The following is a 69,094-nucleotide window of genomic DNA, read 5'->3' as shown; positions in this document are numbered from 1 at the left end:
GGTTGCACGTGGTACGTGCGTTGGACGAGTGCGAATTCTACACGTGTGCAGTGAAGTGCTTCAGCGGCATGAAGTGGTGCCACAATTGCTGAAGAAACACCATCTATTTGCATTTGAAGCTGTTTTTAGGGTCTTTCTGTGTGCATATATATGTATGGATGTTATGATTTTAATTGTTCCATAATTCATACTCAGTAGTCTTCTAAATCAAATTTATGCCGCCAAAAATAAAAATATATGTGCTGAAATAGCTTCAATCCTTACTGGACTTTAGTCTAAAAAAGTTTACAAATATGACAATAAGCTGACTTAAAAATGGTGTATTGAGTACTGACTTTTTAATTTCCTAAGACTGGGCATGCATTTGGGTGGCCGGCAGACGATCGTATAATTAAGAGTTAAAGTAGGGGTATACGGTTCCAAAAGTAGGAAAAGGTAAAAGTAGAACATGACTAAACTGAGCTAGTATTTCCTAGCAACTCGGAGTTGTCGTGGGGCCCAAAGCTTGACCATTTTGTTTGTTCTAAATAAAAATTATTTTTGAAATAAAGCCTGATTAGCTAGTTCAGTCACTGCACTACAACTACATATACACATTTCATACTCCTATAACCTACGGTTGGAACAATGCAATCAGGTGGTGACGACGACGATGCAATATCTACAAACTATAGACACGCTACGTACTAGCTGCTCAATTATAGACCATGCAGACAGTTTATTGATTTTGCAGTAGAAACATGTAGGAGAGATTAGATTAGTGCTGTCTCTCGTCCGGTGTTCACAATCACTTTGTGCATGCATGTTTGTGTTGGAGCTGAGAAATTAAAAGCAGCTCTCTTACGTATTAATTCTGAAAAACAAAAGTATTTACCCAAAAACTAACTGAATTTACCCAATGCAATTAAGCCAGCTAACAAAGGCTAGCTACACATGCATTGGCGCATCGATCATCATCCAAGAACAAGAACAGGAACAGGAACAGGAAAATTTAGCCAGCCAATTCATTCGTCGAACAAAACACAGATTTAATTTGGCCGCGCGCGCTACATACAATACACGTGTGTGTGTGTGTATATATACCATTTAGTTATTTGCTTGCAATAATCCTGAAGAAAAAGAATGGAGAGATGAGCTATGAGCTTACGATGATCTCGGCGATGACGCGGGGCTGGCGGAGCGGGCGCAGCGCGAAGGCGAGACCGCGGGTGAGGACGAGGACGAGGCAGACCTGCAGGATGATGAGCGGCAGCGAGAAGTGCAGCGGGTTGCCCCCCTGCCACGCCCCCTCCGACGTCGCCTTCATCGGCGCGCACAGCGCCGACGACGCTGCCTCCTCCCCGCCGCCGCCGCTGGCCATCCTTATAGCTGCCTCCCTGCCAATAATGGTGCGTGCGCGCCCGGCCGGCAGCAAGCTAAGGCCTAAGGCCGGTCGGCCGGCCAAGATTCTCGGTGAGTGAGAGCGAGGAAGAAGAAGGCAAGAAGCGCGCGCGTAGGCCAAGATTCTCGGCAGTGCAAATATAACCAATGCGCAAGCGCATTGCACGTGTGAGTGTAGGAGCTCTGCTAGCGCGATCGGTGGATGGACTGTATCCTTCAATTCTCTCTCACCTGACGGACGGATCGGAGCGAGATATTCGTGGATCGACAAATATAGCAGCGGCGCCCAGCCGGCCGGCGACGACGGGTGGAGGCTGCAGGCCGGGATGGAAGCTGAGAGCTGCCGGAGGTTGAAGGATCCAACAAGTCGTCGTGTGCGTGGAGAGTGTGTGATCAATGGGCTCGATCTTGATGTATCACCTCCTCGATCACTAGCTTGTCATTTATAGAGGATCGTCGGAGAAGACCGTGTGTGATGTGATGGGTGGGTCGTTGGGCGGTTAGAATTGGATACTCTAGCAGCCTAGCAGAAAATACACGTCGGTACAGTATACTAACTAGCGCAGCTGTAAGCCTGTGCCACTGATGCTAGCCTACGAATGGCCATGCATGGTACATACACACTTGGCCAATTTCTTTTCGATTCTATAACGGGCATTCTCCGACCGTGTGTGATGTGATGGGTGGGTCGTTGGGCGGTTGGAATTGGATACTCTAGCAGCCTAGCAGAAAATACACGTCGGTACAGTATACTAACGCAGCTGTAAGCCTGTGCCACTGATGCTAGCCTACGAATGGCCATGCATGGTACATACACACTTGGCCAATTTCTTTTCGATTCTATAATGGGCATTATTGCCTATACTTACTGCGGGGAAAGTCCCATCAGTACCGGTTCGTAACCCGCCTTTAGTAACCGGTACTAAAGGAGGGCTTTAGTACCGGTTGAAATAACCAGTACTAAAAGGATCCTTCACTACCAGTTGGACGTACTAAATTAGCCTCGGCGGCCAATTTACTACCGGTTAGCTTCCCTAACCGGTGCTAATTTATTTTTTCTGCTCCTTTTCTTATTTTTTTGTTTCTTCATTCTATATTAGTATTTCGAATTTGTTTCCTTTACGTATACTAGTTCTAATACGCTAATATCTATAAATATTACATTTGAGATAATATTATATATTGCATCAACTTTCCAAGTTCAATATTTCGAATCAACTATTCTGAACCCGAGTCCCGACGGTGATGAAGGTTTGATCCATCATTATGGAACTCACCCGCTGGATTTACTACCTCGTCCAGAAGAAATCCACTCAGTTATTCTTGAATTGCCTGATTTTTTCTGTCTCGAGGAGTGCTTCCTTCATGTTGTTCATCTGTGTCATTGGCAAATGTTATTATATAGTAGATCAATAGGTGTGCACAATTAGAACTAATTTACTATTAAGAAATTTGTATATGTACTCTAATTTTATGGTTGGTCACACGCTTCAGACCTACAAAGCCATGTATGAACTCACATATGTAGTATCCGCATAAATTATTTCCCGGATTCTATCTCAAACACTATATATATGGCAAAAGAAGTTATGAAATATTTATTGTGTTCAAGGAAGGGTCATGAGATGTGGAAATTCGACACATACCGGGAATTCAGGCTTGAAATCAAAATTCCTCCATGAATTCACCTGCGTGATGTCGACGGAAGCGAGCCCATGCTTTGTTCTGAATGTCTATGAGGTTTTTGTATTGATCTCTTGGTTTGCTCAAAGAGTCCATGATATAGACCGCACTTCGATCAACCACGATAACAAGGAGTAGCCAGTGGAAGGTGTACATATATGCATAGCCAAAGCTAGTTAGTCTTATGTTTAATTGCTAGTTCGAGAAAAAAAGAGATGGGAAACATGCTCACTTGAAGTTGTACGGTAGAAGTATACACTTCTTGTAATGTTGGTTGTCGAGGAACTTATATATGTTCTTCATGGTCTGATTTGGTCTATCTCTTAGAGTTGACTCGTTTACAATATCGGGGTCCATGAAGCCTATGTCATAGTATCCTTTCCTCCCACAAGTTTGAATCTCCATCCTGCATGATACAAAATCGAATAGGAGTTAAGATATCGCACAATGGCTAGAGTGGGGATTTTGAAATTAGAACAAATTAAAAGCTTACATAACCCAGGAACGGATGAGTGACTTGTCAAGTGCGTCTTGATTGTAAAGGTAATAGAGTTTCTCCAGCGGCACATTTATAATGTCTTCCCCATGAGAATAATGTTGATCTCTAATCCGAAATTCGAGTATGAGTAAACCATTGGCTGAAACCTCCATGTACCATTGGTGCAATTTGTACATCTTCATTGGAAGACGGTCCACCAACTGTAGCTACACAAGCGGTTTCCCAAACTCATATTTCCATTTAGCAGTGCTAGGGTGCTTTGGGACGTGATCCTCCCTTCGAAGTTGAGCTGGGGTGAGATTTGTATCTTTGGCGAATTAAAGCAGGTTCTGATCAAACTCCGAAAGTACCTTGAGCGGGGTAATCGATTGGTTGGATTGGGTTCCGAGCTATGGAATACTTGGCCCACTTTTCTTCTTCTTCTGAAAAGTCTTTGTTATTTGTCGGTTGTAGTCAGATAGCGGTGATTTCTCTGGCTTTTTCTCCATGCTTCTAATGAAAGCCTGAAGTTTAACCTTATCAAGTGGTGGATCTTTCTTCACGGGAGGCTTTGGTGCGAAGTGAGCTTTAACCTCGACATCCACTATTACACAGAGTTCCGCATCAGTCATATCACAAGGTTTCTTGGGCTCTGGTTGCTTCTCCTTCAGCTTATTCTGCTTCTTCGTAGCCGCAGTAGGCGGAATTGAAGGTGTATTTCCCCGTATAGCCTTGCTCATAACAGGAGAAGGTGGACTCATGCTAGGATCCCTATCAGCTGGTGGACTCATGCTAGGATCCCTGTCTGGTAGTGGAGAGGGTGCCCTGGGAGATGGCATAGGTGATCTTGCCCTTGAGCCTTGAGGAGATGATCCCAAGGTCGGGGGTTTCGGCTGCGTAATCCTTATGTAGCGCTTAGGCCATAGAATCCGACCATGGATGGCTTCTCCTAGATTCTTTTCCCCATCACCTCCAGGGATCTTTAGTTCCACGTCATCCCAACCATCGACCACTCGGTCCACCCCAATTTTGGCGTAACTGTGAGCTGGAATCTCCACGCCACGAATTGTTTGACCTTCTATCAGTTGTTTAGCCACACCATAAGCCACCACGATAAGCTTGTTTTTCATGGGAGTAACAAGCTCACTAGGAGCTCTCCCAGTGATGTCGTCCATGGAGTGGCGTTGGTTGTCCTCAAATATGTCAGAAGATTCTCTAGCTGGGGCTTCCGTGGAAGCGATGCTGCTTCGACGCTGAGAGGGGGTTACGTCGACATTAGCCCCTGATGCTGTAGCTGCTTGTTCATTGGCTTATTTGCTAAGAGCTAGAGCCACACGTCGGTTGATTGTTTCCTCCATTTTCGCCTCTGTCAAAGCTACGTGTTCTTGCAACTCTCGCAGTTGTTGTGTGTGTTCAACCTTACTTCTTTGGCGACTTCTGTATGAATCAATGTGCTCATGAAAGGCAAACTTCCATGGAATTACTCCTTTGCCTCAGCCACGTTCAGGGTGTTCTGGATTACCTAGTGCCATAGTCAGCTCATCCTTCTCTCGATCAGGCATGAAAGATCCTTCGACCGTTGCCTTTATTAAGTCAACAAGACTCGTAGCTGCTTCTCTTAATTCTTGGCCGAACACAAATGATCCATCTTCGGGATTGAGCGTCCCACCATGAACATAATACCAATTCTTTGCTCACTCCGACCATTCGAGAGTCTGCTGTACTATTGCCCTAGCAATTATATCATCTTCCATCCTCTGCCATTTCATGATCCTCTTCTTGTATCCTCCTAGCCCAAGACGATGAAAGTATTTCTTCTTCTGAGCATTGTCGGTGTTGGTTTGAGTTTCGTTAGCGCTCTTTTGCGACTGCTTGAACTGCACAAACGAATTCCAGTGATCTCTTAACTTCGGGTGCTTCATGAAATCAGGTGTAAGCCCCTTCTTTATGTAGTCTTTGTTCAGGTTCTTCTTGTACATCTGAAAAGCAATTGCGCCCTTCTTGAAGCTCCAATCTTTCACTTTTGCTTCATCTACACCTTTGAACGTGAAATTTTCTTTTATCTGATCCCATATCATTTCCTTCTCTCGCTCAGTGACCATGCTTATGGGGATTGTGCTTGTGGAAGTGGCGCTTACTTTTATACATTTCTAAGAATTAACATGATTTTCTATAATTTTTATCTACTTCAAGAATTTTTCTAAGAATTAACAGGATTTATACAATTTTTCCTACAATTTCTAGCTAATTTCTAATACTGCATAAAAAAATAAAAAAAGATGACGTTAGCGGCCGACCGCGGGATTACGTCAGCAGCCAAGACACGAGCCCGCGGCCGACCGTGTGCGGTCGCATGGAGGGGGCGACGAGGGGACGCGGCAGCTGACGGCGGGCGATGAGGGGGTGCGGCGGCGGTCGACGGGGTTGACGAGGTAGGGCGGCCGGCGGTCAACAGCGGCAACGAGAGGGCGGCGGCGGGTGGATGAGAGGTGGGGAGGAGCCGGCGGAGTGGCTCGCGATGGCATCGGGGGCGGAGCCGGCGTGGTGGAGTGGGGGATGGCGGCGGCGTCGTGGTGAGGGCGCGTGGCAGTTGACGTGCCGGGGGCGCACAACGAAGACAGGGCGGAGTCGGTCGACGGGGGCGGCAACGAGGGCGGCGACGAGGGCACAGCGAACGAGGTGAAGCGGCGGCGCCGGACGAGGCGAGACGGCGGCGACGGACGTCGACGGCGATGGGGTGTGCGGCGTGGAGGAAGCCGGTGGCGTGGATTCGGATGACGAAATGCGCTAAGTGTTGGGGATGATGAAGATAGCGCTAGCTACTTTAACACCCCCAAGTACCGGGCAAGAACCCCACCCCGTACTAATGCCCTTTAGTATTGGGTGGTGGTAACACCCGGTGCTAAAGGCCCCCCTTTAGTACCGGATTTACCTACCATCCGGTACTAAAGGGAGGTGCGCGCATGCGAAGCGAAATCCACCCCTTTAGTAAAGGGTTTGTTAGATTGATGTTGATCAGATATACACTATAAAAATATTAGATGCGGTCAAATATCAAACATAGTAAAGTTATTAATTTTAACTTACCAATAGGTTATAATGGTCATAATACTTATGTTTACTTTAAAATTTGACAAAATAGATATATTGACCACACAAAAATTTAGAAGAATAGTGCCTGTAGTGTTATTAACATGTTTATCCTGACTTAATTATGTACTTGTTTATTTGTACGTAAATATATTATTTAATATTTAATGGTGCTAAAAAATTGAAATATTTAATATTTTAACCATGCAAAAATTAGTTCTTGTTTAATAGGGTGAGATTTTTGCAAATGCATGACATATCATTGCATTGCGTTATTACATTAATTTGTTCCTTTGTTGATAACCACAAAACACAACATAATGGTTCTAATACATTACACAACATTATCTAATGGAATGTTAATAACCTTGCTCTTGATGAATGTCCCTTGGTTGTGATCGCGGTGTAAGTATGGAGCATACTCTTTGGCTAACCGGATGCTTGAGTCAACCTCAACTGAAAATGAAGGAAGATCATCGAACTGATCATAATCTTCTAAAATGTAAGTCTTATCCTCAACTTCAACGATTTTTCTTTACCCTCGAAGAACTATGTGGCGCTTTGGTTGGTCGTCTGACTTATTAGCACCCTTCCTTATTGGTTTGCTTGACATGTCCTTCACATAGAAAACTTGAGTCACATCATTAGCTAGGACGAATGGTTCGTCTCTGTATCCAATCTTGTTGAGGTCCACTATTGTCATCCCGTAGTTATCTGTCGTTACGCCTCCTCCAGCAAGTTTCCCATTAGCACCGAAACAGAGGGATTTCAAAGGTCCATAGTCCAGTTCCCATATCTCCTCAATTACACCGTAATATATATCTTTTTTTCCATTATTGTCAATTGCATCTATACGGACACCACTATTTTGATTTGTGCTCTTTTAGTATTGGACTCTCGTGTAAAATGTGTAACCATTTATCTCATATTCTTGGAATGTCAATACTGAGATAGATGGACCCCTAGCCAACCATGCTAGCTGTTTTTCAAGCGTGTCATCACCCATCAGTCGTCGCCGCAACCAAGAGGTGAAAGTGTCAATGTGATGACGTGTAATCCAGGCCTCACTCTTCCCTTGGTTTGAGGACTGTACAATAGTCTTGTGCTCCTCCATATATGGAGCGACTAGGGATGATTGTTGTAGGACCGTGAAGTGTGCTTTACGAAATGTATCATCATAGATGTCCATCCCAGATTTTCTCGCTAGTGTGCCCTTTCCCTTCAGTCTCCCCTCATGGCGCGATCCAGGAACTCCAATCGAACTCAGGTCGTCCATAAAGTCAACACAAAACTCAATGAACTCCTCTGTTCCATATCCTTTTGTGATGCTTCCTTCTGGACGGGCACGATTACGAACATACTTCTTCAGAACTGCCATAAACCTCTTGAAAGGGAACGTATTGTGTAGAAATATAGGACCGATAACAAAAATCTCTTCAACAAGGTGGACTAGAAGGTGGGTCATGATATTAAAGAAGAAAAGTGGAAAGACCATCTCAAAGCTGACCAGGCATTGCACCACATCATTCTGCAGCTTTAGTAGATTGTTTGGATGGATTACCTTCTGAGAAATCATGTTGAGGAATGCACATAGCTTTACAATTGCCATTCTCACATTCTCTGGTAGAATACCCATCAGTACAACAGGCAGATATTGTGTCATCAGGACGTGGTAGTCTTGGCCCTTTAGATTTATGAATTTTTTCTCGCCTGTATATTCCAGAAGTAGCCCGATGGGACCTTGATACTATTTAAGCACTCAAACATGCTTTCCTTCTCTTACTTGCTAAGAGTGTAACTGGCATGATGCAAGTAATGTCTATCATCTATCTTTTTTGGATGTAGGCCATCTCGTTGTTTCATACGTTTCAGGTCCTGACGTGCCTCAATTGTATCCTTTGCCTTTCCATATGTACCCAGGAAGTCAAGCACATTCACGCAAAGATTTTTCATCAGGTACATCCCATCGATTGCATTACGGACCTCAAAGACCTCCTAATAAGGTAGCTCCCAAAATATAGACTTCTTCTTCCATATGAGTTCATGTTCGTCCTCGTTGTTCGGATAAGGTTAGCTATCAGAGCTCTTGCCAAAGACTACCCTCACATCCTTTATCATAGAAAATACACGTTTACCATTACGGTGAACAGGCTTAGTACGTTTTTCTATCTCCTCTTCAAAATGCTTCCCTTTCTTTCTTAATGGGTGCTTAGCAGGAATAAATCGACGATGGTCTGTATACACGACCTACCTACACTGTTTCAATACATGTTATAAGTATCATCTAAACAATGCGTGCAAGTGCCCTTGTTTGACTGTACGGACAGATTACCAAATTCCGACCAATCATTGATGGTTATGAACAACAATGCTCATAGATTAAAAGTCTCCTTTTTGTTCTCATTCCACACACGTACACCTTCTTCCTTCCATAACAGTAAAAGTTCATCAACCAATGGTCTTAGGTAAATATAAATGTCGTTACCAGGTTATTTTGGGCCTTGGATAATTACCAGCATCATAATGAACTTCTGTTTCATGCACATCCAGGGCAGAAGGTTGAACATACATAAGGTCACAGGCCAAGTGCTATGACCACTACTGAACTCACCGAATGGATTGAATCCATCTGTACTAAACCAAACAGTATGTTCCGTGCCTCCTTTTCAAACTTGGGATATTCTTCATCAACTATTCTCCACTGGGACCCATTAGCGGGGTGTCTGATCATTTCATCTTGCTTACGTTCTTCTTTGTGCCAACCCTCAACTTTGCATGTGCCTTATTTCTGAACAAACGCTTCAACCATTGTACTACAGGAAAATACCACATGACCTTCACAGGAACTTTTCTTGCTGGCTTGCCCCTCAACATCACTAGGGTCATCTTGCCTAATGTTATAATGCAGCGCTTCGCACACAAGACAAGACTCCAATTTCTCTTATTCCTCACCGCGATAGAGGATACAGTCATTAGAACATGCATGTATCTTTTGTACCTCCAAACCCAAAAGGTAAACAACTTTTTTTGCTTCAGACATTGAGGACGGCAACTCATTCCCCTCGGGAAGCATGTTCTTTATGATTTTCATTAACTCATCAAAACCCTTGTCAGAAACTCCATTTTTTTGCCTTCCATTGCAGAATTTTCAATGTGGTGCCGAACTTTTTGTGCCCCTGTTTGCAATTTGGGTACAACAATTTCTTATGATCATCTAACATACGATCAAAATTTTTTGACTCCTTCACATTCTCGCAATCTTTCTTTACATCTCGCAACACCTGGCCTAGATCATTGATAGGACCTTCTGCCTCGCCCATCTCTTCTTCAGCCTCGCCTATTGGAGCATCTACAAAGGCACCTCCTTGAATCTAGTCAGGAATGTTGCCATCTTTTTTTTCATCATCATCTTCCATCATAACTACTATTTCCCCATGCTTGGTCCAAACAAACTAGTTAGCCATGAATCCAACACTGTATATGTGGGCGTGAATAGTCTTTCTGGATGAGTAATCGTTCTTATTTTTACAATTTCTGCATGGACAACAAATAAAACCGGACGGTGGTTTGTTGGATTCTGTCAGATTGAGAAAACCACGCAAGCCATTAATGTACTCCATCGAGTGTTTGTCTGTGTTGTACATCCATTGCCGATTCATCTACAAAGTATTACCGAACCAAAGGTATTCTGATCATCCATATAATTATAAATGAAACATAACAAACATGATACAAATATTATTAAACTCAAATGTTGCTGAGTTTAGATAGAAATATACAAATTTACATTTTAGACCCAAACAACATGATACACTATAACAAACCATCCACAGTACTATCTAGGAGGACTTTAAGTATTTTTGGACGGCGAAGGCGAAAACGAAGGCTGACCCAACCTCATCCTGTGATTTATTTGTGCCTCCTGCAACGGTAGTACTAAGTGGACTTGAAATATCTGGGACTGGCGGTGGAGCATAACAACCACCAAAAGAAGGTTCATGACCCGCCGCAACAGCATCTTCATGACATCTTTGCAAATAACGAAGCATTGCTTTCTCCCATGTGCTCATTTTCTTATCATGAGGGTCAATTATGATTTTTTCCTTACCACGAGAGGAACGACGATCTCCCCCACCATCGCCACTACTTCCAGCAGCAAAAGCTATCTCTATATACCACAATTTATTTAGCTCATATTTGCAATGACTAAACTATGAACAAATTATATATTTTCCCCACAATTTACTTAGCTCAAAAATAACATATAAATGAAAAATTTCTCCATTGTAGCTTATTCTAAAAATGACTAATTATGTACCTTATTTCATCTTATTATCTCTATGTACCACAATTTATCTCGCTCACATTTGCCATAATTTATTTAGCTCATATTTAAAAAGTACTAAACTATAAAATTATTTCTCCAACCTCATATCAATTTCTTTAACTAATACGAAACATAGCATCCAAAAATTTGTAGCTTATTCTAAAAATCACAAATATGAGCTCTAAAAAACACATGCATATAAACAAAATTTTTCTCCATTGTACTTTATTCTAAAAATCACAAATTACTTTAGCTAAAGTATAAAACTTAGTATACTAACCATGTATCAAGGGAGGATGAAGTTTCTAACCTTTACAACACTTGAATGAGTGACATACCCACGAAATGGTCTTCAATCTGGCAGCACCTCCCCTATAGCGCCATGGATAGCATGAAGCTTGAGCTGTGGTGAATAGCTCGGGCAGGAGGAAGAAGAAGGTGAATTTATAGGAGGGAATTTAGTACCGGTTAGGGGCACCAAACGGTACTAAAGGGTGAACATTAGTACCGGATGAAGCTACCACCCGGTACTAAAGGTCCCCAACTGGTACTAAAGGGGGTCACGGGGTGAACCTGGAGGATTAACCGTTAGGCCTGATACAATGCTCATATTAGTACCGGGTCCAATTGCAACCGGCACTAGTGCAGTGGACGAAATGTCCATTATCAAGCAGTGACTATGCGTCAGCAGATACGTCGTAGCCGCCCAACCCAACATGTATGCCTGTGCGTGTTTTCAGAATATGGGCTCTCTCTGGTCGCGATATATAGCTTAGTTTATCAGACAATCGTTTCTGAGCGCAACAATCCAATTCAGAGCATGCCTTGTGGAGATGATCTAAACTCAAGCCATGATCAGCAAAAGATCTGTTCAGATAAAAATTAAATTTCACATGAGCACGCTCTAATGTATAGGCAACCGCTATATTTAATTAACTGGCCACTGGGATATCTATATCTATATACATACTATTTATTTTGGGTTGCTAGATGCATAACTTTTGCTATATATCAAAATCTATGTACCGGAAAAGCCAAAACGAATAGTAATTTAGGATGAGAGAGTATATGTTATATATAGACTATCAGAGATTCCGAATACAAGAGTTCTGCTCAGGAGTACGTACGTCTCAGTCATTTAAAATTTTCAATACGACGACTGAGCGAGTGAATCTGCTGCTCATTATCAAAGTCAGAAGTGCTGGTAGTGAATTAGTAGTTGATGAAGGACAAAACGGCAACCTGAACTTCGCGCTCGTCTCTGCTTGCATAACAATACTCTCGCACAAAGAAAAATCAAAGAAAAGAGTCCTTTACCTACCAGCAGCCACCATTCCCAGTACAATGATATTACAGTGCTCCAACAAGAATCTGGATGGGTGCACTATATATTACTCCAGCAGGAAAGAGTGAAGAGGTTGTCTGCCGATCGTGCGTTGATATGGAACCATCATCACTTGCCATGGACAGTACTATATATAGCTCCATCGAATTCGCATGGTTGTACCAGAAATAGCTAGCTAGTACCCTCACCCTGGCCGGTCTGCTAGTGGGTAATTTGGACGTCACCCTGGCCGGTCTGCTAGTGGGTAATTTGGACGTCCAGGTCATGCAGATTTCATTCTGTAATAAAAGGTTTTGGAGAACTTACAGAGAAATATGATGGCCCACGCATGATTTCATTCCAGAAAGCCTGCATATGATGGAGCAACAACTATACATCACATGTCGTTGAGACTCAGAATGAATGAATCACTCTTTTGGAAAATGCAGGTACAGACAGTATTATTGCATTTCCACTATCTATCTACCTGCAGCCTAGCTCGTCCAGGTCCTGCACAATTTAGAGAGGTAAAAATATATATATATACCATGCCTCTGTAAATTCTCTGATGGTGCACAATATAATGGCTATCGGTACCAGGCTACATATCACATATACGTGCACTGAGAAACACAGATAATTCACTTCCTTTTTAAAAAGGTTCTCTCGATGTTTTTTTGAGTTTGTGCGGGACTCGTGTTTCTTCCGCCACCATACATTCGGGATTCCGCGCAACTAGACTTGCTAATTGGGCTGTAATTATGGTTAGAATCCAATAAGAACCTATTAGCTAGCTAGTATGTAATAAACAAGCTGTAGACGATTCCCCACTATCTCCGACAGGGCGGGGGGCGACGAATTAAAGCTGCGCGTTCGTGGCATCTCGAATGCTACCACTTTCAAGGCCGGTTTCAAGTTAATTAATTTCGACGCCAGATATGATGCGCAAACCTCGTGGTCGTCCCTACTTTTCGTGCACTTTTTACGTTTGTGCGTAGCTGTTAATTTTTTTAACGAACCGCTTAGTGCGTCTTTAATTGATATAGCAGAAAACTAATATAAAACTACGGCTAACAGTGCGTCTTTTATTGATATAGCAGAAAAATAATATAAAACTACGACCTGGAAGGTCGTAGTCAGAAAAAGAAAAGAAAAAATAAAAAAGACTCGTCCGGTTAGACTGGGACATCAACACGAGTAGCCACTCGACTCAACTGCCATACCCGACCTGTAAGAATGGGACGTCAACGTGGTCTCACTACTCCACTTGCCATGGTAGCAGAATCGAAGCCTTTAGTACGGTACCCACCAACATTCACGCTCAGTTATTCGCCGAAACCTCCAGGCGTGGCCATGCGTCGATAGGGAACTGATAGAGTAGACTGCACTGCACCGAGAAGGCCACCGCCATGAGGGACCCTCTGCTGTAGTGCCGCTGTAACACCACACTCCACCTGATAGAGTGATACCACCGAATTCGAACCTCTCGCAGGCTGCCACGCAGTCGCCACCACGATAATACAACGCGCAGGGTCTCGCCACATCCGTCGTTGGATTCCACATCGCTCTCGTCGTGTTAAAGAAAAAAACACCGCGCGCGGGGGTCTCACCACGACCGTCACAGTACTCCTCGTCAAAGATGCGTTTCTTTTATCGCCGTTATAGTGGTGAGTAATGTTGTCCCGCTCCACAAGGTCTCCATCGATTAGTGTGGTCACCGTCGCAGGTCAACTTAGCTTCGCCTCATATGATGCGCAAATCTAGTGGCCGTCCCTACTTTTCATGCACATCTTATCATTGTGCGTAGCTGTTAATTTTGTTCCTAGCTTTTCCTTCACGCACTCGTGTTTGTCGTACAAGTTGGTATTGCGCATAAGCACATCGATCGCGTGCTCATGAGAATCTAACCACAACTCCAACAAGTCTTGGTCTGCCTCTTACTTTACTTGAAGGCCACAATACCTGTGTATACTAGTCCACTGTCAAAGTTCTGCTTTCCTCTTGCACATGCACGCATAGTGGATTATGTAAATTAAACTGTCCATCTTTAATACAACGATGCGTAGCCCGTCCATGCTGACCTGCTCCATATGTTTTGCGTCCCAAACTCCGATTTTTTTTTGGAGATACCTTTTTTTTTATGAGAGGTGGAGATACCTGTTTTTCGGTGTTGCCTTCAAGCTGGATAAGCAACACGGCGTTATAAAGCCCATTAGACCCAACTAATAGGCCCAACTTATAGATAAATAAATTCAACATTTCTAAAAATTATATTCAACATTTCTTGAGAAATAGATCAACATTTATAAATACTAAATTCAACAATTTTTGAAAATAACTACTTTCAACATTTTTCTTGAAATATTTCAACATTTCAATAGAATCGATTCAACATCTACTAAAACCTATATCAGTATTATGAAAAAAGTCGGTGTTCTTCTCCGGCTCCGGCGCACACCGGCGGTGGCGGCATGTGGGGGCGCGGGCGGCGACCGCGCGCGCAGCCTCGAGGGTGAGCGGAGGTGCAGGGAGCCTCGCGGCGATGCAGGGTGGGGGCCGTGGGAGGTGGCGCGGCCGGGAGCGGCCAGGCGCGAGGGCCATGGGCGGCGGCGCGAGGGCCACTAGCGGCAGCGGCGGCAGTGGCAAAGGGGCAGCACAGTGGTGGTGGAGACTAGGGTTGAGGAGGTGCATCCTATGGGCAAGAGTTGTCGTGCTCGTCTCTGCTTGCATAACAATCCTCTCGCACAAAGAAAAATCAAAGAAAAGAGAGAAGTTGCACTGCATGCATCATGTAGGCGCACAGTCCTTTACCTACCAGCAGCCAGCATTCCCAGTGCAATGATATTACAGTGCTCCGACAAGAATCTGGATGGGTGCACTATATTACTCCAGCAGGAAAGAGGGAAGAAAATTCTCTGCGGCGGTGCCGCACTGTGCACCTGGTGCGACACCGCCTAGATGATAGCCACGTGTCCTGCGGGACGATCGCACGCCCGCTTGTCAAGCCATTTCCGTGATGTTGACCTGATTTTGTCGAGTCGAGCGTCGAGCCCTTCCATGTAGCTGAGCTGAGCCAACGAGTCTACCAGTTGTTTCGCAGATTAAGGTTCCTCCGTCAAAAACGGATCGAGCCACCAAACTCCTCGTTGATGCCCTAGGTTTCTATGCGTCTACAGCGATGGAGGATTCTGCCGTCGGACAATCGAGTGCAGCTTTTGGGAGCATAATCCATACAATTTTGCCATCAATGCCCACAACCAACACGGACACTATCGCCATGATTTCTTCAACCCTCACAGTCGAGGCACCAGCTGAGATCACAATTCGTTGTGCTTCACCATCGAGATCATCGTCGAATCCAACCATTGAGCCAGTCACTGGTGCGTCCATGGTCCCAATGGTGACGGTGATGCCACCAAATTGAACCATATCAGCTTCAGGGATGCTAGAAGTAGTGGCACCTCAAGATCAGGTAGTTCAAAAGTAACAAAATGGAGTCTTGACATATCTTTCATTCAATATTACAGTTTTATATTTTAATTACTATTTCATTGGACTGCAAGTGGGTAGTAATCATGAGCAATTTGCAGTTGTACCTCAAGGTTGGACATCTTTCAAATCAGGGGATGATGCATATGAGATGTACAATGCATATGCTAGGACTATTGGTTTTAGTATAAGAAAGAGCACTACAAGGCCTAGACCAGATGGAAGTATATATCAGAAGCACATAATTTGCAACAATCAAGGACAACGAGGTAAGCATTCATCACATGAGACTTCAAAAGAAAATGCTACTACAAGGACAAATTGCAATACTCGGGTTCAATTTAGTATAAATTGAGAGGGCATTTGGACAGTTTAAAAGGTTGTATTTGACCACAATCACTATCTTGCTTGCCCAAATAAGGTAAACAAGCTGAGGTCTCAAAGAAATATTACAGAGATAGATACACAACTAATTGCTCATATACGAGGAGCTAGAATACAACCAGCCAAAGTGTATGAATTTTTTAAGCAGTGGTACGGAGAAGTTGAGAATGTACCTTTCTCGCAAATGGATTGCAATAATTTGATTGGTCGTGAGCGGAAGAAGTACATACCATCCAATGATGCACAAACACTACTAGAACATTTGAAGAATAAGCAATTAGAGGATCCTACATTTTTTTATGCCATACAAGTAGATGAGGAAGATGGTCGGATAGCCAATTTCTTTTGGGCAGATGGTCAAGCTATCATGAATTATGCATGTTTTGGTGATGTAGTGTCATTTGACACAATATTTCAAACCAACCATCACAAGCAAACAATTATATTTGGGGCTGCACTATTATATAATGAAACCATTAAATCATTTGTTTGGCTCTTTAAAACATTCCTAACAGCAATATCCAACAAGCATCCTAGCACAATTTTCACGGATCAGTGTGCTGCCATGTCTGCTGCAATTAGAATTGTATTCCCTAACACGAGGCATTGTCTTTTTTTGTGGCATATTTTCCAAAATGCCGCTAAACATCTTTGTCATGTAATCAAGGACCATCCCCAGTTTCTTGCAGAATTAAGAAATGTGTCTACCAATAGAGTTTTGTGGCATACTTCGATGAGTTATGGCATGAATTGTTGATCAAATATAAACTTGAGAAGAACTCATGGTTGAATAACCTATACGCGTTGCGGGCGCACTGGACTGCTGTCTTCTGTGACTCTTTTACTGCCCATATGACTTTAACCCAAAGGAGTGAAGGTATGAATAATGGTTTCAAGAAAAAGTTTTGAAGAAGACTCTGCCTGTCTGAGCTCATAGAAGAATGCGATAAATGTGCTGCTAGACTCCGTGAGAACGAGTTGGATGCGGACTATAAATCACGATCCACTAACCCAATTCTTTATATGCCGCATTTAGCAATGTTGAAGACTCCAGCTCAATCATATACAAGGAAGCTTTATTCAGATTTTGAGGAACAATTTAAAGAGCAATTTTCTTTTTCATGCAAACTATTACAATCTGAGGGGACAATCAGTACCTACAAGGTTACGCCTACCAAATTTCAAGATGAAGCAATAATTATCTTTAACTCTGAGGATATGATCATATCATGTTCCAGCAAAAAGTATGAATGCATTGGTATATATCACATTTCAAATTAATACTACTTCATAGTATATGTTGCTCAAATCCGTGTACCTATATTACATGTATTTTGTGCAAGCATGCTATCCGAGTCTTTACTATCAATGAGGTTTTTATCTTGCCAACTCAGTATATACTAAATAGATGGACAAAGTATGCAAAAAGAGAGTTTTATTGTGAGAAGAGACAAATAATTGAAAATGAAACTTCAAAAGCACAAGCAGCACGTATCGCTCGAAAGGCAACATCTATTGCATTGAAGTGCTCAGTTTCAAAAGAGCTTCTTCATGACTTGGAGAGAAAAATTGATCAATTGGACTTGGAAGCAGATACTACACTAAGCCAAAAACTTGGAAAATCTTGTGGAGTTTCCCAAAGTTGTAATGAATATGATACAAACATAAAAAGGTGAAGTATCTATTAGAGTTCCTGAGGTGATAAAAGATGCAAAGAAAAAAAGAGAAGATGTACATGAGAAGAAGAAAGGGAACAAAAAGAAAACTACTAAGAAAACAGGTACTGCCACCAATTAAAGTATGTATTTTACCATCTCATATTTATAGCTAGTAATATTTTTATATATAAGTATTCTACATAAAAACGTAAAAAGAATGCCACACATAATAGGGACGGTGCACAACATTCAAAAGAATTGATTGTAAGACAGAGAACGAAGTTCTACTTATCTCTTGAATGATCCATTTACAAACATATCCTAAACAATTTTTTTTTCTGTGCAGGGTTCTTCTGATGCAAGCAGTGGAGCTGATATTACACCACCAGACTTCTCGACCAGTAAGTATAGTGAGTTTTGGACCATGGTTGCTCCTTCAAACCAAGGAGCATATATGTTTGCTCCTTCAGCACAAAGAAGATATATGGTTCCTCCTTCAGTATAAGGAGGATATATGGTTCCTCTAGTCCAAGGAGGATATTTAATTCCTTCTTCAATCCAAAGAGGATATATGGTTCCTCCTTCAGTTCAAGGAGGATTTACAAGTCCTTTAGCTAGCCTTCATCAAGATGCATCTGCTGGCAAAAAATTACATTTCGATGAAGTGTCAAATCCGGCAACATTTGAGTAGTAGTCATGGTTTCATATTTTTATAGCCACCATAAGACTATAATGTTCCAATTGCGCTATTTCGACGATTCTGAACTTTTCACTAAGCCAGTAGCACAAACAATTTTATCTACTCAATTGTCCTTTTCACTAAGCCATTTTATTTCTGCTTATCCAAAACTGACATATGAATACAGAAATACAGTCCGCATACTTTTTTCCTGTTCGCCGTACAAGGTTGCTGGCTTGATGGAGACCATCAAGCTTGGTGGTTTCCTGCATACTTGCAGTTCGAACGAGCGCTCGATGACCCAACGCTGGTGCCGCACAGCTCGACGACCTGCGCACCGCTGCTCGCGCTGCACATCTTGACGATCCCCGCACCTCTCGTCCTTGCTTGCTCCCGGTTGCTTCGTTCGATTCAAACAAAAGCTGCCTCAGCGAGGAGTCTAGCACGATGGGACGCGCCTTGCTTCCCTTCTCACCGGAGATGGGCTGGTGAAGAACAACCTGGCAGCGGGCGGTGTCTGCAAGCCTTGACTCTTGAGGCTAACACTCGAGGATGAGGAGAGGGGTGGCTTGATCTTATTTTGGATCGAGCCGTCTTCAATAGATGCTGCGGAAGTGGCTCGCTCACGGAACGGCAAGCGAGAGTCGCGGCTCGCTCGGGACTCAGCTCGGCGCTCGTGCTGATGGGCTTGCTTCCGATAGGGCCAGCGGGACACGCGTCAATATTCTGGGAGGTGTCCCGAGGCTCCGTGCGGCCATGCCGCAGAGAGTTTTCTTCCAGGAAAGAGCGAAGAGGTTGTCTGCCGATCGTGCGCTGATATGGAACCATCGTCACTTGCCATGGACAATACTATATATAGCTCGATCGAATTCGCGTGGTTGTACGAGAAATAGCTAGCTAGGAAGATGCAGTCAGAGACAGTAGTACTGTATTATATTCAACTACGTTATGCCAGAACGATTTGTGCAGTCATCTTGATTTTTGAGTGTTAGCGGGTATGAATGCCACCCGCCAGCACAAAAGGTGTAGTGACCAGCCCGTTAAAACCTGTCACCACAAATGCATTTATGTTGGTAGGTGACATAACCACCCGCCAGTACAAATGGATACCATTTGTGCTAGCAGGTGCTAATGTCACCCGCACAAATGCATTTCAATTTATACTGATTGGGAGGGCTAAATATTTCTAACTAACCAAAAACTTAATCGTACATATCCCAATATATTTTTAACATGTATTAGACTATATATATGCAATTGTGTAGGAGTTTCAAAAATTTTAGAAGTGATTTGCAATTTTCTAAGATTTAAATGATTATAACCATGTTTATTGAATTAATTAATATTTGAACTAATTTCTTCACAAATAAGATTAAAAAATTCCATAAAAATGATAATAAGGAAATATTTTCCATTTTAGCTCAAATCATGAAAGTACATGTGAAATTTCACAAGTTTGTAAATGTATTTATCACTTCTATTACAACTTTTGGTGGAAAAAAATTCTTATAATATGTAAATATGGTCTGAAAATTATATAAATTGGTAGGGAGTCATTTTGTGAGTGTACGACCTTGATATAAAAGTTTCAATATGTTTTACAAAAATTTGACTCTACATTATTCACAAATGTATACTTTACTAATCATGTTCCATATAACTCAAGTCACACTTTAAACTTGTCAAATAACTTAGCAAAAACAAATATCATATATATCCTACTATAATTTTTACCAGTATAATACTATATATATGTATATATATTTTGTTGTAGAAGATTCAGTAACTTTTAAACTAATTTAATTGTCTAAAAAAATTAAAAAATATGAAGAGGTATATAGATTTGTGCTGGCGGATGATAATGTCACCCGTCAGCATAGACACATCACCCGCCAGCACAAAACATCAAAAAAAATTTGTGAACACTCAGTGCGGAGCCAAAAAATGAGTGCGCTCGAGCAGAGCCACCTCTCCTTATCTTCTGTCTGCCTCTTATCACTTTGCTCATCTTTATCTCTTTCACATGCTCTTCCGTCCTCGCATCTCTCTCTCTCTCTCTAATTTCTAGGAGCTGCAGCAATGAGGGCAGCAGACGGCGGGAGCCATGACTGAGCGGCCAGCCCGCAGGAGCTGGGGCCACAACGACTGGCGCAGCCAGCGGAAGCGACGACCGAGTGGCCGGCCTAGGGAGCTGGGGCCACGGCTATCGGCGCGGCAGGGCGGCGACCTCGCAAGTGCTAGGTGTTGGAGGTATGCCCTAGAGGCAATCATAGAGATGATGATATTCCATTTGTATCCATGATTTGTATACTGTGTTCATTGAATATCCATTAAAGGCTACTTGAATTGATTTGCAATTATGTGAATTGTATGTGAAACTCTTTACTTGTATGGTTATTCTAAAGTTGTCCCTAGTCGGAGTTCATGTGAGGACACACATGAATATTAGACTAGCACATGTATTAGTTGATGACTATGTTTCACAAGTCATGGACATGGAGATGTTGAACTAATAATGTGGACACATGTGGAGACATGTGTTAGGACTGACCCAACACGAGAAGTAGTTCTCTCTTTAAACAACATATACGCTTTGTCCTTAGACCTGAGATTGTCGCATGTATTCTAGATGTGGATTGACCTACTTAGGGGCTATCAAACGCTACGCCGTAACAGGGTAGTTATAAAGGTAGCTTTCGGGTTTGTCAAGAAGCATGCTATGAGACATGGTCAATCAAGATGGGATTTGCCCCTCTCTGATTGAGAGTGATATCTCTGGGCCCCTCGAGTGATCGGATCAGAAAATGCATGGCCATGCTACGTACGGTTAAGAGTTAACCTACAAAGGGATTCCGAATCACAGGATCGAGAAAGAGCGGTCGGCTTGAAGCTGGACCAAATATCGTGAGGCAAAGGGAATAGCATGTATATTATGTTGTGATGGTTCGTCTGATATGATCTTCGTATGCGTATAGGAGTTGGCACGTCTTGCTAGAGGCCGCTACCGACTATTGGGCCGAGTAGGAGTACTCGGGCCATGTCTATACGTATCCGAACCCATAGGGTCACACACTTAAGGGGCTGGAAGCCCAATTCGGATCTGATCCGAGTTGGATTAGGTTTAGGAGTACTAATGGGCCTCGGATCCAGAGGCCCATCAGGAACCCCTATAAATAGAGGGGTGGGGGCGCCCTAGGGTTTGACACCTTTTGGCTGAACACTTCTGCCGCGCCTCCCACGCCCTCGCCTGTTGCAACTCGCGGATCTAGCAATCCGGCTTGCGACGCTTCCTCCCTGCACGTGTGGATACCTTGGAGGTGTTGCGCCTGCAGCACTTGGACGAGCCACCGACGAGCCGCCGACGAGCCACGACGAGCCGACGACGAGCCGCGGCACCGGAGGCGATCTTGCTGTGCACGTGGACGAGCTGTTGAGGAGCTGCTGGACGTGATCGACTACGTACGACTACGTTGATCGACTACGTACGACTACGTGATCGTCTTCACTGCACCGACGCATATCTACATCTTCCGCACCAGTAGTGCGTCGAGTGGTAATCCCGTGATCCTTATACGGCAGCTCTTCCTGGTTATACGCGGTAGAAAATTTTGTTTTGCGCTAGCGTAGCCTACCTCGTATCCCAACACTAGGGCAGGTCCAACGCGGGGTAGATGTAGGCCGCGCGGCCTGCCGACGGAGGAGCCGCGGCGGCGCGGGTGTTGATGCTAGCGAAGCGTGACAGCGGAGGCAGGTCCTTCACGGAGCTGATGTAGGCAACGGGGCAGCTGTTGGTGGCCGGCGCTGTCGGGGGCAGGGCTTGCGGAGCGGCTGTTGCCGGCGGTGCGTTAGCCTGGTGGGTGCAGGACCCGGCGGGGAAGCCTTGGATGGGGCTGACACGAGCGGCCGGCGGTGACAAGGCCCTTCGGGGCAGCTCGTGGCGGCCAGCGCCTGCAGGGCAGGGCCCTGCGGGGCGGCCATCGCCGGAGGCGCCTTCGGTCGGCGGGGCAGCCGTGGACAACACGTTCGCCCCCAGGGCGGCCTGCAGGTAGATGGCGGATGGAGTGGCTGACATGGGTGGCGGCACGAAGCGACGCAAGCAACAGCACCGGGCAGCGGTGCACACGGCGGCGCGGCCTCTACGGCCAGTTTTTTTTTCTTAAAAATATCTTTGCTGGCGGGCTTCCTAAGCACTCGCCAGCCCAAATCGTGATTGCGCTTGCGGGTAGACGTCCACCAGCAAATATGACTATTTGTGCTAGCAGTGAATTGCTGGCGGGTGCCAGACCCGACAGCAGAGATGGGTTTTGACCGCCACCATAAACGTTTTGTGGCGCAGTGCTACCCTCACCCTGGCTGATCTGCTAGTGGGTAATTTAGGTCATGCAAATTTCATTCTCTAATAAAAGGTTTTGAAGAACTCACGGACAGAGATATATATATATGATGGCCCACGCATGATTTCATTCTAATAAAAGTTCTCTCGATGTTTTTTTTTGAGTTTGTGCGGGACTCGTGTTTCTTCCGCCACCATTCATTCGGGATTCCGCGCAAGTTTAGGCCTGCTAATTGGGCTGTAACTATGGTTAGAATCCAATAAGAATCCATTAGCTAGCTAGTATGTAATAAACAAGTTGTAGACGATTCCCCACTATCTGCGCGGCGCAACCCTCCGACAGGGCGGGGTGCGACGAATGAAAGCTGCGCGTTCGATGCATCTCGAATGCTACCACTTTCAAGGCCGGTTTCAAGTTAATTAATTTCAACGCCAGATATGATGCGCAAACCTGGCTGTCCCAACTTTTCATGCACTTCTTATCTTTGTGCGTAGCTGTTAATTTTGTTCCTAGCTTTTCCTTCACACACTCGTGTTTGTCGTACAAGTTGGTATTGCGCATAAGCACATCGATCGCGTGCTCACGAGAATGTAACCACAACTCTAACAAGTCTTCTCTGCCTCCTATCACTTGATCTCTTTCGCCAGCTATTCTGTCCTCACATCTCTCGCTTATCTCCAGGAGCTGCAGCAGCGAGGGCGGCGGATGGCGAGAGCCATGACCGAGCGGCCGGCCCGCGGGAGCTGGGGCCACTGCGATCGGCACGGCCAGCGGAAGCGACAGCCGAGCGGCCGGCCTGCGGGAGCTGGGGCCATAGCGACCATAGCGACCGGTGAGGCCGGGCGACAGGCTCGCGAGTGCTAGGGCAGGTCCAGCTTAGGGCAGATGTAGGCCGCGCGGCTTGCCGACGGAGGAGCCGCTGCGGTGCGGGCGTCGATGCTAGCGAAGCGCGCCGGCGGGGGCAGGTCCTTCGCCGAGCTGATGCAGGCGATGGGGCAGTTGGTGGTGGCCGGCGCTGTCGGGGGCAGGGCTTACGAGGTGGCCGTTGTCGGCAGCGCGTTCGGCTGGCGGGTGCAGCACCCGGCGGGGCAGCCGTGGACGGGGTTGATGCGAGCGGCCAACAGTGACAGGGCCCTGTGGGGCAGCTGGTGGCAGCCAGCGCCTACAGGGGCAGGGCCCTGCGGGGCGGCCATCGCCGGAGGCACATTCGGCCGGTAGGGCAGTCGTGGACAACGCATTCGCCCCCGGGGCAGCCTACAGGTGAACGGCAGATGGAGTGGCCGACATGGGTGGCGGCGTGAAGCAACGCAAGCAACAGCGCCGAGCGGTGGCGCATGCGGCGGTGCGGCCTCTACGGCCAGCTTTTTTTATTTCCTAAAAATATTTTTGCTGGCGGGCTTCCTAAGCACCTGCCAGCTCAAATCATGATTGCGCTTGCGGGTAGACTTCTGCCAGCAAAGATGACCATTTGTGCTGGCAGTGAATTGCTAGCGGGCGCAGGCGTGCGGGGCCGCGGGAGGCGGTGTGGCTGGAAACGGCCGGGCGCGAGGGCCACGGGCGGCGGCGGCGGCAGCAAAGGGGCAGCACAGTGGTGGTGGAGACTAGGGTTGAGGAGGTGCATCCTATGGACGAGAATTGTCGCGCGGATCTCAACACATTGGAAGTCAAATAACTAAATAGCTACTGTAAGCTATATTTTTTTCAAAGGAAGGTAGGCTCTTATTTAATCGTTCATAATATTGTGAGGTTAATGCAACATTTCTGGACCAATCCCAAAACTAAATTTTAGGAATAAATGAGAGAAAACACCCTCCAACAAAAGCCCAAAGAGGTTTCCAATTACTCACGCTTCCCCAAACCTGCCGTAAATCGAGCAAAACAAAGAGCGTTTCTCCGCACTCCCAATCCGGCGTTCCCACGCACTACCCCACGATGCCGCCATTTTTTTTTTCTGCCTGCCTTGCGTCCGTCCGCACATATCCCCTGGCTGCCGCCATTTTTCCCACCTGCCTTGCGTCCCACGTACATATCCCCTCGCTACCGCCGTCCACCATGCGCTGCTTGTACCGCCCAATCGAAGTCGCCCTCGCTGTGGCTCTGCATCTGTTCGGCATCGGCGTGATCTCCAATCACCACAGACTGCATTCATGGCCGTGCTGATTGCCATCTCCGATAGCCGGCCTGCTATCCAGTTGTTGTCGCTGATCTTGCAGCCGAGGAACAAGGTAGGTCAACATCTCTGCCCACGGCCCTTCAATTTTCTGAATAAATTTGTATCAGTCTCTTGCTAATTGAGGTCGTACATTAATCTTGTAAAGCAATCTCTGCATAGTTATGTGATACAATATATGTATGCCGACGATGCAGCGATGTTCATTGCACCAAGAGTAGAGGAGATTGACGCGTTGGTCAACATCTTGACTATGTTTGGAGAGACAACAGGGCTGAAAGCAAACTTTCACAAGTCAACTGCCATCCCTATCTGCTGCCAAGGAATACAACTGAGTGAAGTTCTACGAAATCTTCCGGCAAAGCATGGAAATTTTCTGGTCAAGTATCTTGGTCTAATGTTGTCTACAACCCGCCTAAAAACGGTGGACTTCCAATCTCTCGTGGACAATGCCATAGGCAAATTTAGTAGTTGGAGCGGAAGGAATATGACATCAGCTGGATAGCTAACGCTTGTCAAATCGGTCTTGACCTCCCAGCCCGTCTATTTCCTTACAGCCCTAAAAGCACCTAAAGAAATTATAAATCTCATTGACACTAAGAAGAAACAGTTCTTATGGGCCGGAAATGACAATATCACAGGCAGGAAGTGCAAGGTTAACTGGGTCCGATCGGCCAGGCCTAGGAAAGGGGGTGGCCTGGGAGTATTACATCTTGAAAAATTCTCCAGAGCACTCCGTCTGCGCTGGCTATGGCAGGAATGGATGAATGAGGGTCCGCATTGGGAGGGAGGCGATATTCCTTACTCGCAAGCTGACCGCAAGCTATTTGCGGCGGCCACCACAATTACACTTGGAGACGGTAAGAAAACATCCTTTCGGGACAGTGGTTGGATCAATGGCCAAAAGCCGAGGGATATGGCGCCAAACCTGTTTAACATCTCCCGAAGAAAGAACGGATCATTACACGATGCTGTGACTAATGATGCTTGCATTCGGGACTTAAATCTTCTACATCACGGTTTCTCAGTGAACCACTTTATTGAGTACCACCGCCTATGAGTTGAGGTAAGCCGGGTGCAGCTCAGACCGGAAGTTCCGGACACCATTGTATGGAAGCTCACGACGGACGGACAATACAGTTCACAATCGGCCTACCGAGCGCAATTTTTTGGATCCACGACGACTAATTTAGAGGCCATCATTTGGAAAGCTTGGGCGCCGGACACTTCAGCTAGCTGGCCATCCAGGACAGAGTCTGGACAGTGGATTGACTGGTGCGACGGGGATGGCCAAGTAATCCACATTGTGCTCTCTGTAATGCAACACAAGAGACAGGACTTCACCTCTTTACCGGTTGTAACTTTGCAAGGAGAATTTGGACAGAGATGAGTGCTTGGACACGGTGTGCAAACATTGACCCGAGTCATTGGGATCTACATGACTCGCTCCACAATTGGTGGACAGCATTAGCGGGTGGTCAGGTGGTCGGTAGGAAAGGGTTGCGAAGCCTAATTATCCTTATACTGTGGGAGATTTGGACGGAGTGAAATGCATAGATCTTTCAACATCAGGAGCAACCACTCAGTCACATAATTGCCAAGATCAAAGATCAAGCGACTATATGGATTGCGGCAGGAGCTAAACATTTAGAGTTTTTCATTTATGCTGCCCGGCAGCCTTAATTGCCTCCCGCGGCGTCTATTTTTGCCATTTTAGTTTGACTAAGAGTGTACAGAACTTTCCTTTGTTTTTGCCGGTCGGGTTTTCCTCTATTTTAATATAGCAGCAGCCCTCCTGCTAGCTCGTTTCAAAAAAATATATACTTGTTGGTCAAGCAATCTGTTTGAGCGTGTGTATGATAGGGAGAGTCAACTATATATCACGTATCAAATTAGTTTGTCACTGTTCATGGACTATGGACGCTCCACTTTGTTTTCCTGTAAGCAAAGCAATTCTTTTGATTCTAGGTCAAAGATTGGGTGCACCGCAGTTGATAGTATTCACCTACATGTTTTCTTTGTTCCTTAGATGTAGAATTTAAGCCATCTAGAAATGCATCATTTGCATCCCTAGTATGGGTTCTGAACTGACTGAGGTACTTTGCCAAAGGAGCAATGCCATCTCCTCTTGCAGTTGGTTCATACATGGGAGAATGGCACACATCTTAGTCTCCAATCAGATGTCAAATATTTGTAGGTACCTGCAGATGCATCTTGCGTATCCTTGCATACTTTTTTTTTATCGACAATGGACTTCTTTTGGTTCACAAGTTCAAGTTAATTTTGCTGAAGGTGTATGTATTCCATGACTACAGAGTACAATAACACTACAGCTGCTACTTGCATTGATACGACTAGCAAATGGAGTCAGTAAATTTGGAGTGTGTGCTGGAATTCCTTTTATAATCTGTCATGAGATCATTCTCTCGATTGTTATTCTGAAATTCTGAACACGAATATGAATTTCTTGTAGGTGGTGCTAACAATGGAAGGAGAAGGTTTTTTTTCGCGACCGTGCCTTGGCACGTATTTCATTAAAATGGAAGGAGAAGGTTATTACACAAACATGATGAATGAGACTGAGGACAACAGTCCTATGGCTTTGTCTAGTTTCAGTAGCCCTCCTGCAGTGCAGCAAGCACCCAGCATGGGCAATAATATTGCCACTGCCACCATAAGGCCAAACCAGAGGAGATAAAAAAATTTAGTGAGGAGGAAGATAAACTACTAGTATCATCATGGTTAAATGTCAGTATTGATCCAGTGTGTTGTGCGAATCAAATTCGCAGTGCATTTTGGAAGCGAGTATCTGATTTCTTTCATTCAAACGAGGAAAGCTCCTCCGAGCGTAGCCAAAGTTCACTTGTGCACCGTTGTGCATAGAGGCTTTGGATCATTTGTGGGAAAAGAAGAAGGAAGCCGATGCAGAGAAGGAACTCAAGAAAGAAGAGAGATAGGGTTGCTAATGATCAAGTGAGGATTCAGAATGACCAAGTGAGGCTTGCAAATGAGGCAAAAACTCTTGAGATTAAAGAAAAGGAGTTGAATGTCAAAAGGATGTTAGAAGAAGAGCGAATTATGACAATCAACATTAGTGGTATGCTCGGAGACCAACAACTGTACTACAAGACTCTTCACTCTAAGATAATGGCTCGCCGTGGAATCAGCTTGGCTTGATCTAGTTAAAAAATGCATGAACTCTTTTGTTGAATTATTATTCGTAGTTTGAACATTTGCATTGACATTTGTTTTGTCATATCAATCATTTCTTTACAGACTTGTTGCACTCTTAAATGTTTCATGAAAGATCATGTTTGAGTACTGTTAAAGCTCTGAAAATAAGTGTTCTACTGGATGCATTGAGTTTCAGCTAATAAATAAATTGGAGATCTTTGTACTTTAGCAAATCTGAAAAAATAAATTGGAACTCTCAGCATTGTATCAAATCTGAAAAAAAAGTAAACTGGAGCTCTCGGTACGGTAGCCAATATAAAAATAGTTGTAGCCTTCAAGAATGTAGGAATTCAGAAACATGACACTAACAACGACCTAATATTTATCAGGAAAATATCGCCACAGGTGCTCCACCAGGTCTTCTCGTAGTTGATAGTGAGTTTCGTTGTCCCTTATTTTTTTGCGCCTTAATAAAATCCTCAAGATCAGGTGTAGGGTCGTGGGAAGGTTTAACATTCTCACCACCAGATTCAAAACGTTCTTCAATATCCACTTCTCCCTCTTCTTCAATAATCTTGTTATCCATGATGACACAAGTTTTCATGATGTATCCCAGCGTGATGTCATCCCAAAAATGAGGAGGACCTCTAACAATGGCGAAACGAGCTTGCAGCACCCCAAAGGCCCATTCCACATCCTTTCTTACTTATTCTTGTGCTATGGCAAAATATTTTCTCCTATTGCCATGTGGTTCTGATATGTCTTCACAAATGTGGCTAAGGATGGGCATATGCCATCAGCAAGATAATATCCCATTGTATAATCATGATCATTTATGCTATAACCTATTTTGGGAGCTTGGCCGTCAGCTAGTTTTGCACGTGGAGATCGATGCAGAACGTTGATATCATTATGAGACCCAGGTAAAAAAAAACGTGCCAAATCCATAGATCAAGGGAAGCAACAGCTTCTAAAATAATTGTAGGCTCATGCACGTAGCCGGAGTACATACCTTGCCATGCTGAAGGGCAATTCTTCCACTTCCAATGCATGCAATCTATGGAACCTAGCATGCTGGGAAACCCTCTTTCCTCCCCAAGTGCAAGTAACCGAGCTTTGTCATTGTCATTAGGTTACTCATCTTCAAAAACATCTACAACTCTCACAAACCGTTTTAGATTCTCTATGGCAGTACTTTCTGCAATACGAATTTTTTCATCTGTAGCATCCGCGGGTATTCCATAAGCAAGCATACGGAATGCTACAGTGACCTTCTGCAAGCAACTTAATCCAAATTTTCCAGTTGCATTTCTCTTCTGGACAAAGTAGTCATCATGGTCTTCAACGGCATGCATTATGCGCAAGTATAGATGTCGATGCATTCTAAACCTACTCATACAATAAGATTTTGAAATTAATATTATGCTTTGCGGTAGAGATATATAAAATGTATTTGACTAAATACGAACCTCCACCTGAAAAAAGTTGGGCCATATGTTGGTTCATCCTTCTCGCTTACGATCAATTACTTTATGCCTAACCACAGAACCACCATATTTTGGTGCACTGTCACTTTGACAATGACTATGAACGATATGCACAGCGGAAACAAAGAATTCGTCCTCCTCATCCGAAGAGGATGACTGTAGAACCTGTTTCAATAGGGATCAAGGATGACTCATCGTTAATCAAAGGACAACAGCTGTGGTAAACAATGGCCGGCAACAAACAATGGCCAGCGGCAAACACTGTCCAATCCCCTTACCTTTCATACTAGGATAGCTGATACTTTGGTTAGTGTGAGAGGAGGACAATAATATTGAAGGATGGCACCTTTTGATGGATATTGTTCTATTTATGTGGACCAATCACTTTGATGGATGACGAACACATAAAATTTATTTTTTTCTATCTAAAATAGTCATTTACATGCGAATTAGTGAACACATTATTTTGTTACGAGCAATTTGCATGTAAACACACCCACAGACATTTAGGGGCATTACAGATATTTCTTACACAGCCTATAGTTTTCACAGCTGCTCTAACCAAATAGTCTTCTGCTTTTCCCACAGCTGATTTTCCACAGCCCACAGCTCACAACAGTTTTTCCAAAAACTACTCACAACGGTTTTTCCAAAAACTACAGCCCAACCAAACACACTCTGCGCCATCCAGCGCCGCCTCTTGCAGTACCAGTCCAGTGAGCCCCCCTGCGATCCGCTTCCATCTTGTCTGATTTGGAATTGCAACTCGTACGGACTCATAGCAGTAATTCGAATGGCTTTCAGTATTTATTATGTGGTGCCAATTGTCCGTTAAATTTCGTGCTTGACTTGATATCTGAAACTAACTATGAATGTGACAAACCAGCTGAGGTAAGTTTCGATCAATCAAAACGAACAATGCTCTGAACATTGTCTTGACACCTATTTTCTTTCCACATTCCTAGGGTCTTATTATCCTGGTTCCTGCCGCAATCTTAAATATCATGCATGTCAACTATCTTAACTTTAGATTGTGACCTATGAAATCATGAGTGTGCTTTCCAGTGTGTGATGTCGTCCTGGTACCTGGGTTCCTGGGCATCAGATTAAAATTGTATGCAATGCACGACCCATTTTATGGTAGAACTTGTATTTTGTAGGGAAGCGACTCTTTTTCCAGGCCATGAACTTCACTTTTGAATTAGTTGGAGGCCCTTGTCTCCAACCACTCAGCTTGCAAAAAGCTATAAGCTGACTCCCTCTAGATCGTGTTTACGATTGATTCAGCCATTCAGGCCTGACACGTCACAAATTCTCTGCAAGGTGTCAATAGATCAGGAGACGAACACAATTTACTCTGTATTGTGTAATCTTCTAGGAAAAAAGAGGAAGAAACGCATGCTAAATTGCTAATGCCTGACGCCTGACGGCCATGAAATTTCGCATGGGTTTGTATTGTAGTGCTCTACCTGATGCTTTGGACTCGTGATTTTGTTGGGTGATTCATGCTGCTCCGCTCGGTTGGCCCTTTGGCGCGCAACCATGTAAAAATTGCAGTGGAGAACAGAGAACAAGTACTCCAGTTTAGTTCTGCTTTCGTGGAGCGGAGAACAAATGCATCTCAGATCAAATTTTAGACTTGTCATTTGTGCGGCCCAAATTCCAGTTGGCTACATGTACAACTGATGCTCAGGGTCAGAAACGTCTGCATTGCGTCATGCAGGAATGGGCAGAGGAGGTGAGCGGAAGCATGCAAAAGAATCCAGGTTCAGTAAGATGGTGAGCTAACCGTGGAAGAACCATGGACCCAACGTCATCGCAGACCGAAGCGTCTTGAGATGGTTCGGAAGCTAGGTCAACAACCAATGTCAGGGGATGGCTGAAAACCGATGACCATTGTCCGATCCTGAGCTATAAATTGGCGACCATCTCTCGCGTCTCTGCATCACATTCACAACACAATCAAACTAGCTGCAAACTGCAAGTGTTCTCAGGTACTACTCGAGAGTCGAGAGCCTAGCAGCCGAGCTCGGTAGCCCAACAATGGCTTCCACCTCGAGCTTCTCCCCGATGGCGCTCGTCGTGGCACTCGTGCTAGTCCTAGGAACCAGCACTTGCCACGCGGCTCGCCGGCTTGCCGACGACACGGCGCCTGCCGCGGCACCGGCCGCCATCCCGGCCATTCCGGCAGTGCCGAAGCCGACGGTGCCGGCAGTTCCCACCGTGCCGCAGATCCCTGCCGTGCCCGCGGTCACCGTGCCTCCTATGCCAGCGGTGCCCGCGGTGACCTTGCCGCCGATGCCGGCGGTGACCGTGCCAGCGGTGCCCGCGATGCCAGCCGTGCCGGGCGCCGCGCTCCCGCCGCTTCCCGCCGCCGTCGTGCCTGCCGTGCCCAAGGTCACCCTGCCGCCGATCCCTGGCATGCCGAAGGTGACGCTGCCGCCGATGCCGTCCGTGTCCATCCCCGGCATGCCAACAACCCCCTTCCTGGCGCCACCTCCCAAGGCCTAATTAAGAAAGCCACGTATGCCGCATACGTCGCACTCTGCAGTTTTTCAAACAGATGTCTGTGTTCTGTTGTCAGTTGGTGTTTTCCTTGTGATGGCTTCATTTTATCCCTATTCTTGTGTAAAGTTTTCCATACATATGTTAGTTTTGTAATTCTATATGTATGCACATGTATGTATTCATGAATATTATACGTGTATGATTTTACTTTTGATTACTGAGAGAATGTCTATAATTTTATCTTGAGTTAAAATACACCAACGATGGTGTTTATCCGGGTCACTGAACTCTCAGAATGCATTTTCATATCCGCAAACTTGTCTCAAGGTGCTTAAACTCTCAAAGTGCATATTTAGCCTCCAAACTTGTCCTCGAGTTTCATCCGGATTCCTAAACTCTCAAAATACATTTTCAAATCTGCCGCTGATGGCAATGCTAGTGATTTGTATTTTGAAATCTGCCGCTGATGGCAATGCTAGTGATCACGCATGTGTTATTGCTGATGGCAATGCTAGTGATCACGCATGTGTTGCTTGACGCTTGATAATGGATCTTAAAATGCACTTTAAGAGTTGAAGGACTCAGATAACATCCTAAATAAGTCACTTTAAGAGTTGAAGGTCACGGATGACACCCTAGATAAGTTGACTCGGATGACACCCTAGATAATCGGATGATACCCTAGATAAGTTGACTCAGATGACACCCTAGATAAGTTGAGGGACTTGTTTAGGGACTCGGATATCATCAAGTTCGTACACTTGAAAATGCATTTTGAGTTTTGAGAGTTTGATGACACCCCCGTAACAAGTTCAAATTGCCGTATATTTTACTCTTTTATCTTTGTTAACTTGGCCTGCTCGGCGCTGGCTGCTGCTGCTGCTCGGCGCTCGCTGCTGGCTGCGGCTGTTGCTGCTGCAGCCAGCCCCAAGCAGCCAGCCGAGCAATACATTCTGGGTTACAGTTCAAAAAAAATCTAAAATACCTTTTTTTTTCCTTCAGAACATGTACAAGGCAAGGAGGCAAGCTATGATTGTTTTCTTTCTTTTCTTTTCTTTTTTTTCAGAAGTACTACACCTATCTAATTTACCTCCACGCTGTTTCAGCATGCTGCTGCTTCTGTAGTTTCTTCCTCCTCAGATGTCTCTCGAGCATCTGGAATTGTCTCTGCAACACCTTTTCCAGCTTCGAATCTCGCTCTCCTCTCGACGGCCTCCCGCACCCTCTCTGCAAATTCTTCATCAGATCCAGTCAACATGTACCGCAGCTTCATGTTGATCCTGTTGGCCACCAGTGTTTGGTGCCGAGGCTCTATCCTGTCCTCCAGGGAGTAACTGAAGAACCTGACAACCATCCAGCAGAGAGGCACAAGGGGTGAGGGTCACAACTCACAACAAGGACAGGCATCAATTACAACTCACAAGGACAGGCATCAACTAGGCTATCAATATCTTTGTTTTAGAAGAAAACATGAACTCCAACTCACCGTGGAAACTCGATGAGATCTTTCAGTGGCCGCACCATTACACGCCTCAAGTACTGGTATTTTGGTCTTAGGATATCCACGTTGTATCTAAGAAGTGCTGGGAAGTCGGCAACCATCTGACCGAGCACAAAGTGGTAGATCCCCAATGACCGGAAATACTTGACACTAACTTCTAGCTTGTGTGCAATACTACAGCCCAAGAGCTGTGGATCCAGAGCAATAACCTTTCCAATGTCATCCTGTTTTACTCCACCTTTCGTCAACAGAAAAATAACCTACGGTTTGCACACGTGTAAGAGAGATTTAGTAGCAGAAGGAATATGTAAAAGTAAAAAATCTGGAAACAAACACTCTACTTTGAAAAAATTATGTCCCTTGTTCCACCATAACACGTGTTTTCAAACAAGGCACTAGGACAGTTACCAAATTTACTGATGTTAACTTGAGATGTTCAATTTCAAGCATTGCACCATCGCTGAAAGATGCATATTAGGTTCAAATCTTTTATATGTAATAGATTGACTGAAATAATGTTGCACAAAGTTCTTTTTTAAAGAACAGGAGGGGCAGGCCCCCTACTGGATATAATATTATTAAATATGAAAAACAAAAGTTCTGTACAGAGGAGAAGAAAAGGAGAAAAGAAAGGGGAAACAAACAGAAGGAACAGATCACTCTAAGGACTCTGACCAATTAGTATATGCACAAATTGACTGCTTATGTGTTAGCTCATCATGATGAACCAATACGGAGAATTATTTAAGTAACTGCACACTGAATAGTCAAATAGTTGGGTTATTCAAAGGTCCCAATTATATGGGAAAAAAAATGAAGTTAATGCTATAGATAGAATGAAGCTTTCTGAGATTTGACTCACTGTACACTCAGTACTTACTATGGTTCTATCTGTACTGTCCCAACTGTCAGTGAAATAAAATTCCTACAATTTGTACACTAATTTCCTATTGAAACCAAGTATAGTAAAAGCTGGTGTAATAAAATCCAAACAAAATGAATCAATATTATCAAAACTGAAAAGAATAATAACAAGATATAAGAACGCACCACTGGGCGTATTTTCTTGTATAGGCTATAAGTTAACACAGGAGGGAACTTCACAAGCACATTGCCAATTGCATCACTCCGTACACCAATATCTAGTAGAAATTGTACCTGAAACAGAATTTTGCATAGAGGTAGATGAGTCATATTAATTGACTTCAGAACATTCTGAGCTCTAAATCCCAGTTGCACACTTTGCAGAAATAAGTAAATACTTAGTCCTATTGGAGCTTTGAAGACCAAGTCTGAAAAATCAAACTATTTTTATGGAGCAGCTTAACAAATTATAACATTTTTTCGTGAACACCAAAATTAGAAAAGAAGTGTGTAACAGCTAAAAAGATGCAAATATATTTCAAAGCAACTAAGAAGTTACCTTTGGTGCTATCACTGTCTCCAAATCAAGACAGAATATTGTAGGTTGGACCAACAGCATTCGCTTCATGCCATCCCGTGAAACATTTAGGTGATACAGATACTTCACAAGAGGCTTCCACCTTTCTTCAATGCTACAGGCCATGAGTTGTGGCTTGAAAGCCAGTAGCCTCCCAAGTTCTTCAGTGCTCAAACCAAACTCTTTCAGATATTGAACCTGTGAACCAGAATGATATTTCATTACCAACTAGAAAAATAGAAGTCAAGAACTGAATATAATATTCAACTAACTAATTAGTTTATCAAAAACCTTCCAAAGGTACAAGGAAAGTTAGTCAATGTGTTCCTTAGCATTTCACACTTTCAAAGTAGATAGCTAGATTATTTCATATGGAACTCTAGACCTATGACCACATATTACTCGTCAGCACATTGATCCTATTTTTTTAGCAGGGGAAACACATACTGCGACTCAGTTTTGTTCATCCTATTTTTTTTCATAGTGATTAGTGAGCTGAAATAAATAGAGCTTCAACCATTCTGAAGATCAATTCTTTACTTTTTTCCATAACAAGGAACAGAAAATGAACTGCATAAAAGAAAAGAGGCTAATAATCCTGCCAATGTGCAGTGTGCAACGAATATAGCACAGAAGTAAAACTAAACGTAAAGCAAACACCTTACTGTTCATCTCTTCCAAGCTTAAAAATCCAAGAGCTCTTGGATAATCATAGACCATCGTGCCAAAGTCCTTATCATCCATACCCATATTTGTATAAAACCTCACTCGTGTCTCCAACTCATCCATGGACAGATTCAGCAGCTGGGGACATCTACTGACCACATAACCAATCCAGTCTCTCCTCACGCCACAGCTTTCCAGATAGCCAATAATATCTTCCAACTCTTCAAAGCTTCGGTTCAGAAAAGATCCACCGTTTGCAAGGACGCGCCCCAAAAAATCTCCTTTTACATAAATTGACCTCAGCCACTTTATCATCATCCTTACTTTCCCCAAATCGCCAGAACACGCACAAACAACTTTGGCAATTTGGGGATATGTCATAGAATTGTGCTTGAACCACCTGAAGTATGTAATTGTAATCATCGCAATCATAATAGGAAAATTTCACGTGTATAAACTACAAACTTGCATTTTTATGATTTGCAATGCCTCTGGTATTCGAATTATCACAATTCTTGTGCAAACAGAACAGAAATAAACAAAGGAAACAGATGAAGGATTGCAAAGCTGGGATCTTTACTTGACTAGCTCGACAAGGCCGGACTCCTGGATGTACGCCTTCGCCCGCGCGTTGAAGGACATGTGCGCGAGGTCGGGCCGGTCCCGCCGCATTGCGGCGGCCTCGACGACGACGCGGTCGACGAACGGCCCCATCCGCGCTGTGAGGTTCTTGACGTACGTCAGGCCGCCGACCTTCCCGCCGCTGAGCGCGGCCACGAGCGCCTCGGCGGCCACCGCGCGGCGCACCTCGAGGGCGCGCCGCAGGATGGCATCCCCCGCCTCCGCGAGCCCAATAGGGGCGGCGGAGCTCGTTGGGGCGGAGACGGAGCCCGGGAAGCGGTGATCCCGGCGCGGCGCGAGGGAGGCCCCCTCGGCTGCGAGGAGTGCGGCGGAGGGGGCCGGAGCCGGGGGCGGGAGGACCGGGTGGGTCGCGATAGTGGGGTTCTGGAGGCGCGAAGCGGCGACGAGGGAGGGGGGGCGGAGGCGATGGCGGCGGCGGGAGGGGTTGGGGGTGCGGAGCGGGAGGTGGAGGCGGAGGTGGGAGTGCGGTAGAGCGGCGGCCATTGTAGGGAGTGCTGTGGAAGGTGGAGCTCCTCCTATCCGCATTTCCCCTCCTGGTTTGGGCCGTTTGGCCGACCCGCGGGAACGATTTTCCCATAAATGAATAAGGCTGCAAAACTTTAAAATTTTCAAACAGGCTATGAAAAAAAAAAATCATTGGCACGTCTTGGAACACCCAAGTATTTAAAGTAGCTATCTAACATAATTTCCAACTTCCTTTTTTACATCTTGCTTAGATAATTATGGTGAGCAAGATGTAAAAAAGGAAGTTCCCTCGTCATCTAGCACGTCCCGTAAGCTACAACTGGCCATATTTGATAAAGTAGATGAGATTTTAGATTTAGAAACATGGATGAACAAACTAACAATAGGTATGGATGGTTTGGAAAAAAAAATTTGTTACTCGCCGTGCTAGCTCAAACGCCTCTCTCACACACATGATGGATTATAGTGATCTCCGTTGTTTCTTCTAATCACTATCTTTTTTTGTCACCATAGTCAATTACAACCCTATGATGGTAGTAGAGTCAGTACTTCTACTCGCATCCCTACCTAGGCAGTGGTGTTGTTGTTGGTTCTGGAGTAGTAGCTTAGATGATCCACTGATGCAGCTCGTTTTGGCAAAGTCGGTTGGTGGCAATGTCTCCGCATATGTATGCATGTATTCACACGCATAAGGATAAAATGAAAATAAATAATAGAAAGAGTTACTCACTCGCTCTCAAATACAAGGGATACTTCAAAATCAAATGCTTCTAAGTTTGACAAATTTATGCAGAAGAGTATTAACATTTATAACCACCGAGCCAATACACGAACGCACTCGAACATGCGGCACGCGGAGGAGCTCCTTGCAGTTCCTTTGCGCGGGGCGGTCAGACCGGTGTTGGTGGCTAGTTAGACTAGTTTCGCCGACAAGCTCGGTGAAAAAAACCAACGAACGCTCGTCCAGGAGGAACCCGTCAGGGCAGGCGCACCTTAGGTTGTTTTAGGGTCGGCAGGCCACCTAGAACGTCCTCAAACGTCGTAGAGATGAAGGAAGAACATTAGATGGGGATTGGAAAAGCTAGGGCAAATAGAAAAGGTAAAAAATCAAAATAGTAGATTGATAATGTTTTTGATCGATTGGATGTCCTCAATCGGCCGTGGCCCTTTATATTTATAGGGAGGAGGGGAGGTCTTGCCCATTAGAAGTCGAAATCCTAACAAACCCCGTGCTGAAATACAACTCTTCACTCGGCCGGGTCAAACATGTCAGATTATTGTTCATACTGATGCTCTAAAGTAACTACTCTAAAGTAACTAGTACATGATGATTTCTAGTACTACATGATGATTTCTAGTACTGCTGATGGACTAATGTTGCCCAAGTCTGAACGATCCCCATCTAACATTTATGGACCTCGACCATTTACTTGGAAAGTCTTTTGGCAATAATTATCCATTCTGGCAATCAAGGTGTAGCTTTCCCATTGCACTTCATTTAATGCATAAAAGTAGGCTCTGCAATTCAATCCAAAATAACGGAATTTCGGTGAAATTCACCCATTTTGGTGAGGATCAAAATAAAACCAAACCGATCCAAAATTTGGCCGAATGTGATTTTTTTTACCATTATTAACGTCCACACAAACCCACATACCCTCTAGGTATAAAACCATGAGCAAACTCTAATTATATGCCTCCTTTATACCTCTCTCACCTTGTGATGGCTAACAAACAGGATCAGTGTACTTTTGCACGTCTTCCTGCTTCGGTGCCCACCATATCTCTCTAATTTTCCCACCATCTTCCAAGAGTGCTCAACGTCCAAATTCCTATCAAAATCTAGCTCCTTGGCCATGGGAGCAGACCCGAGCTCTGTTTCGTGCTCCCTAGCAGGGGTTGACCCCGGGATCCCCTATGCAGCTCTCCCTTTAGCTAAAAAGAAAAGGTTATAAATTCTCTTCATGCATAATTTCTCTCAGCAGGGTATTCCCTTCCAAACCGAAACCGACCCTCGACGGTTTCGGTTTTTACTAAAAACCATCAGTAACCATAAAAATCGCTCGGTAACCGGTAAAAACCGCTCGGTAACGGTAAAAACAGAACAGTTTTTACTGAAAACCGGTCGGTGACCGGAAAAAATCGCTCGGTAACCGGTAAAAACCGAACAGTAAACCGTCCGAATTCAAACCGCTCAGTAACCGGTAAAAACCACTCAGCGGTAAAAACCACACAATAAACCGTCCGAATTCAAAAATTTCAAATTTGAATTTTTTGAATTCGAGCGATTTACGGTGCAGCCGAACAGCTGCCGGATCGAAGCGGTCCAGCCGAAAACCATGGTTTCGAGCGGTTTACTACGGTTTTGTAAACCCTGCTCTCAGGTTGGAACACCGGACCATAAGCGGATCAAACAAATTAACAAAAAGATATGCGATGTGACATCAGTTTTTTTTTAAAAAAAAGATCTGTAAGACAAGGAAATGTGCCCTATTACAGTGATTTTCGAGAAACAACCAGGTTTTCCATGTTACAGGACAGGAGCCAGAGACAAGCAAAATGGAACTTGAACCAATAATAAGTTCACAGTACTACATGTAGTAAAGATGAGCTCCGTTTCATTTCCCTCTCTTGCAATGGTTTTGACAAACAGAAACGAGCATTCTATATAACTGCCACATCAGGAACCACAGAAATAAGCGAAAGACACTTTTCGAGCCTAGATTATTAAGTCCATAGTACTAGATGTTAGTAATCAAACATGAGCTCCATACATCGCTACAAATAAGAAATAACAATCACGCAGGCTTCACTCAGTCTACAAAACAGATGGATGCTGCATTCTACTCCTTGAGCAAGAACCACCAAAACTCCAGAACCATTTTGACATCAGCGACTGCCTTCAGCCACTGCCAAACAGTCAACTGAAGGTTCAGTTCAAGCAGGGCAGAAAGTACAATGTCAGGGATATTACAGCGTAGAGAAAGATAGGCACTATTACGGTATTACCTTACTTGGTTTCCCCCTCATCATTTAGCATGAAGCCACTCCACAGTAGTGAGGTCTCATCTTTTGTGTCGGCTGAAGTGACAATAGTTACGTTGAACCCTCGGATATGCTCAAAGATCTCAAAGTGGTCTTCCAGTTCCGGGGAGAACTCACAGAACTCCGTCTCCATGAAGAACTTTATGGTGTTTTCCCGAATTTCGGCCCGAGAATCAAGCATTGACATCACTGTCAACATTCTGACCAAGAAATTGTACATTGCATGCCCTCGGAGAACACTCTGTCGTGCAAAGACGCTGCCACTGTCTTTGCCAGCCCCAATGAATGGATTGGTTCGAGCAGACTTTCTTGCTTTAGCAAAAGGGTCAACTTGTGCCTCTTTGAATCTCTGGCCGCTCAAAATCTCCATTGCCAATTTTCCGATTGGGACCCTCAAATCAGAACCTGCTTTTGGTACTAATCTGATCTCATACAATCCAGGAACTTGCATGATATTGGCATGATTCTGTTTGAGCAACAGATCCTGACGAAGTACATCTTCGTAATGGAGATGGAGTGGAAGCATCATGGCTGTTCCGCTTTTCTTTGAGATACTTGATCGATTACGCTTCACCTTGGGTGCATCCAATTCCGAGCCCACTGCTTCACTGGATGGTGTTGCATAATGACGAAGGCCCTGTGTGGAAATTTTGTAATTAGCTCAGTAAAAGCATTGCCTTCTTATAGATGCATTATAAAAAAAAGGATGAACTACATGTACCATGTAGAGTGACAACCAAAAGGAAACCCAAAAAAAGGAGATAGATTTGTTCAATCTGATCTGTTTTGAGCAAGGACAGATCTTAATTTAATTTGTTTGTCCAATCTGATATGATTGGACTAAGGAAAGTTGTTTTACCATTGCTCAATTAGAGATATGCAAAATGTAAGATGACTGCATTTTTAACCAATTGGTGTTGTTCATTCAACCAGCCACACATAACACTGAGTATGGGACTATGCCACTATGGATTCAACTGAGTTGTTGGTTGTAGGCTGTCTATTTTGATCAAAGATTGATTTGCTTAAACAGTAACATGAATGTGCAATCATCAAAAAAGCGTGCAAGGATTTGGGCCAAGCACTAATTCTCCTCAAACCACACTACTGCAAGGTAAACCAACCATCAAGCCAATTAGTTAACATGATCATCAGTGATAAACTCCTTTTTGCATTGTCACACAATGAAAAACTTTTGCAGAGCTACCATGGGGTATTGTACTACCTAATTGCAACAAATCAAAAACTCCTAGGAAGCAAACATTTGCAGAGCTAGCTGTGTTAGTTTTGCGGCACCAAAGATGGACGGACTCTCCTAGACTGCAAGTGGAATTAAGTTCGGCAAGCATATAGTTGTTACTATCTGAAGGAAACAACGAAAATCAAAGGGAATGTACCAGCTCTGATCTTTGTTTCTAAAACTATTAGCTTGACAAGCACCGACCAGTTTCCATCAGCAAGCTCGTGCATATAGCTGAGCCCAATGGAGGAGCAAGAAGCCAGCTTTCAGCTACCATGCATATTGGGGACGGTATGTGTGAGGCAATAGCTGTTGATTCAATTCGTCCCCTTGTTGAAAACTACCACAGGGCGCTCTCGATGTGGTCAATTTCACTTCGCAGCAAAACGGTGGCAAATGATCGGTGTGCGAAATTCGCACGCATCAGAAAAACACAGGGTGCCGCTCATGCGAAAAGGAGGATAGATCAGCAGCGATTGACCTAGTACAATTAACCGCGCGGGTTGATGATTTGATGGCCGGTATAATCGACCGATCCAGAGCGGATGGCCGGTATAATCGACCGACCCAGAGCGGAAGGCGGGGAGGGAGCGCACGCGCACCTGATAAGGGCCGGAGGTGAGAGGCCGAGGTGCGTCCGCCGACGGCAACACGCGGGGGACCGAAGCCCGCCGGAGAGCGGGGCTACCGACCTTCCTGGCCAGGTAGCGCAGCGCCATGGCACCGATCGGCCGGATCTGGGCGGAGGAGGACGGCGCGGGTGGGGTGGGAGGCGTGCGCGCGCGCGCCGCTAGGGTTTGGTTGGTTCCGACGAGTGGGTGGGGAAGGGAACTTTTCCTCTCGTGCTTCTGCCCTGTGGATGGCAACGGGCAGTTACCCGCGGGCAGAGGGTTTCCGGGCCCACGCCCGCGAGGCAAACTCTGTACCCGTGCTCGCACCCGCCACCTGTCATGGGTAGAAAGTTGTACCCGCTTCCATCACCCGCGGGAACACCCATGCCGGCGGTGACGGGGGCGGCAGAGGGGAGCAGCCTCGCGGCGGGAGGCAGAGGTGCGGAGCGGGCGGCGGGGGGCGGAGAGGTGGAGGTGGCGGCGGGCGGGATGTGGGATGTGGGAGCGGCAGAGCGAATAAGGATGGAACCTTGGAAATCCATTATGTACATGTATAGCATGTCCACATGTCAGGCGGGTTGCGGGTTTGCAGGCACGGGTAAAATATTTTTATGCCCGCGAGTACAAACTCAACCCGCAGCCGCACTTGTGAGCACAAAATAGTACACGTATCCTTACCCTATCAGATTTTTACCCGCGGGTACGCGGGTATTCTGCGCCAGTTGCCATCCCTATTCTGCCCTCGAATTTCCTTCTCTTAAAGCGCAGTCGATGAACCCACTCGACGGGGGAGAGAGACCATCTCGGTCTTTGATGGGCTCATGTGGACAACGTGGTTCGTGGGCCGTCCAGCCTAGTGGGCTCGTGTGACCAACATATTTGGTCGACCAAACTATTTTTTTCTATTTCCTTTTCCTTTTTCATTCCTAAAAAGAAAATAGTTTCCGAGTCAAAACGAATAGTAGTGAAATTCATTCTTATCTATGGAGACCAAAATTTTATTTTACATAATTTCTTAGTTTATTTGCAGAAATAATCGAGTTTGTCTTGTAGAACTTGTATTTTGTAGGGAAGAGACTCTTTTTCCAGGCCATGAACTTCACTTTTGAATTAGTTTGAGGCCCTTGTCTCCAACCACTCAGCTTGCAAAAAGCTATAAGCTGACTCCCTCTAGATCGTGTTTACGATTGATTCAGCCATTCAGGCCTGACACGTCACAAATTCTCTGCAAGGTGTCAATAGATCAGGAGACGGACACAATTTACTCTGTATTGTGTAATCTTCTAGGAAAAAAGAGGAAGAAACGCATGCTAAATAGCTAATGCCTGACGCCTGACGGCCATGAAATTTCGCATGGGTTTCTATTGTAGTGCTCTACCTGATGCTTTGGACTCGTGATTTTGTTGGGTGATTCATGCTGCTCTGCTCGGTTGGCCCTTTGGCGCGCAACAATGTAAAAATTGCAGTGGAGAACAGAGAACAAGTACTCCAGTTTAGTTCTGCTTTCGTGGAGCGGAGAACAAATGCAACTCAGATCAAATTTTAGACTTGTCATTTGTGCGGCCCAAATTCCAGTGGGCTAGAGGTACAACTACAACTGATGCTCGGGGTCAGAAACGTCTGCATTGCGTCATGCAGGAATGGGCAGAGGAGGTGAGCGGAAGCATGCAAAAGAAGCGGTTGGGAACGGACAGCAGACCTGACCGGCGAGGAGGTGACGGTTGGGAACGGACAGCAGACCTGACCGGCGAGTGCGACGCTTGCAGCGGCAGCCAACGGCGGCGTGCCCACGATCTGGCCGGCGAGGAGGCAGTGGCCGCGCGCCGACAGGGCGCCAGCGCTGAGGAGGAATCGTGACGCCATGCCGCCGCTGCTTCCGCCTCTCGTCTTGTTTACCCTATTGGGCCACGTGTACCATATAGTGATGGATCAATGCCTTTAATTTGGTTGGGCTAGGCTGGGCCGGAGAGCCATCTGTGCGCCCGCGGCGGCCTATTTACATATCACCTTTTCGTTTTTAATTGCCATCTGCACGCAGAAGAAGCTGAGGACTCTGGAGGAGAAATCCTAAAAAGAAGTTTAAAATTCACTCAAAATATTTGAAAACATGCAATTCATGCACAGTTTTTTCTTTTCTTGTCATGTTGGAACACCGGATCAACGCATCAGACAACAACAACAAATTATACACACGATGCGATGTGACTGACATCACGTAAGGAAAGAATCAGGAATGCCTGTAAGAAAGAACCCAAGAAATGGCGTCCTACTCGCTACCAGTAACGCTCCACAACAACGGCTTCCTCGTCGAGCGCCGCCGCCACCGGCTCCGGCGCCGCCGCACGGCCCTCTTGAACGAGAACGAGAACGACGCCTCCCCGCCGCTCCCGTGAGACCTCACCGAGTGCCGCCGGTCCAGGCTCTGCACCCGGTGGTTGTTCCCCTGTAAGAACACGGGCTGCCACGAGCTCCTCGACGACGAACTCCGCAGCCGGGCCGAGTCCGACCGGGACGACGAGCCCTGCCGCACCACCCGCAGCGGGCTCTCCAGGGAGCGGAGCACGTGCCGCGCCGACGGCCGCCGCGAGGGCTTGGCGCTCAGGCAGGCCTTGGCGATGATCGCCGCCGCCCACACCTCCTCCTGGTGGTCCTCGTCGACGAGGAGCAAGGGGTCGATGATGCTCGTGACGCTCGCCTTGCCGCCGCCGTTGATCTGGTTAAGAGTGTTCACCAGCCATTCCTCCGAGGTGCCGTCGTTCGACCCGCTGATGCCGAAGTTGCCGGTCACCAGCTCCAGCAGCACCTTGCCGAAGCAGAGGACGTCGTAGGAGCAAGTGGCCGGTGGACCTGTCATGCAAGGTAGAGGAGAATTTTTTTTAGGAGTTTTTCGTTGACAAATTTTCCAGAGTTTGTCATATGAACATGGATTACAAAAAGGAGCAGCAGATGTGGAACATTTACGAACCTGATGTCTGCTTGTCGAGAGACCTGCCACAACAAAGCGTCAGATACCAAAGGTCAGTTACCAACTTCAGAGGAAAACACAAATGGTCTCAGGCACACACAAGGTTGGAGTTTGCTCAACTACAGACAGTAGCAGCACAAGACAGTGAACTACCAACTACCAGTCACCAACAATAAACCAATACATGCCTGAAAAACAGATTCCTTAGGTTATCTGAAATTCAGCGCAATATCACCAACAACATGTTGATGTATCATTTAACTACTCCCACTCAACTAGCGATGGTAACATCACGTATTGGGCAGACATCACAACCACAATACATTCAACGGAGCCTGCAAAGACAACTTAAGTAAACTAACCTATATGTAAGAATAAAGGTGATGTTTATTTTACTATGCCTTTTATGAGTGCATTTCAGTACCCAAATCAACACTGCCTACATACTAACACCAATAAAAATCAAAACAAACTAAAAAACATAAAATCAGCCATTTAATGAGCATATTGTTCTCTTGTGTGCTACATGAAAAGGAAAGAAAGGTGAAAGGTAGTAATCTTACTTTGACGATCTCAATATCCGAGAGAAGACATTCTGGCTTCCCGCACTTTGCTGGGCGCATGTCACTCATACTCCCAAGTCGCACTTCGTATTTATCATCAAGAAGGACACTGCTTGCTTGGATATCTCTACAATCGTAATAAAGAAATGAGTACTCAATAAATCAGATGTCAACAATGACATAAAGGAAAATATAGGCATTGAGCACCATGCATGAAACTGGAGATATTCCTGTAAACTAAGAAAACTTGAACTCACCTACTGATAGGATAGACAAGCCAAAGTGATACAAGTAAAAGTTATTAGTCAAACAAAAAATGTAGGAGGAACAAAAGAAGGCTACTTCTAGTTATGTCAGCGTACTTTAAATAAAGATTCATCGAATGATTGATGACATCCGCATAACACAAAGGTAATTTTTGTCAAATGCAAATGTAATTCTGTGATAGAGACTGAATGCCATGGTATACTTGTACTAGACTTTAGTAAAAGGAAAGAGCATGCCGTTCCAGAATAATGCATAATGAGTTGAGATAGACATACATACTAGCAATACTTCTTTTCCAACATAAAGAATTACAAGAAAATGACAAATCATACCAAAATGTTTTTTTTACACTGGGTTGTTTCTAGTCAGTCTACAGGCCTGAGATCCTCTTCACACTAGCAAGTGATTCACAAACAAAAGACTGAAGCATAGAGAAATTCATTTTCTTCGGCAACAGTGCCTCAATAACATGAAATGTATTGGTGCCATCATAAAAGCAACAAAGGGGACCCGCAACAATTATAAAACTAAAGATGTAAATTATCTCATAAGATTAGATACTTCTTCACTGTTCCTACCTCTTTTGTGGTCTTTGATGTAACTGTCACCTTAATTTGCCAACAAGATGCTGAAAAGGAAGGCATCTGGACGGCTGCAAAGTGCGGCCTGTGCAGCCCTGTCCCTGATTTTTGCCGCGTGGCGCTTCGCGGGATCCGACGGGAGAACGTGGGAGAGGCACCACTCGGCTCAGGAGGTTGGTTTTCTTGCGCTCGCGTCGGCTCAGGCTTGCTCGGCGCAGCCACTCACATCTATTCGTTCCTCTTCCTTCGCCTGTCTCCTCCTTTCCCAGGTCCCCAGTCCAAAGCCCCCGTCGCCATTGCGCGCCGGGCCTGCGCACCTCGTCAAGCGCTCCCCTCCCGATAGGAGGCACCTGACCCTAAACCTCTGCCGCTAGGGCCGCAACCCTGAGGGCTCCGGCTCCCCATCGATGTCGTTGCCTGCAGCACTCTCATCGTGGGGTGCTGATGGTACTGGCACCTCGACTCGTCGTAGGAGGCACTCAAGTTTTTGCCGAGGGCTCATCGCGTCGATTGCAGCTCAGGCAATCTAAGGAAGATGACTCTTGTTGTATTTGTATCAATCGTTTGCTTTATGTTTCATTCATTCAAATTTTGCAGGTTTTGTGGCACTAATCTTTCTCAAGATAATGATTAATGAGATGTTCGCGTCAGGAATGTTGTAATTTACCACCTAGAGAAGGGAATGGCTAGTCAGGGCAATATCATTATGGTCAGCACTGAGCAGGTCATATTTGCATTAAAGAAAACTTATGAATATGCCGATTATAACTGTTCCTTGCTTGCTGTTGCATAAAAGCACCTTGCTAACATCGACAACCTAGAATGCCATTGCAGAACTTGAACTGAACGAGCTTCAGAATTAATGAGCTTGGAAAGGCTAGAATGCCATTGTAGAACTGAATGAACTTCAGAACTGAATGAGTTTCGGTCAAGAATGTCATTGCAACACGAAATTATTGTAGAGATCAAATTGTAGAATGTAGATGCAGAGAGATTTTGTATTGACAAGATCAATCGTCAATGGTGGATGCTTTGAATAATGTACAATGTATTTGTTTATCTAGAATACGTAAGGATGATTTAAAACCTGCAATTCTGTAACGTAGCGATGATGAATTTGAGCTGCCATCAAAGCAACAGTTTAGAAAGGAAGTTTTCTATCTGCTGCCCATCGACTCCACGATCCCCAACGACCTCGCCGTCCTCATGTGCAAAAGGGAGCAACAAATGTCCTGCCATGTCATATGCTACGGTAGAGGATGAGGTATCAGATATTCGGATGAGACGAGGGGTAAATCCATCAGCTGCTCGTTCCTCCTGCAGTCCTGCTTCGTCCAAGGGCCAGGAGTCATACCGCCGGCTGTTCACCCTTAGAATCCTGTGCGTCAAGCGATCGAGAGAGTCTGGGGGCGCGGGGTGGCTGCGCTGCGCTGCGCACTGCGGGTCTGCGGCGCGGTGGAATGGGAATCCCGGGTGCGCCCGCCGCTGCCGGGTGGGGTTGGTGGTTTCCTGTTTCGTCTCACGATCCCATCCGTGGAAGCTTCTGGAACTGCCCGGACCCCATTTGGGCCTGGGCTCGGATTGCTTGGGCCTGGCAGACCATCCCGCCGTGGTCCGGCCAGCCAAGTTCAACCCAAGAATTTCACTACCGTCTCGACAACAGTAAGTAACCGTGCCACAGTAAATGTTTCACGGACCCTTGCATGAATTGAGCTGTTCTTCTATGAAGTTTAGTGGCATCGTTGGAAAGCTCCAGGCTGCGTTTTCCACCTTTTTCTGTACTCGCATGGACGAACGGCAAGCAACACATGCGTTTGAACGTACGACCGGGACCGGCTACACTTTAAGTCTTAAACAGTAGCGGCCTGTGTGCGGTCGATCTCCGGTGCAGATGCAAATATGCAATGGAATGCCCTTTTGGTCAGATGAGGAGCAGAATGGCCAAACATGTCGATCACAGTCACAGGAGTTGCTGCTTCAGTTTGTCATTCATAAATCGTACGTCCTACAAACATGTCCATGATGCACAGTTCTGTGAATGTTCTTTGACCTATCATTGGGTGAGAATTGGTACCTCAGCCATCATGCTACCCAAAAGTCGAGTAAGATGGCACATATGCAGCAAGATTTACATTGCCTTCTTCGGAAGTTTCAAATGTTCAGTTCGAACCTGAAGCAAAGATGATTATATGAGGCCAAAAGCTAAAAGAATTCAGTACTACAATCAGAAAATGGCGACCTAACACAACGATATGTTCAAAAGCACCTACAAAGCAAAAAGGTAAGATGACATCTCATGTTGAAAGCAGCCTTCCATACTCGCGCAACAAGATGGGAATGTCATCCATGCGCAACTGTGGTATACCAGACATAAAAAAAAATAGTGATAAATAAGCAGGGTGTATTGAATGCAGTATTCTCAATTGATGGCAGGTGATCGTTTGTGGTGGATTACTGGATCGTATGAACTTCTATGCATACCTGTGAAGCACTTTTCAAATGGAAGAAACGGAGAGCTTCCATTTCATGAAATGCTGCTGATTGATTTCCCCTGTAGTTGCAGCAACAAATTGAAATCATGATCAGGAAAAAATATTGCTGAAATATATTTTGCTTTAATTGAACATCAACGAAAAATTATCATTTTCAGGCATAACAAGCTCTGATAATGACATTTTCCACTAACAACCAACTAGAACCTGACAGCTTTGCGCCTATCGACATCAAACAGGCCAGATGGCATGGAAATGCAGCATAAATCCATGATAAATGTGTAAAATTCACAGTTACTACTATCCGCCCAAAATACCAAATGGGTGTTCATTTCTAGCAGTTCAGGTTATTCACGTGACAATAAAAAAATAGTTCATGGTCCAGAACAGAGCCTATGTTACAAAGTCATGTCAGTTTCTACCAGACAACTTCTATTTCATGAAAAAGTGAATGCTTAAATAAGCAAATAACAGACATAGAGGGGAGACCGAAGAGTGAAACCATACGAATAGCGCCGGAGGATGAGACGCTGATAGTCCCTCAGCAAAGGTCCTAGCTCCTGCAGTTGTAGTGAGCTTGCTGGAGAACTTTTCCAATGATCACGAAGTACCTAGGTATCACACAAAAAAGCCAAAATCCTCTCAGATGCAGATACAGTAAAGTTACAGTAAAAGCGAGCCACAAGTACCTGAATTGATGCCACCTGGTCACTAGCTGGAAGCGATTGACCAGCAAGCCTAGAGGACAATTCCACAAGTTCTTTATCATCCATTTCATCAACAGAACTTATTGAAACTTCCTCAGAAAGCGGAATTCCCAGTCGTTTGGCCAATTCTATTATTGGAGATACCACAGCTTGTGACTCCTGCGACCATCAGATATTTTAGCAATTGCAGACTTTTCTGTCACCTGAAACTTTCACAATGAACTCCCACACATGCAAGCATGTACCTTTAAGTTGGGTTGCTGGGCATCACCAGTCGTAGTGCTAGGTCTGCTATTTGAATCAATGTTAGGAGCTAAACCTCGTTTCGCAATAGGATCATCTGCACACAAAAATGTGGAATTTAGATTACCTCTCTCCATCAACCATCATAGAGTAACAATCAAGAGCATAGGGGAAAGCTTCAAATCATTTCAGACAATTTGGTAAATGTATCTGCATCATGAGCAGTAAAGTTTCCTAATATAAATCCAGTTTAGCATCAACTTAGTGAGTTATTTTTTGTTATGATATTTCAAGTCAACTTGTCAGTACTAAAGGCTATGACTGGAGCAATATGAATTGAAGAATTTATGTGCGGAGTTTTATACCCCAGTACATCATACACAACCCTCAAGAGATCAATATGCTGATATAGGAGTGATTTGTTCTTTTTCAGGCAAGCATGAGATAACAATACCTTCAGGAACAAGCCACCACAGATCGCCAAACGTGTTCTTTCCATCAAAGCCACCAAATAAAAGAAATTGAGACCCTATGGAAGTCATGGAGTGATAAGCCCGAGGAGGAGGCGGTTCATTGCTTGTTGGTAGGCGCTTCCATTGAACAGAGACTGTGAAGGATCTAAGTATTATCCAACAATGAATATGTAATATGAAATTCTGGTTAACTGCTGATCCCTCGAAAAGAAAATACAAGGGGAAAAAGAATCAAAGAAAAAGATTATTGTAGTCAAGCAGTTTATTAGTCAGCTAGCTAGTGTGCCCATTCTACTAAAAAATAGGCCGATACTTTTGAGCTGATATATAGGAGGTTTTACCTAATTGGATAACTGCACCTTAACAACCAGTGGTGTACAAGCATGCCACATTTCTAGCACACAGACTGGATACATCATGCGCACGTGCTGACTGAGAAAGTGCCATGTAAGGTGGGTCAGCAATAGAGACAAAGCAATGGATCATGGACATGATCCTAGCTGTCTATATTTTTTTCTGTATATTCACAATAACCTACAAGTTTACCTATGCAACAAAATCTTATGTTTAGTTACTGGAAAATACATTTTGGAATCAAGAAATAAAAACCTTGGCACTCAACAGACAATTTGCAGTTTAATAGTCCCTATTGCAAGCAAAAAAAGAAATTACAATCACAGCTTACCCCTGTCTAAAATAATGCATTCATTGTAGTACACATCATATCTACTTAGCCAACCGCCAGTTCCATGTCCTCCAAATAGCAAGAGCTGACAAGAAAGATCTATACATCTTCAGTTATGTGATTGTGCAATTGAAACCCTTGCATGGGAAAATGTGAGAAGAAACCCATCAAATTCCAGCTTATGATTATATAATCTAGAGAGTCTGGACCTGGATGATGCACAACTTGAGGTTGCAAAGGCTCCCAGCAAAGAACAAGGGCAATTTCCAATAGATGATTAGACTCTTTCATGTATGAAGTTAATAACAAGGAAACAAGGCTGTACTAAAAATGTGCTCCAATCGCCAACCTAATTTGATAAATAATGTGTTGCACATGCTGATATGACTAAGATCTTAAAACCAAAGACGAAAATCCACATAATCCATATATCTGTTTACATAGCTGCCAAAGGAATACCCATAAGCCTAAGTTATTGTATTAACCATATCAGGAAACCCATGGCCTCACTGAAAAGAGGGTTGGCACTGAAAAACAAAGTGCCTACTGTTCTAAAGATCAGAATGCATCAAAGGAGTTTTAAATGTGCGCCAATGGTACATTTGCTTTATGCAATGTAGTAATGATAATTAATTAATATCCAGCACGGACATTCAACAGGGCCCAACCTTCCATGTATGCCATACTAATGCACCCAGAAAGACGGAAAACTCAGAAAGGAAGTATGAATGTATGATGAAATCAAATTACATACATAAGGTCCACCAGATGTTACTGAATGGCCGCATCGTGGTGAGGGAGATTGCCCTGGAAGCTTCAATTGTGTCCAACCTGGTGTCTCATTGTCTTCCAAAATAGATAAAATCAGGTTCATAATAACTGGTTACATCAACTGAGCAGTGCAATGTGATGCTAACATACAAATGAATGACAGCCTAGATAATTTAACAGGAGAAACAATGACAATAATATTTGTCACTACCACTTAACACCTATCAAATAAAGGGGGCATCTTAAATTTCATGACTTCCAATAAAGCAAGAGTCATCACACAGGGCAAGCAAGATATCAGGATATGTACCCTAAATTTTGTCCTGACGTAATATAATACTTAAAAAAAGGCATGCCCACAACCATTCACACTGGCTTAATTCCAGGTGCACTGTTAGTTCTGCTGGCGTCATCATCAACTGAGCTAGCATATATTATACATAGCAGTCTTTCTTTTATTCAAACAGATTTACAAAAATATAAGGAGATACCTTCTTCAGTAACACCCTTTAAAGCCCATAAATCACCCATTATCAGCCCTGCTCCACCTGTGGCAAAGAAGATATGCAGTAATTGGAAACAGGCTGTTGAGAACCAATAGTTTATGAATTAACTAATTAATCATTAGAAATTCTCATAAGGAAAATAGTATCCTTTCCACAAGACAATCCGCATGAAAACCTAGTGCTGATAGATTTAGAAGAAATTTAAAATGATCAACAAATTCAGTTTCACATTTTCGACGTGGGAAGGAATGAGAAACACATTAGTTTGTTGCAGCTTAAGAAATAAACAATGAATCATAAACCACGATGTTTAAGGAACCCAGAAATGAGATCAAGAAATAACAATCACCTCTGCCTCCAAATATAAGCAGTCTCTTCTCAATCATGGTTGCAGAATGCCCACATCTTGGAGGCGGCACGGATCCGGTAACTGCTAATTCTGTCCACTCCAGTGACACTATACAACAGAGAATGCAAGAAATAAACAAACTACATTTTTGTTGCCATCTTGAAGAGAAATTCAGTGTCCACTACAGATTGGATAAAGAAGTAGTTTGCCTACTTGTGTCCATGATGTATACATCTGAAAGCCATTTTTTTCCATCCCAACCACCATACCTGAATAAAGATATAATGTTCGTCACAAGTGATGATATAGAAAGTATGACGGGGGTGTGTGTATCAAATGATGCTTACATAACAATTTTTCTATTTCCTATGGCCGAAGCAGCAGCAAACTCCCGTGGTGATGGCAAATCACCAAAGCCAGTCATCTCCGACCACTGCCATAGGTCTGAATGTAATGCAGCAGCATGATGCACTTAATGGCTGCAGAAACCCCAGAGGAAGTGCAAACAAAACAAATAAAAGGGGATGCTAGCAATTTGATGAAACATAGAGGCTTACCGGTGTCTAGCATCCAGAAATCACCTAATCTGTGCAACAGGCACCACATTGTAAGTAACAATAAAGGAAATTATTTCTGCTAAGCTTCCAAATTATGCTGGATTGCGTACCGCTTGCCTCCAGAACGGCCACCAAAGATGAACATATTGCAGTCAATGACGACAGCTACATGAAATGCCCTAGGGCTTGGGCCTGCCTGCCCATCGGATCCATTAATTGTGCACTCAGGTGTGTACCATAGCTTATTCTCTGCGATATAGGTTGCATTCAGAAGTTTTTAGGAAAACATCTTGGTCCTTCACTCCTAATGCATATGCTCCTTAAATAACAATCCAATCATCCAAATGCAATCTACGTTTCTCAATCTGATAACCCTTATATTTTGAGCTGCGGCGTGTGCAGATGTGCTCTGCTGTGAGGGAGGCAAATTAGCTCGGCAAGTAAATTGGAGTGAGACTTGATTACCGACGTCGTAGACGGAGACGTCAGAGAGGAAGCGCTTGTCGGCGAATCCGCCGAAGACGACCACCTTGGACTTGCCGATGCTCACCGCCGTGTGCCCGCTGCACGAGATCGCAGAACCCGTGTGGTTGTTGTTAGGCGGGTAGGTTGGGACTTAAAATCAAGACGGCGGCGACGAGGGTGAGCTGGATACCTGCGGGGGGCGGGGCGGTCGCCCCCGAAGTCGGAGGAGTCGGCCCTAACCCAGTGCATCTGCTTCGGCTGCAGCTGCTGCATCCCTCCCTCGTCTCCTCGCCCCAGCTCCCAGTCTGCGGCTCTGCGCGACTCGTTTCGACACAGGAACTGAACCCAGCACCAAACGGAAGGATGGGTTCCGGCGGCTGGATGGCTGCCGTGGGCGGCGGCGGCGGCGGCGAGCGGTGACCGGCGGGGGGCTGGCAGGTGGGGGAGGGGATCGGGCGAAACGGAGAAGTCAGAGCAGGAGGACGGAAACACCCACAGCCCCAACGAAACGACCACGACCCCGTGGAGACACGACTCCATTACCGCGTCACTAGACCCACCTGTCAAGGACACGTGGCCGCTCCCGTCAGCATCTCCCTTCCATTCTACGGCCACCTCGGCGGGGAGCGTTAAAAGCGTCGCCCGCGAACGGCGCCAGCGTCGGCTCGCCGTCTCCCTCCAGATCTCGGCGCGAGTTCACCCCTGCAGATTTCCATTTCCACACGACGACGACGAAGAGGAGGTGGGATTCGGAGGAGTAAACCCTAACCGCCGTCTCGCGCCGGTGGTTCGGTGCCCGCGCGAGATCCGGGGGGAGATCTAGGGCGCGGCGCCGGCTATGGCGAGCTCCGGACTCGCCTACCCCGACCGCTTCTACGCCGCCGCAGCCTATGCCGGGTTCGGCGCCGGCGGGGCCACCTCCTCCGCAGCTATCTCCCGCTTCCAGAACGACGTCGCCCTCCTCCTCTACGGCCTGCACCAGCAGGTGACACGCCGGCCGATGTTTTTGCTGATTTTGGCGATTAATTCTGGGTGTGGGCTGAAATTTTGCGTGGATCTAGCGTGAAATAGTCTGAACTGGTGCTGTTCGGGGGTTGAATTGTGTCGTTAGTTTGCTCGTCCCCGTCTATTTGCTTTGGTGATCGCAATTCGGTTGGTGATTTTGGGTTTTGTTTCGTGCAGGCCACAGTTGGTCCATGCAATGTGCCCAAGCCAAGGGCGTGGAACCCCGTGGAGCAGAGCAAATGGACCAGGTTAGTTCTACTGGAAACTGCACGCAAATCCTGCTTCCCGTTGTCAGGGTAGAAGCCAACATCTGCTTTATCAATGGATATGGAACGCATAGTCATTTACTTGTAACTTGGAACGTGACTAGGGTACTAGACATCAGCAGAGACAATTGCATAGTTCATTCTCATGTCAGCTTATGTTTATTGCATAACCCAGACTTTGGAATGGGAATTTGCTCCTGGCCTTAAGTTAGCAAATGAGATGCCTATGCTGCAATAACCGCAGTATTCATGTAATTTAGGTTATGGAAGGCCCAACCTGGATAGCTGGAGTGGGAAATATCATTTATTATTGAGTTGCATTTGCATGTCCTGAAAACAATACGCATTTCTTATATGATTTGTGTTTTCAGTTGGCATGGGCTTGGAAGCATGCCGTCGGCTGAGGCGATGCGTCTTTTTGTCAAAATCTTGGAGGTATGAGTACATGACATTGTTTGGTGTGCAGCTATGCAAATTGATCTGATAGATGTATTGATATCGTGGCAGGAGGAAGATCCTGGATGGTACTCTAGGGTCCCTGAGTTCAACTCTGAGCCCGTTGTAGATATTCAAATGCATGTAAGTCACACTATTGACTACTGGTTGCTTCCTTTTCTGAATATTCAGAATTTATGTTGATCTTTGATTCTATTGTTTAATGTTTAGCTCTGAACAGATTTAGTAAGTTATCCATTTTTTTTTAATTTTGTTAGAAGCCAAAAGAAGAGCCACAGATTGTACCAGCTTCAACAAATGGAACATCAATTTCAGAACCTAAAATCATTTCTGAAAATGGAAGTTCTGTGGAAACACAGGACAAAGATGTTATTCTGGAAGGCCTTAGTACTGTTAGTTCTCTTGACGAATGGACACCATTATCTATCAGTGGTCATCATCCGAAACCTCGTTATGAGGTGCGCCAGATACATCAATTTCCTCTTCCTTCATTTAATACTTTTATTTTTTTTTCTATTACTTTTATTTTACTAATAAGAATTTTGGTTGTTGTAGCATGGAGCAACTGTATTGCAAGATAAGATGTATATATTTGGTGGAAACCATAACGGGCGTTACCTTAGTGACCTTCAGGTACATGCAACTGAATAAAACAACCTACAAGGCTATATCTATGCATCCTAAGTTATCAGCTATGGATTTTAAGCATGACACTGTGTAGCATATGCTGTTTTACTGCTTTTGATCAAATCATCCTTAAGTAGTGCATCTGATTTAATACTCTCTGGATTCATTGTCTATTTCTGTTCATGGTTCCTAAACTTGACCTTTTGTGAATCGGTGTGATGTGAAAGCATGTTTTTCTTGCAACTATGTGAGTCTTCCGTGTGCTTCCTTATGCCAAACTTTCTGGGATAATATGTCATTTTCAAATTGGGTATTATCACTGTGCAAGGAGATCACAAACTAAAAGCTATTTCCCTAAAAAATATTGTGCGAAAACCTTTAAGTTTTCTGATATTTCCTGCATAGAAAATACCAAGCTAGGTAGAATTTCCCTAGTAAAAAATGTCATCTGAAAGCAGCTAAACATTAAGCCACTGGTTTAACAGATGCCTCTTTTCACAATTATGACAAAATAGGCTTTGGATCTGAAGAGCTTGACTTGGTCAAAGATTGATGCCAAATTGCAAGCAGAATCTTCTGATTCAGCAAAAACCTCACAAATTGCTCCCTGTGCTGGCCATTCATTGGTACGCTTCTGCACAACTAGTTGAACTGTTGCAAAGTCAGATATCTTTAAAACTGTAGCTGATGGAGGTTGCCTCTTGTTCTGTACCATTTTGTAGATAACATGGGGCCACAAATTTTTCTCTATTGCCGGGCATACCAAAGATCCATCTGAAGGCATTACAGGTTTGCTCAGCTTTAATCTATTTTGATACTACTCACTAATTAAGTCCCATTGCATTAATTTGTTTTTCTGATGTTGTCACTTCACTTCTGGTGCTTTTATTGTAGTGAAGGAATTTGATCCGCATACTTGTACCTGGTCTATTGTCAGGACTTATGGAAAATCACCGGTAATAATTTTTCTTCAATCCACTGTTCTTACATTTGAGCATGTAGATTTTTTATGTGCTTTGCTCAGGTGGTTTCTTACACTGTTCTGTGCTTGATTTAAACTTAAAGTCTGTATTGTGAAGCGATTGATGAAAAATCTACATAATAGCAATGCTTAGTTGTTTTGGTATTGAGTATCCAGTTATATACCCACGAACGTAGATTGCTTATGTAAGTTTCATCTGCTGTAGGTTTCTCGTGGAGGTCAGACGGTGACTCTTGTTGGAACAACTCTAGTTTTGTTCGGTGGTGAAGATGCAAAACGGTGCCTCTTGAATGACTTACACATTCTTGATCTTGAAACCATGACATGGGATGATGTGGATGCAATGTAAGTACAAAAATCTTGATTCTTAATGCACAATTTACCTAATGAGAAGAAGAAGGCATAATTTGTTGCATTAATCTTTGCTATGTGAGCTTAACTTTTTTTATTAAAAAAAAGCTCCTAGATTTTGGTGGGCGCACTGGTGCCCCAAACATAATTGGTATGCATGGTAACTTTCACGCTATCGAGCATTAGCTTTTACTAATATAAAAGGGAATAATGAATATAGATTGCATCAAGACCTTAAAACATATTTTTCGTAGTTAGGTAAAGTTATCTTGTATTTACACTTTCATTATGAAGGTGTAATACACACCCCCTCCCCCCCAATGTAAAAAAATGATCAAAGCTGTATTTTAGTAACATGTATATATGGATTGTGGAATAATCTCTCTAGGTCATCATGCGCATGTTCTGAATCACAAGGCAATGGTCTTTTTTGAAGCCAACTGTTGTGTTACTGTATTTTGAATTCAGCTCACTGTGGTGTTGGCTTTGTGTTTTAGAGGCACCCCTCCTTCTCCAAGATCGGATCATGCTGCTGCTTGCCATGCTGACCGCTATCTTTTAATTTTTGGTGGGGGGTCTCATGCGACATGTTTCAACGACCTACATGTCCTTGATTTGCAGACGGTACAAACTTAATCTTGCTGGACATCTGTAAAGGTTTGTGTGCTATCTTTGACTGCTTTTTTTTTGGAACTACAGATGGAGTGGTCAAGACCTAAACAACAAGGCCTGACGCCAAGCCCACGAGCTGGCCATGCTGGTGCAACTGTCGGGGAGAACTGGTACATAGTTGGGGGTGGCAATAATAAAAGTGGTAAGTATTTGATTTCCTAACTTAGGATGTCAAGATGCTTCTTGATAACTGCGATGTGATCATTATGGCGTTTATTTATGGGGTTCATTTTTTATACTCATGTTACTAGTGGCTTTTTGCCTCTGATGGAATTTTCTCCAATCAGACCTCATTTTGGATGTTCTGGGATTCCATACGATCCCAACATACCCTAACCAAGGCCCTTAAACCTGTTCTTTTCATTTTGATGCTATTAAGTGAACACTTAGCTCTACTATTCTCCACAGGTGTCTCTGAGACTCTCGTTCTTAACATGTCAACTCTGACATGGTCAGTTGTTAGCACTGTGGAAGGACGGGTTCCCCTTGCCAGTGAGGTATATCTCTTGAGCAGTATTTGGTGGTCAGGATTATTTTTACCTGGCTGCTAATATTTTAATTTGTTGTTATCTAGGGCATGACTCTAGTGCATAGCAGTTACAATGGATATGATTATCTCATCTCATTTGGAGGATACAATGGACGATACAGCAATGAGGTAATTGACATTTTCAGTCAATGCTACAAGCTATCACTTGCGTATGATACAATGAACAATATGTGAAACTACCTTTGACCAACACTTTTTCCATATGATGAACAGGTTTATACTCTTAAACTTAGCCTCAAATCAGATTCCAAGTCAACCACAAAAGAAGAAACTGTCTCAGATACTACATCTAGGGTTGCGGAACCAGAGGTTGAAACTTCCCAGGATGGGAAGATACGAGAGATTGCCATGGACAGTGCTGATTCAGACCTGGTAATGTCCTGCTCCAGATATTTTCCGCTGTTAGGCTATTAGCTAGAACTGAATGGTGCTTCCTGTTTTGGCCTAGCCACTTTGACTTCCTGAATGTGTATTGTAGAAATTAGGATTCATACTAGTTGAAATTCTGCAAACTACACAGTGCAATTGTGGTTCTGGCACTCGTTACATAGATTGTGTCTTGTACAAAATTCTTTATGGTGGTTGCTGTACCAATTATGATTTGAGTTATTGAGGATACTCACACTTCCTTTCTTTTATCTCTGCTGGGTTCCAGAAAAACAGTACTGATGAAGCAAGTGAACAGCTTTTGGCAGCTCTCAAAGCTGAGAAAGATGAACTAGAAGCGACACTTAACAGGGAACAGCTGCAAACTGTACAACTTAAAGAAGACATTGCTCAAGCAGAGTCCAGAAATGTGGAGCTCACAAAGGCAAGTGCTCTTTCTTCTATGTCGTAGGTTAATAGTGCATATTCTTTCAAGCATCTAATGAACCTCCTCTTGAACAGTTACTACGCATCTCATGTAATACTATTATATTCTTTTAGGAACTACTTATAAGTTTTGATTCTGCCTTTGAACTACATTTTTACTAAATATATAGGCATACACTTTCGAGGGGACAAAGCTTTTGCTGTATTGAATATTGTATGAGTCTAATTCATTGCTACATTATGCATAGTTTTATAATATTTTATCATGACATATTCAACAAAACTGGAGCAAAGTGACTTCTAAGTTAAAATTAGGATAAGTTGTGTAAGACAAACTGTACTTTTGTGCTTTTACTTGTCGTTTTAGTTTTATATCCAAGGAAAGTAAGGGTCTGTTTGGTAGAGCTCCATCTGATTTTGATTCTCTATGGGAGCTGATTCTCTGAGAGAAGTGATTCTGTGGCTGAAAGTGATTCTCTTTGATTCTTTAGCATAAACTCTTAAAATCAGGATGGAGAATCAGTTCACAGAATCAGGAGACGCTACTTTTTTCAGCTCCCAGCCTCTTAGTTCATTTCAAAGAATCACTTCACAGAATCAGTGGAGGATCACTTCTCTCTAAAAAAGTGTTTGGCAGAGCTCCTGAAAAAGTGTTTGGCAGAGCTCCTACTGGAATCAATAGAGAATCAGCTCTTGGAGCTCTGCCAAACGCACCCTAAGTTGAACCAGTGCTGCGTAAATTTTTCCTAAAACCATTTTACCTAAGCTGGTTTTAGGGCCCTTACTTTTTCTCATTTAAATTGTGTAGGAACTTCAAGCTGTCCGTGGCCAACTTGCTGCTGAGCAGTCAAGATGTTTCAAACTTGAGGTACACATTGGCTTCTTGTTGTAATCAAATGAGTTAAACTATCGATTATCATAACCATTAGCAGAACATATAAATACAATGCTCTGATCATACCTAATTTCTGGAATGCCCACTAGGTCGATGTTGCGGAACTACGACAGAAGCTTCAAAGTATGGACGCATTGGAAAAGGAGGTTGAGCTGCTTCGACGACAGAGAGCCGCGTCAGAGCAAGCAGCGCTGGACGCAAAGCAGCGGCAAAGTTCTGGCGGCATGTGGGGTTGGCTCGTTGGAACCCCTCCTGATGATAAATCTGAATCGTGATGAGGGCAGTACTTCAGTTCATACAGGCCGTGATTCATATATTATACTTGTAACATTTATATACCGTTGATATTCTTTTACAGTTTTTATCCTCGTTTCTGGGATTCGTGTTCATTTTGATCACAGAAGAATAAGAAAATCATTAGTTTCGTTCTCTGTTTTGGCGTATCGAAATCATTCGAATGTATCAGTAGGTTTAAACATTGTACACATCATGTATGGTCATTCTTTTGACGTTGTGGTTGAATATAAGATTATTCGTTTCGCTCAGCTGTTCGCTTGTTCGATGCTGACACTGTTCCTGCGTCCATGTTCACTTGTTTCTATGTAACTGTTGTACCTTGCCTTGGTGTACGAACTGCAAATATCCACGTCTAAATTATCGCTTATTTAATCTGCACTCTGGTTTGATGGTGAAAACGCTACCGCTAGCAGCCTATTTGTTTACTACGAAATGAGTAAGAACAGGTCCCTTGACCATAATAACATACATTATTCCAGATGCAGTATTCACATCATGAGATAATTTCATCTTATTATGAACTTATGGGAAAATGAGAGATGGGCACTATCATGACGGCATCCACTCACTTCTTGTCTGGGATCTTCTTCAACAATTCGTCGAGAACCTCGAATAGATCCGCAACTAGCCCATAATCTGCAACCTGGACAACGCCAATGCAGTTGGCTTAGAATTTTTAGGACTTTTAGCAATTTATACAAGTGCACGATATGTATATTTATTAAATGCGAGAAGGAACCTGAAATATGGGGGCATCAGCATCTTTATTAACGGCCACAATAACCTTTGAATCTCTCATTCCCGCCAAGTGCTGTATTGCTCCAGAAACTCCAAAAGCCATGTAGAGCTCTGGTGCAACAATTTTCCCTGTCTGACCAACCTGGCAACAAGAAAGCCAGCAATGAATTAGATGGTTGTTCATAAAAGAAGGCACCAATGATCTAGAGAACTGACAGGATGTTGATCATGGTGATAACACCACTAGCTCATAATAGAATTTACAACTATATATTAGCTGGATGATTCAGAACACATTTAGTAATTTCCTATGGTGCAGTTTTGCACATGATAGACTTGCGGTGCTTACCTGAAGGTCGTTTGGAACATAACCTGCATCAACAGCAGCCCTAGTAGCACCCACTACAGAAAAGAAAAGTAATAGTTAGAAAGTTACAGTCTGCAGGGGAATGACTTTTGCATGAGGCCTTGGTAAAGTATCAACACTAATCATTTCAGTGCCACCAAGAAAAATAATTTATGGACAAAAGTAAGGAAAAAATTCAGATAGAAGCTCAAACCTGCTGCACCAAGTTTCTCAGCAAGCTGCTCCAATAATTTAAAATTTTCAGCACTTTTTAAACCTCTGCCTCCAGTGACTACTGCACGGGCATTTGCAAGATCAGGTCGCTCTGTGTCTTGGGATGTCAGATTCACCCATTTAGATTTCCCTATGTTACATATACATCAAAGAGAAGGTGCTATTAGTTATGTGCCAAAATTTTATATCAGTAAACTGTCCGAATACTACGCAATCAAATGAGAAGTGTTTTTTCCCCTGCAGACTGCTTCAGCTTTATAAAAATTAAGAACGTGAAAAGGAAAATTAATATATTGATCCTTTACTCCCAGAGTTTAGTTGCATGAGTCGGAACATTACTAGAGCAACACAAAATGAATAAAATAATTCTGAAGGATTGCTGATTTGTTAACAGAAGAATATGGTGAAGGAAACAAACAAACCTTCACTGAGGAAAGAGAGATCAACCTGGGTGATAGGTGCAACCTTTGTTTCAGACATAGCCTCAGTATTTGGAGAAAACGAAGTTGATCTAACACTCATCATGCAAGGATCCTCTCCAGTATATTTCACAGTACAGAGTGCATTACCAGCATAAATTGGCCTGGAGTCAGAAGCACACATTAACTAAAGCATGGAACAGTGAATGTCATATAACATGGGGCTCTATGCGACAGCATGAAACCCCAACAAAACGAAACATCACAAAAGGCAGCTGTGGACTCATGTGAATGACTGAATGTGACCATATATGACTTCTCTCTTTAGGCTCATGCGTTTTTTACACCCATGAACTAATACAAAATTAGCATAAAATGTGTCAAAGCAGGTTGATAATGAGCAAGACAGTGCCACATATCGCGAGCTATAACTTTAGATTTGGTGAACTATCAAGAAGGGAGCATTTGATAATTTTTCCACTGTTAATATTGGCAGTTGCAGTACCTGATCTGGGGACGGCAGATGAGCACACAAATAGGAGTTATGAATTGAGATGTATGGACTGTTTTCCAGTACATGAAAATGGGGCCAAGTACACTAAAACACATAAAATGGACCGATCCAAATTCCAAAACCACATGTATACATGAAATTAAAACCTTAACCAGCATACTGGGGGGACAAATATTGTTTTACCATGCCACTCCCACATTCTGAATAAAATGCTAAAAAAACATAGTAAACAGCAGAGTATCAAACCTCACAAAGATTCGTGGCTCCTTTATTGCAGTGACATCAGTAACAGGGGATACATCAAGAAGAGCTGCAGCACGTGGAAGCAAATTCTTCCCAAAGGACGTCGATGAAGCTATAACATGAGAGTAGCCTCCTTTCTGCTGAACAGAGTGGAGTAGCTCGGCCCATGGTTCAGCCAAAGGATGTGCCAAGGCTTCTGAATCGGCAAGCAGCACCTGCAGTGCTAGAAACCAATTGATAAGCAGAGGAGCCCGCAGAACAATGCTTCTATTTCTCTTCTAGTTTTCACCTGATCCTTGGGAGTTGTTGAAGGGATAAAATTGGCACCAATACATGATTACTAGACTGGACATAATTTGAGAACAGCATTACAGCAGCACAATACCTCAGAAACCAGTGGATGACTGGACGCAGCGTGATCGGCAGCCTTGTGAAGCGCAGGTCCGGATCCACCCAACAGAACAGAAATTTTGTTCTCTTTTGCAATTGCCTCCGCAGCGGCCAATGCGCTCAGGGACGACGGTTTCACGAACCCACCTTCGTGCTCCGCTACGACCAGCGTGCTCGCCTAGATCGACACAGACACACACGCGTTAATAAGCACTAAACTGTGGAGAGCAAAATCGAAGGCCTGAACTAGTGAACTCGGGCTCGCAATCTTATCCAGGTTGCTTTATCCGCCGCTAAAACTATCGCCAGGGATTCGATTCCGACACCATCGATAAACGGAGCGGGGCAAGTGATTAGTGCGGCGCGAACGCATCTAAGGTCTCGGGGAACAACAACACAATCCTCCCGGTCGAGCGGGGTGAGGTGAACTGAATGCGAGGAGGAAGGGCGCTCACGAATCTGCGAAGCGACTGAGCGAGGAGACGCAAGCTGCAGCGGAAGCCACCACTGCCGTATCCGCTTCCCCTCCGCAGCGCACCCGCCACCATCGCCGCCATGCCCCTCCCTCCCTCCCTCTCTGAATCCTTTGTAAAAAAATTCGGAAGTGAGCTGAAACGGGAGGGCTCTGCTCTGGAGAGGCAGTAGGAAGCGAGGAAGAGTGGGAGAGACGTCACGGAATTGGATGGGTCGTTGGAGCAGCAGCACGTGTGCCCACGTCTTAGTGCTTATCACAAAGCCCAGCATTTGGCTAAGCCCACGAGGCAAGAAATACTGGGCTGGCCTACTTTTGTTCCCTATGGGCTGGATCGTGTCGAACATCCAATGCTTTCTTATTCGTGACCTCCCGAGTTAAATTGGCTAATCCAATGGAAAAAGTCAGTTGAAATTTTTAATATTTATTATTACTATATACCGATTTACATTTATTATTAGTAGTTAATGAAAATACTCTCTCCATCCATAAATATATAAAGTTAGGACAAACTAGTTAGTCAAAATTTGAACTAACTAGTTTGTCCTAGCATCATATGTTTATGGACGGCGGTAGTATTATGCCTAGACATTTACGTACTATTAGCATTGTTTATTAAATTTTACATCCAAATTGCTGAGAACAAGAGTTAGATGGATTCATTCCTGGCAAAAATTTTCTAGAATTTTACTATATTAAAAATGCCTTCAAAATGGTCTTGTGTGCAGAGGTATATGTACCATTTTTCCTACAAACTAGCCTAAATTCGAGTTGAGGCGGTCAAGCAACCTGATGAAGGGTCCCTACCCGGCGTTATGATTAAAACGGAGGAAACTTACACTTCGACAAATTGTCGAGAGGTGGCGATAGGACTTGCAAAAGTATCGTAAGGAAGCCTGGTTGCGGGGACTGGCCACCCAACCAATCAACCATCAAGAAGTGTTTCTTCTCCTTGCTAATTGCCTACTCAACGTTGGTGTGCTTCACATTCCGCAGAATCTAGGATACCGACTAGAGGGGGAAATCACAACACTAAATAAATTTAATTAGTAATATAAAGAAATTCTATTTCTACTCTTTCTAAAACTAGGTGAAGGTTGCAACCTAGGGTGATAAGATATAATTCAATCTCTAGTATGTAATTGCTCAAAGTAAATTGCAATAAGAAAATTGAGCAAACAAATAACCGAAGACAAAAGATGAATTTTTTCCACGTGATGTCGATAACTTGCCGGTCACCCCTAATCCACGTTGAGATGGATTCAATGTTCCAACCATTCCTCTATCAAGACAGCTGACTAGAATCAAAAAACCTCTCCAGACCATGATTCCACTAGAGTTGCCCTTCACCGCTCCGGCGAGGTGAGCATAAAAACCTCTCACAAGAATAGCCGGGGCTCCTTCACAGTCTTCTTGAAGGGCTCAACGACTCCACAGCCTCCAAGCCGTCTAGGAGGTGGCAACCTCCAAGAGTAACAAGCCAATGACGTTTGCTTGAAGACTCTAGTGCTACAAAGCTCAAATTCTTGATGCAATGCATTAGGATACTCTCAATCTCACAAGAATGCAACCTCTAAGCAAAGTGAGTGAAAGAGAGGAGGAAGAAGTCTCAAATGTGTCAAGAATGCTTTCCAAAGTGCCAAGAGAGCTCTCCCACGCTCGGGTATGAGCTATTTATAGAGTCTTCCCCCAAAACTAACCGTTATGTTTAAAACGCGCACAAACAGGGGATTCGTGGACCGTCCGCCTTTATGAGCGCGAACCGTCCGCCGTTCATTCCAACAGCTACAACCGCAATAAATGCGTGGCAGAGATGACCGTTGCAGCACAAGTGAACCGTCCATCCAGGCGCGGACCGTCCGCAGTTCAAATTTCCAAACATGCAGCGCGCAGCTAGACATGTCCAGAACACGTTGAGTTTCAAAGTTAGTGAGGCGGACCGTCCGCCTTACATTTTCGCCCATCCACCATAAACGAAAATGTTCTGTCCAACTCTTCAAATTAGCTAGCGGACCGTCCGCCCCTTGGGCGCGGACTGTCCACCATTCACGTCCATGCTCCACACGGAACCAAGAATTGTTCTGTCCAAAAATGTGAATAAGTGGCGGACCGTCCGGAGTCCTTGGCTGGACCGTCCACCTTTCAACTTCGCACCTCACCAGAATGAAAACATGTTCTGTCTGACTTTTACAGTTAGTCGGCAGACCGTCCGCCTCCCACAGCCGGACCGTTCACCGTTCAACAATTTCAGCTCACCATGGGCTCAAAAATGGCTAAGTCATAGAATGGTCCGCCACAAATAAGGGAGATCGTTCGCCATACATGTGCGTTAGCTATTTTCTAAAAACCATTTTACCATAGTTCTATCCACTTTCCAAACGAGATAAACCTATATGCATACAATGCAATTGTTTGGGCAAAGTGGCACTATAGAATCGTTAAGCAAATGAAATTGACCCCTCTTGATAGTACGGCTATCTAGCCTATGAATTCGATCAATTACCATCCACTAATCACCTCTTGACCGGTAAAATAGAAAAGCCCAATCATATACATTTGCCTTGAGCTTTCCTATGTGAAACCATCCAAGCTATCACCATAGCATCCTTTGAAACTCATTTCATCCCTGGGACTAACCTATACTCATATCTCTAATGAAATTATTAGTCCACAAATGTTGTCATTAATTACCAAAATTCAACTTAGAGGCCTGGATGCTTTCACATTCCACTTACCAGTCTCGCAAAAGTACTCACGTTAAAGGATCGGTCCTTCACTTGCGGATCGTTTGCGAGTCGAACTCGCTCTCTTGCCACACCTTTGACTCATGAATTCGAGGTGGACTCCACTGATCGAAAGATCGGGAGGGATTTCGCAATGTGAGAATGAAATATGCAAATTTGAGTTCAAAAATTTAGGGAGCCCATCACATTTGTTTCTAATTAGATCATTCCCAATAGTGAGTTTTATTCCAGGTAAATGCCATGTCATCTAAATAAGTTTGGGTTGATGAAATAATGAAACTAAGCATCCTATCACATTTTTATTTCGCGGTTTCATTTGCTAGCAATAGCATCAAATTGCGATGCACATGGTCGGACGAAGGAAACCCTCTGAACTCCAATTCCAGTTTCATAGTCTTCGAAAGCAATGTATGCCTCATGGAGATAAAACTACTTCCATCTCTCTTACCTTGCCAATATAAAGATACCGTCGCATTTAATAAAAATAAAACTTAAATTGGCGTTAGCCTTAGTATCTTTTTACATCCATAATTGCTGTATACTTGGATTGCATTGGGTCACATATGGTGATTCGATTCCGTGGCCTAGCCGTTATTTGATCGAAAAGAAGCTAGCTAGTACTAGTAGGCTTCCATGGAGGATAGCCGAGATGCGAGGTCCACCTCGCATGGTATGCCCGTCTTTTCATCAAAAACTCGTAAAAACGTGGTTTTCGTCTCCACAAGAGCACGTCGACCCCACAGAGCACGCCCAGACCATCACCATCAAGTCGCAAGAACACTACGCCGCTCCTCTGATCGCCGAAGCTGACCAATTCGAACCCACGCTGCTCCCACGGCTCGAAATACCACTCGGCCTCCATGTCTACCTCCCAGTGCCGCTCCCAGGAGCCTCCTCCTGACAGCACCCATATGGTCACTACGAGCTCGTCGACGATGTCCGTGGTTAGCCGAGTAGCCCGTGGTAGGGGTCCCGTCCGATGTCCGGCGGGACGGGGAAGAAGGCCCGGTTGTCAGTCATGGGGTCGTACACGCACAAGTCCGACCGGCTGCGCTCCGACCTCCGCCGCCAGTTGATGTCGCGGCGCGACGTCAGGGGCACGTACTGCTCGAGGAGCCCAGCGGCGGCGCGCGACACGAAGGGCGCCAGGTGGCGCCTCGCGAAGGTCAGTGTGGCCACCGTCACCGGATGCACGAGGGAGAAAGAGGCCTCGCTCTCCCCCGACTACACCCAGGACGCGGGAGGGCACGGCGGCGGCGTCGGGGCCTCCGGTGACACGGTGGATGAAGTCCGGGCTCAGGATCTCGCGCCGGAGCAGCTTGCATGTGGCGGCGCACCGGAAGATGGTGGCGGCATCGGAGCGCGCGGCGATCTCGAGCAGGAGGTTCGCCGGAAGCTCCGGAGTCGTCGCGGCCGCGCGCCGCGCAGCGCATGTTCTGCAGCGTTTGCGCGGCGGCATCGGTTTACGCCGGACGGGACGCTCGGTTTCGAACCTCGTGTGCGTACATATACGGAAGATCAATATGGCAAGGGGGCACAATTGCAACTCCGAGCAGGATACGTTTTCTTTTCTCGAGGATACTGGTCGGGGGCCAACCAATGCGAACTCATACGGAAAAAATCGTTTGAGATGCAAGTTGATCAATGCGAAAGAAATACTGGGCCTGCACATCCAGTTCGTGGGCTTCGTGGGTTAGATTGGTTAATCCAAAAGGCCGAAAGCAGACTAACCTAGGCTCACTCACTATTGTTCTATATTTGTGATCGGAATTTTATCCAAAATATCTGTGATCGAGTTTACTCTCGTGTCACGACTCCCTATCCTACCCTCACCAGCTTAAGCTACACTTTAGCGTTTGCTTTCGTGGCCAATGGAAGGCAGTGAAGGTGATAGCTCACTCACCTCTTAACCGCGATTGGTCACCCTTCCAAACGAACCACCACGACAAAGATAACCTGGCTAGGCACGAACAGTTGGGCTGCACCTGTCATAGTTCTTCGTATTTTCATTTCTTTCAGAAACTATTTTTATTTTTTTTTAATCTGTTTTTAAGGAAGCACAGCACCCTGTCAGCCTGTCCTGTCGATACGAGCGAGACAAGCGAAGCGATACGAGCGAGAGAGTGATTGGTTGGCGGGGCCCGCGGGGCGCAAAAGAACGGGAGGCCTAGTCATAGGGTGGGGCCCGCGGCGGCGACGGGCACCACCACTAGCACTAGGCTGTTGCGCTGTGCGGGCGTCACGCGCCAGCTGGCCACCTGCATGGTGGACACCACGGCTGGGCGTCAATAATTCCGCCCCCACCTCGCCTGCTCAGCCTGTCCTCCGGCGCCATCATTCTCGCCGGCCTCGACAAGGCAACATGGCGGCCGAATAACCCTAGGAATCAAGAGCCCCTTTCTTTCAACAAAAAAAAAAAAGTGTGCCACTAGATACAAAAGAGGGGCATCGCAAATGGAATCCATGGCTGGTTTCATCCCATTCTTTTCATCCAGCAATACGTAGTGGAAAATCTTGAGGAATATGTTGTCAGTGGATTCTTGCAGAAAAATTAGGGCTAATAAGCTTTATGTTTAGTCTTACTCAATTCTCAAGATCAAACAGATACTCCATCCGTTTATCTTAAGCTAATTAATTAGCTCACGTCTAGGTACGCATTGAAAATTTTGACCAGAAATAC

The 69,094-nt window shown here is 44.6% G+C and overlaps 7 protein-coding genes across 10 annotated transcripts; 2 read left to right on the top strand and 5 right to left on the bottom strand.

The window, feature by feature from the left end:
- The first annotated feature begins 31,593 nt into the window (after positions 1-31,593).
- On the top strand, positions 31,594-32,403 carry LOC101775509 (non-homologous end joining protein Ku). Its single transcript, XM_004981136.4, has one exon. It carries the CDS (start codon positions 31,701-31,703, stop codon positions 32,166-32,168), a length of 468 nt encoding a protein of 155 aa, XP_004981193.1. The 5' UTR covers positions 31,594-31,700; the 3' UTR covers positions 32,169-32,403.
- Positions 32,404-32,969: 566 nt separating this feature from the next.
- Positions 32,970-36,962, bottom strand: LOC101775104 (transcription termination factor MTERF2, chloroplastic). Its single transcript, XM_012848671.2, has 6 exons — positions 36,354-36,962; positions 35,768-36,173; positions 35,090-35,305; positions 34,717-34,824; positions 33,652-33,926; positions 32,970-33,508 (listed from the first exon to the last, which is right to left on the bottom strand). Exons 1-6 carry the CDS (start codon positions 36,938-36,940, stop codon positions 33,268-33,270), a joined length of 1,833 nt encoding a protein of 610 aa, XP_012704125.1. The 5' UTR covers positions 36,941-36,962; the 3' UTR covers positions 32,970-33,267.
- Positions 36,963-39,351: 2,389 nt separating this feature from the next.
- Positions 39,352-42,017, bottom strand: LOC106804497 (60S ribosomal protein L5, mitochondrial). Of its 2 annotated transcripts, none has more exons than XM_022829609.1 (3): positions 41,768-42,017; positions 39,890-40,562; positions 39,352-39,804 (listed from the first exon to the last, which is right to left on the bottom strand). In XM_022829609.1, the coding sequence occupies exons 1-2, from the start codon at positions 41,882-41,884 to the stop codon at positions 39,891-39,893; spliced, it is 789 nt and encodes a 262-aa protein (XP_022685344.1). In that variant the 5' UTR covers positions 41,885-42,017; the 3' UTR covers positions 39,352-39,804; position 39,890. The 2 variants fall into 2 exon arrangements, with proteins under 2 accessions (XP_022685344.1, XP_014661209.1); XM_014805723.2 differs by having other exon boundaries at positions 39,352-39,789; positions 41,768-42,016.
- Positions 42,018-43,846: 1,829 nt separating this feature from the next.
- Positions 43,847-46,557, bottom strand: LOC101767599 (probable LRR receptor-like serine/threonine-protein kinase At2g16250). Its single transcript, XM_012848881.3, has 4 exons — positions 46,503-46,557; positions 45,305-45,368; positions 44,742-44,764; positions 43,847-44,623 (listed from the first exon to the last, which is right to left on the bottom strand). The coding sequence occupies exons 1-4, from the start codon at positions 46,555-46,557 to the stop codon at positions 44,043-44,045; spliced, it is 723 nt and encodes a 240-aa protein (XP_012704335.1). The 3' UTR covers positions 43,847-44,042.
- A 1,543-nt stretch (positions 46,558-48,100) lies between these two features.
- On the bottom strand, positions 48,101-54,025 carry LOC101773069 (serine/threonine-protein phosphatase BSL1). Of its 2 annotated transcripts, XM_004981131.4 has the most exons (17): positions 53,591-54,025; positions 53,401-53,498; positions 53,046-53,184; positions 52,936-52,964; positions 52,726-52,822; positions 52,592-52,647; positions 52,379-52,486; positions 52,015-52,071; positions 51,507-51,598; positions 50,753-50,837; positions 50,049-50,201; positions 49,597-49,691; positions 49,334-49,510; positions 49,152-49,255; positions 48,634-48,703; positions 48,423-48,506; positions 48,101-48,322 (listed from the first exon to the last, which is right to left on the bottom strand). In XM_004981131.4, the coding sequence occupies exons 1-16, from the start codon at positions 53,938-53,940 to the stop codon at positions 48,447-48,449; spliced, it is 1,770 nt and encodes a 589-aa protein (XP_004981188.3). In that variant the 5' UTR covers positions 53,941-54,025; the 3' UTR covers positions 48,101-48,322; positions 48,423-48,446. The 2 variants fall into 2 exon arrangements, with proteins under 2 accessions (XP_004981188.3, XP_014660006.1); XM_014804520.2 differs by having other exon boundaries at positions 48,101-48,506.
- Positions 54,026-54,079: 54 nt separating this feature from the next.
- LOC101773769 (acyl-CoA-binding domain-containing protein 4) lies at positions 54,080-60,562 on the top strand. 2 transcript variants are annotated; one of them, XM_004981133.4, is made up of 18 exons: positions 54,080-54,385; positions 54,583-54,653; positions 55,043-55,106; positions 55,179-55,250; positions 55,388-55,585; positions 55,683-55,760; positions 56,270-56,380; positions 56,477-56,543; positions 56,649-56,710; positions 56,942-57,081; positions 57,585-57,711; positions 57,787-57,901; positions 58,168-58,256; positions 58,334-58,417; positions 58,523-58,681; positions 58,965-59,120; positions 59,931-59,990; positions 60,107-60,562. In XM_004981133.4, exons 1-18 carry the CDS (start codon positions 54,239-54,241, stop codon positions 60,290-60,292), a joined length of 1,986 nt encoding a protein of 661 aa, XP_004981190.1. In that variant the 5' UTR covers positions 54,080-54,238; the 3' UTR covers positions 60,293-60,562. The 2 variants fall into 2 exon arrangements, with proteins under 2 accessions (XP_004981190.1, XP_004981189.1); XM_004981132.4 differs by having other exon boundaries at positions 54,082-54,385; positions 55,385-55,585.
- A 95-nt stretch (positions 60,563-60,657) lies between these two features.
- LOC101772665 (electron transfer flavoprotein subunit alpha, mitochondrial) lies at positions 60,658-63,810 on the bottom strand. The gene is made up of 8 exons (XM_004981129.4): positions 63,654-63,810; positions 63,194-63,376; positions 62,812-63,023; positions 62,055-62,215; positions 61,613-61,762; positions 61,402-61,454; positions 61,054-61,194; positions 60,658-60,957 (listed from the first exon to the last, which is right to left on the bottom strand). The coding sequence occupies exons 1-8, from the start codon at positions 63,753-63,755 to the stop codon at positions 60,880-60,882; spliced, it is 1,080 nt and encodes a 359-aa protein (XP_004981186.1). The 5' UTR covers positions 63,756-63,810; the 3' UTR covers positions 60,658-60,879.
- Positions 63,811-69,094: the final 5,284 nt, after the last annotated feature.

The sequence above is a fragment of the Setaria italica genome, chromosome IX, assembly GCF_000263155.2.
Source record: "Setaria italica strain Yugu1 chromosome IX, Setaria_italica_v2.0, whole genome shotgun sequence".
Taxonomy (NCBI): domain Eukaryota; kingdom Viridiplantae; phylum Streptophyta; class Magnoliopsida; order Poales; family Poaceae; genus Setaria; species Setaria italica.
This window is presented reverse-complemented; position numbering and strand designations above follow the sequence as displayed.

Excerpts from the sequence above, each read along its gene's own strand:
- LOC101775509 (XM_004981136.4), top strand. The coding sequence starts at position 31,701 with ATGGCTTCCACCTCGAGCTTCTCCCCGATGGCGCTCGTCGTGGCACTC.
- LOC101775104 (XM_012848671.2), bottom strand. The coding sequence starts at position 36,940 with ATGCGGATAGGAGGAGCTCCACCTTCCACAGCACTCCCTACAATGGCC. Across the intron at positions 34,825-35,089 it reads AGACAGTGATAGCACCAAAG|GTACAATTTCTACTAGATAT; the intron begins GTAACTTCTTAG and ends ATTCTGTTTCAG. Across the intron at positions 33,927-34,716 it reads ACAAGAAAATACGCCCAGTG|GTTATTTTTCTGTTGACGAA; the intron begins GTGCGTTCTTAT and ends TGCAAACCGTAG.
- LOC106804497 (XM_022829609.1), bottom strand. The coding sequence starts at position 41,884 with ATGGCGCTGCGCTACCTGGCCAGGAAGGTCGGTAGCCCCGCTCTCCGG. Across the intron at positions 40,563-41,767 it reads TCACCTCCGGCCCTTATCAG|GGCCTTCGTCATTATGCAAC; the intron begins GTGCGCGTGCGC and ends ATTTCCACACAG.
- LOC101767599 (XM_012848881.3), bottom strand. The coding sequence starts at position 46,557 with ATGGGGAGCCGGAGCCCTCAGGGTTGCGGCCCTAGCGGCAGAGGTTTA. Across the intron at positions 45,369-46,502 it reads CGGCAGAGGTTTAGGGTCAG|TGACATGCGCCCAGCAAAGT; the intron begins GTGCCTCCTATC and ends TGGGAGTATGAG. Across the intron at positions 44,624-44,741 it reads TCTCGACAAGCAGACATCAG|GTCCACCGGCCACTTGCTCC; the intron begins GTTCGTAAATGT and ends CTTGCATGACAG.
- LOC101773069 (XM_014804520.2), bottom strand. The coding sequence starts at position 53,940 with ATGGAGTCGTGTCTCCACGGGGTCGTGGTCGTTTCGTTGGGGCTGTGG. Across the intron at positions 52,648-52,725 it reads GGAAATAGAAAAATTGTTAT|GTATGGTGGTTGGGATGGAA; the intron begins GTAAGCATCATT and ends ATCTTTATTCAG. Across the intron at positions 49,511-49,596 it reads CCCAGCAACCCAACTTAAAG|GAGTCACAAGCTGTGGTATC; the intron begins GTACATGCTTGC and ends TGATGGTCGCAG.
- LOC101773769 (XM_004981132.4), top strand. The coding sequence starts at position 54,239 with ATGGCGAGCTCCGGACTCGCCTACCCCGACCGCTTCTACGCCGCCGCA. Across the intron at positions 55,107-55,178 it reads TTTTTGTCAAAATCTTGGAG|GAGGAAGATCCTGGATGGTA; the intron begins GTATGAGTACAT and ends ATATCGTGGCAG. Across the intron at positions 56,711-56,941 it reads GGACTTATGGAAAATCACCG|GTTTCTCGTGGAGGTCAGAC; the intron begins GTAATAATTTTT and ends CATCTGCTGTAG.
- LOC101772665 (XM_004981129.4), bottom strand. The coding sequence starts at position 63,755 with ATGGCGGCGATGGTGGCGGGTGCGCTGCGGAGGGGAAGCGGATACGGC. Across the intron at positions 61,195-61,401 it reads ATGTTCCAAACGACCTTCAG|GTTGGTCAGACAGGGAAAAT; the intron begins GTAAGCACCGCA and ends TCTTGTTGCCAG. Across the intron at positions 60,958-61,053 it reads CTGATGCCCCCATATTTCAG|GTTGCAGATTATGGGCTAGT; the intron begins GTTCCTTCTCGC and ends GGCGTTGTCCAG.